Source organism: Pogoniulus pusillus, chromosome 13, assembly GCF_015220805.1.
Source record: "Pogoniulus pusillus isolate bPogPus1 chromosome 13, bPogPus1.pri, whole genome shotgun sequence".
Classification (NCBI taxonomy): domain Eukaryota; kingdom Metazoa; phylum Chordata; class Aves; order Piciformes; family Lybiidae; genus Pogoniulus; species Pogoniulus pusillus.
This window is the reverse complement of record NC_087276.1, coordinates 6,313,405-6,383,878: the sequence shown is the minus strand read 5'-3', so window position 1 is coordinate 6,383,878 and position 70,474 is coordinate 6,313,405. Positions and strand designations below refer to the sequence as shown.

The 70,474-nt window shown below is 45.9% G+C and overlaps 2 protein-coding genes across 6 annotated transcripts in view; both read left to right on the top strand.

The window, feature by feature from the left end:
* The window catches only part of LOC135180292 (phospholipid scramblase family member 5-like), a 28,244-nt gene extending 10,539 nt beyond the window's left edge, over positions 1–17,705 (top strand). For 2 of the 5 annotated variants that reach the window (XM_064152664.1, XM_064152663.1), the window contains exons 2-9: positions 1,763–1,820; positions 2,365–2,595; positions 11,462–11,504; positions 12,868–13,088; positions 14,108–14,269; positions 15,573–15,734; positions 17,392–17,470; positions 17,558–17,705. In XM_064152664.1, the coding sequence (XP_064008734.1) occupies positions 2,491–2,595; positions 11,462–11,504; positions 12,868–13,088; positions 14,108–14,269; positions 15,573–15,734; positions 17,392–17,430 (732 nt within the window). In that variant the 5' untranslated portion in view covers positions 1,763–1,820; positions 2,365–2,490 and the 3' untranslated portion in view covers positions 17,431–17,470; positions 17,558–17,705. Of the gene's footprint in view, positions 1–1,762; positions 1,821–2,364; positions 2,596–5,723; positions 5,876–11,461; positions 11,505–12,867; positions 13,089–14,107; positions 14,270–15,405; positions 15,487–15,572; positions 15,735–17,391; positions 17,471–17,557 lie in introns of those variants that run through there. The other 3 variants (XM_064152666.1, XM_064152662.1, XM_064152667.1) reach the window with 3 other exon arrangements.
* A 26,655-nt stretch (positions 17,706–44,360) lies between these two features.
* Positions 44,361–64,988, top strand: PLSCR1 (phospholipid scramblase 1). Its single transcript, XM_064152833.1, has 10 exons — positions 44,361–44,645; positions 47,191–47,263; positions 49,863–49,894; positions 51,133–51,234; positions 55,034–55,179; positions 56,279–56,321; positions 57,165–57,385; positions 58,860–59,021; positions 62,373–62,534; positions 64,243–64,988. Exons 3-10 carry the CDS (start codon positions 49,888–49,890, stop codon positions 64,300–64,302), a joined length of 903 nt encoding a protein of 300 aa, XP_064008903.1. The 5' UTR covers positions 44,361–44,645; positions 47,191–47,263; positions 49,863–49,887; the 3' UTR covers positions 64,303–64,988.
* The last annotated feature ends 5,486 nt before the right edge of the window (positions 64,989–70,474 follow it).

Sequence of the window (70,474 nt, the reverse complement as noted above, 5' to 3'; positions counted from 1 at the left end):
GGATCCTGCAGAACTCTCTTTATGTAACCTACTAAGATTACAGCTTCAGAATAAAACAATAAGAATAGGGTAGGAGATGACGTTGAGAAGTATCTGGAAATTTGTGAAAGAAATGGAATAGCATAAAATGTTCTTCAAACCAAGTTTCAGACCCTTCTATTACCTATTTACTGCCATTTTGTAGACAATAACAGAAAAAAATAGTTCTTTGGGGCAGAACTGCTTCAGGGAAATGTGTGTTTTATGAGTGGCAGGAGAATGAAACCTGGCTCCTGCAGACAGGTGGACCTGTCTGTGCTACTGTGGCTGCTCTTGCCCAGGTGCCTCTACCATGATGCCAACACCTCACAGCACCACTGGGATCTCCTGTCCCAGAGCTCACAGACATTGCAGGAATGCAAAGCTGGCAAGAGGCCTGGAGCACAGCCCTGTGAGGAGAGGCTGAGGGAGCTGGGGGTGTGCAGCCTGCAGAAGAGGAGGCTCAGGGCAGACCTCATTGCTGTCTACAACTACCTGAAGGGAGGCTGTAGCCAGGTGAGGGTTGGTCTCTTCTCCCAGGCAAGCAGCAACAGAACAAGGGGACACAGTCTCAAGTTGTGCCATGGGAGGTCTAGGCTGGATGTTAGGAGGAAGTTGTTGGCAGACACAGTGATTGGCATTGGAATGGGCTGCCCAGGGAGGTGGTGGAGTGTCTGTCCCTGGAGGTGTTCAAGCAAAGCTTGGATGAGCCACTTAGTGCCATGGTCTGGTTGATTGGCCAGGGCTGGGTGCTAGGCTGGACTGGATGATCTTGGAGGTCTCTTCCAACCTGGTTGATTCTATCATTCTATTCCATGATTCTATGAATGATTGGTCCTGCAGTACATCTGTTGAGTACCAGCACAGGCAAATTGCATTGATTGGTGTCCCTGTGTTCCTCCAGGTCATCAACTGAGCTGCCTGGACTCTTCAATATTCCTTATAATAGTTTGAAACGTCTTCTTTCAGCGCATATCTATTTTGAGTGTGTTTTGTTTATCTTAGCCACCTTTCTTAACGTACTACACTTGCTTTGTGCATTGGCAGTACTACTGGGATTTCTTGTTTGGTTTTCCAAGAAGCAATTAATTTTTAAATGAAAGTGAGTGCCTTCTCATCTGAGTTTTCATCTGCAGTTTTCAGTTAGGTTTACTGTAGTTATCCAAAGCCTTCCCTCTCCTTTCTTCTTTAAGCTTTTTGTCTGCTTTCTAGGTTAGATGCTCTGTCCCAAAGAAACACACCTTTCACAGGAAGAAAGGGACTTCAAACTCTTTCCTGGTCCAGGAGTATCTTTTTAGTGCCCATTTTTCCACAACCAAAGCTTTCATCTGTGGCCTACTCTCTTCCTTCACCTGGTGTTTCCAGGGGTGAGCGCAGCAGGGGCTAGCTGCTGGGTTGAGCTGTGCTGCCGCTGTGTGCACTGAAATTTCCTCCAGGCAGTTTTTTACACGTTCTATAGGTAGACCTGAGGTCCTTGCATTTTCTAATATAGTCAATAAAAACATCTCTCATGTATTTGAGGATCTTTGGAGGGATTTCCTCTTTTCTTTGATCAGAGAATCCTCCTCAGCATCTTGCTGAACTGTAAACTCAAGGAATTAAATCTGCTCAGACATGCTCCTACAGACAATCTCAAACCAGTGGGACTTGAAGTAAAAGGAAACAAAGAAAATGGTCTCCAACATCTCACACTGCTTTGCTGGGCTCTGCCATTTTTGCCATCTTGTGTCATATCTGTCTGCAGATTGCGCGTGTGATGATCTCCATCACGACTTGGGCACTTGAGGCAGAAACATGAGCTGGTAAGTCAAGGTTACTCTCCCTCCTCCTTTCCACCCAGTGCAATGCAGGTGATTACAGGACCAATGCTTCTCTGGGGTAAACTGCAGCCAGACTCTTTTAATCCTCCAAATCCAGTTTAAAAGCCTCAGCAAAGCCCTGCATGGGTGGGTGAGTGAGTGAGTGTCTGTGTCTGAACATATGCATGACAATAGTTGTAGGAGAGGCTGATGTTACACAGATAGAATACAGTGGGATGCCCAAGGTAGCTTTTCCTGCTCTGTGTCGTGGGAGACATTGACTGGGGGCCAGCAATAGGGAAATGCAGGTAATTAACTCTTCTGTCTGGATACTCTGAAGAAATGGAAACATAAATATTGAATTATAAAGATATAAGTCTTGTAGTCTTAGAATATATAGATACATTAGAAAGCATAATTTTAGGTCTACATGTTCAGTTAGCCGTTGGGTACGCTGAAGTTTTGCCTCTTTGTGTTCAAACCCCACTTCTCCCTCTTTCTGTTGGTGCAAACGACTTGCAATGAATGTTTTTTTCTTGTTTGTTAGCATCATCTCCCCCTGTTGTCCGTCAACATAAAATGCAGTGTTCTGGAACATGAGAAAGGGAAAACATTTCCTCCAGTTCTTTGTAAGCTGATATGAAGTAGACAGACACCTTCTGAAGTTTTGTGCATGCTGTGCTCTTTTTTTTTCCTCTTGGCTGCAACAAGAAAAGCCTTTTCTTTTAACCTGGCTTCCTTTGAAGAAGTAGCTCAGGAAGCTTCATGGCCTCTCAAGGTAAGTGCATCTATAGTCTGTATTTTTAGATCATGTTTACAGAAACCTACACTCTTCTACGTTTCCAGCAATCAGCAGTCTGATGAAATGAGAATCTCAGGCTGAGACCACACCAGCCAAAGCCCTGTTCTTTTGCCTTATTCTTTTTTTTTGGTCAGAATTCAAGAGGCTCCTAAGGAAACTAAAATCTATACTAGAATCTTATTTGTTATAAAATGCCAGTGTTTGCAGTCAGCCAGAAAACTGTTTGCATCTTAGTGCTTAAACCTGTCGGTGCAGGGGATGTGGGAAAGGCAAGGACTGAGCTAAGGGTACCACTGTTTTTGCACACTTTGTTCCCATTCACATTGAAAAGACCAAGTCAGCAAATCCTTTTTACTCCCCAAACTGGCCAGCATCCTAATAATCAGAGAAAATAAATATCTGAAGAATAACTGAATTTAATCTGATTACATTTATCTGGGTTTGTCTTGGACTGGATGATCTTGGAGGTCTCTTCCAACCTGGTCTATTCTATTCTAAACAATGTCTTCCTATTGTCTTTTAGCAGCAACTGGTTGGGTACTCAGGCTATAGGCAAGCATTGCAGCATCCTGATCTACAAGCCTTCTAAATTGATTTTCTCTATGCTTTCCACTACTTAAATTAACCAGAAAAACACAATTTCTTTTTCTTACCATCAGTGCAACTCACAGAAGTCACTTTGTGATGTTCAGAGGGAGATGCTGGCCCAGGGAGTTTCAGCAGCTTCTGTTAATGTTTGCCAGATGTTTTCCCTTCTTTTTGCCCCCAAAATATTCAAGGCACCCTGAATCTACAGCGATAAAAGGTATCAGCAACAAGCAGGTTGTACTCCTGCTTGTTTATTTTTCACTTTGCTGATCTTTAGCTCTTTAAAAGAAATGTGGGTTTGTATATTCTTAATGCACAGCTGACAACAAAAGCAGAAAACATTGCACACCATTACTTTGGTTTTTGTAATGAAGGAACTTGATAATATACTTCTTCCAGGAACAAGTAATTGTACAATGATTTGTTTGCATGGAATGCTCATTGTATCATACAGTAACTTCTGAGGTTTTCCATACCATAAATGAAACAGCAAACATCCACAAAAATAGATGAAGTGTCTGAGTAGCTCCGATTGTCATCAATATTTAATGTATTTACTGTTTGATTTTTATACAGCTTAAAATTTGACAGCTAGAGCTGCGATTTGTTGTCTTTTATTCCCTTTGCTACTGGAGAATAACACTTGGCCACTTCATGGCATTTCATGTAACAAGAGTTACAGCAGTAACAGAACCCTGTGAGGTAAAACGATGCAGAAGAGCATATTAAATATTTACTACCCAGTTATACATTTTTAACAGCCAGCTCCAAATTAGAAGGGGTTACTTCTTCTTCCTGTGGTCACAGACTTTGAAAGCAAGCAGTGGCTGCAAAGACAAATTAAGATCAAAATATGATTAAATGATGGATCAGCCACAGTGAGTTCAAATAATGTCAAAGGATCTCATTGAAACCCGAAAGAGAACTTGAGACTTAGATCTGAAATTCCTTCTGGACCTCAAACAGCATTAGAGTATATGAGATAAAAATGATCAGTTTGAGGAGTGTTTTACTGCCAAAGCACAGGGGCTCAGGCTCAGCTTAATGCAGGGTTTTGCCATTTATATGTGGAGAGCTTCAACTTGCTTTTGTTCCAGCAGCACCAGTGCTGCTGAAGGCTGTGGAAAGATGCTCATAGTAAAACCAGTAGCAGCTTGCTGAGAATCAAATGGCTGAGGTGGTCACCACACTGTGGGAGATGGTGCCTGTGCATGTGGGCATACAGGTGCCTCTGACAGTTAATACTCCTATTACCATCACAGCACTAGCCAACATAACCATCACTGTGTCCTAAAGTGTGTGCTTGCAATAGCAAACCCAAAACCACAGCTTAACAATGTCTGATCTTTTCATTAAGGTAGCAATGAATAATACACCAGAAGAGGCTGTGTAGATTTTATTACCAGGGTTGTAACATGCAGCTTGGGGAATCAGATATCTCTTGAAAGGTTATCTCTAATTAAGAGAAAATATCCATGTCCTCAAGAGGCTAGAAAGCAAGCCTTCAGCAGCTCAGTGTACTTGTGCAGCTCGCAGAGAGCAGGCTGAGCAACCTGTTCTGAGGAGGTTGTGGCTACCCTGTGTGTGAGTCCAGACCAGCTCCAGCCTTGTCACACAGAGTGTTCGCTGTTAAAGGAGATTAGATGCCCTCCAAGACCAAATCTCCCAGTTCAGCTTCACCTACAGTGATGCCCATTTGCATATTCTAAGACTGTTTCCTAGAGTGGATCAGTGTGGGACTATCAGGAGATTTGATTTAGACCCTCACTCCTGATCTAAATTAAAATGCTGATGTTGTCACAGGCAGTATGTGACTTTATTGCTCCAGTTTTGATCCAGGCAGCTAGCTGCTGTTTGGCCCTCTTCATTCACAGAACAATTTAGGTTGGAAGGGACCTTTAAGATCATCTAGTTCCAACATCCCAGTCATGGGCAGAAACACTCTCCACTGGACCAGATTGCTCAAGACTTCATCCAACCTGGCCTTGAACACCTCCAAGGAGGTGGCATCCACAGTCTCCTTGGGCAACCTGTTCCAGTGTCTCACCACCCTCTCTGTAAAGAATTTCTTCCCAATATCCAGTCTAAATCTATCCTCCTCAAGCTTAAAGATGTTCCCTCTCATCCTATCATTGTAAGCCCTTGCCAAACGTCCCTTCCCAGCTTTCTTGCAGGACCCTTCAGATATTGGAAGGCTGCTATAAGTTCTTTCCTTTTCTCCAGGCTGAAGAGCCATGACTCTTGCAGCCTGCCCCTGTAGTGAAGGTTCTCCAGCCTGCTGATCATCTTCATGGGCCTCATCTGGACCTACTCCAGCAGCTCTATGTCCCTCTTACGCTGGGGGCATCAGAACTGGACAAAGTTCTGCAGGTGGGATCTCAGGAGAGTGGAGTAGAGAGGCAGAATCACTTCCCTCATCCTGCTGGTCACACTTCTATTGGTGCATCCCAGGATAGAGTTAGGTTCTGCGCTGTAAGTGCACTGTTAATTGTTTCCCCTCACTTCTTTTTCTGCAGAATATCAGCCACAAGCCAACAGATTCTTTAAGGATTACCCCCTTGCTTCTTCTGATCTTCATGAAAAGAACAAGTCTATTGAACCAGCGAGTCTCTGGAAGCAAACTTCATACACTCATAACTTGCCACCTGGTCTGGAGTACCTCAACAAGGTCTTGAATCTTTCCAAATGTTAGGACTGCTTTGTTTTCCTCATAGAGTTCTTTGCTACCTTTGGGCATGAGATTGTTGCATCTTTATCTTGGGGGAGAGACAGCTGGAGATGGAGGGGTTTTTTTTGCTGTTTGATGTTACTATGAAATAAGGACTGTGGGAATGCTAAGTCTTTCCTTCATTGCTGTCATTCAATTTTACAGAGATTAATTTGTTGTGCATGCAGCTCTCCTTGCACCAAAAGCATGGTTTTCTTCCCTCTAGGAAGTTTTCTAGGATTATCTACCCCTCTCTTTGTCCTCTCAGTTTTCTTCCAGCTTCATAAAAGCTCAACCTCTTCCTTTCACAGGAGAAATGCTGTCAAACTCTTATCTGGCCTCAAAATAGACTAAACCAGACAGTGTATAAAGGAGTTGTTCCTCAAAGGGTATAAGGAGGTAACATGAAGGGGTTTTCCCTCAGACAGCGCTCTTCAGGTTAGAGGTAACATCCTGGAGAGGCAAGCTCCCAAGAGGACAACTTTGAGTATAAGCCTGGGTGGCTACAAACCCACACCCACTCTGTGTTGGGTTGTGGGGCAGGAAAGTGCTAGTGCCTGAGAGAGGGAAATGCTTGAAAATGGAAGCAGCCAAGTACAGCAAAGGCAGGTTATGGAAAGAGCATGCTGAAGTCTTACCTATGCTACTCAGCTACCCATCTTGCTCTGTGAAACCTCTCAGCTTCTGGAGTTCAGACCAGTGATGGTCTGCAGCTCTGCCTCAGAAGTTCAGTCTCTTCCTGTATTGCTTTTATTGGGAGGGTCAGTCCCTGCTACTGTTCTGATGCTTACTCCAGTTTGTATTTCACATGCAGCTGGATCCTGCCACGCATATGTGCTGAGTAACACATCATACACTCTGCTTGCTATGGGCAGCAACCAAACCAGCCCCCCAGGCTGTGATTCTGATACACAGGCTGCTGCTGTGTTTGTGTTTTGGTTGTGCTTAGAAATATCTATTTCACTCTAAGTCTGGCTGAGGGAGCTGGGGGTGTTTAGCCTAGAGAAGAGGAGGCTCAGGGGGGACCTCATTGCTGTCTACGACTACCTGAAGGGACATTGTAGCCAGGTGGGGGATGGCCTCTTCTCCCAGGCAACCACCAATAGAACAAGGGGACACAGTCTCAAGTTGTGCCAGGGGAGGTCTAGGCTGGATGTGAGGAGGAAGATCTTTGCGGAGAGAGTGATTGACATTGGAATGGGCTGCCCAGGAGGTGGTGGAGTCGCTGTCCCTGGAGGTGTTCAAGAAAAGCCTGGCTGAGGCACTTAGTGCCATGGCCTAGTTGATTGGCTAGGGCTGGGTGCTAGGTTGGACTGGGTGATCTTGGAGGTCTTTTCCAACCTGGCTGATTCTATGATTCTATGATTTTAGATCCACATTTCTAGCGGGTTTGCACAGAAGCAGAAAGAGAATGCCTTTTATGTTTGGAGCTAAGTTACTTAGCTAATGAAACTGTGAAACCCTTCAGAAACAATCTTTCATGAGGAGTTATGATTTTCATTTCATGGTGCCCATGCACACAATGATATGTGTTGTCAATTACACAAACATTTGCTCACAGACGGTGGGAGCTACATATTTTTTTCAGTCTAAAAGTGATTGTGATAGTAAATATTTGGCAGGTTACTTGGTACAGTCTCCTGTATGAACATGAATTATACTGCAGACTGTAGACAAACAAATTCTCTTGCTCCATTTTATAGAAGCTTTACATCTGACAGGCTGTTATGGATTATGCAAAATTAATCATCAGTATTAATTTTGATATCCAGGCAAAGATTGTTAATGACTACAAACACAATTTATTAACATTAAATCTCACCAGAAAACTTATTCACAAGGCTTGAAATGCACAGTTTGGCTACTTAATACACACAGACAACAGGCAAAACTAGAGCACTTATTTCTTAAAGTGGCAAATGCAAACATTCTACTGGGAGAGGAGGTTCTTGTGGTTAGTTGTACTGCTTATCCACTAGAGGACACAGGAAGAGCCTTTCTGCTCATGGCAAAAGGCAATTAGTGAATTCTAAGAGGCCTTAAGTATTTATTCACAAAATAGTGTCAGACAGTACCCAAAGCAGGTGCAGGGGCTGCTGTCAGTGGTCTCAGAGCTGTTAGAGGCTTTGGAGTTTCCCAGGCTCTTTTCTCAGGAAGCTGGGAGTCTCTGACCTGGTTCCTCTTGATTCCCCATTCAGCAGAAGCCTTGCAGAGGGGCAGGCAGGATGCAATGCCCTGTGCAGCCTTGGCACAGTGTCAGGCTGGCTGTGCAGGCTGATTGCCTGCAGGCATTTAGAGCCTGCTCCTGGTGAACTCGAGGCAGTGGAGTGCCCAGGCAGTTCAGGATGCAATGAGGCAGCAGCAGCAGCAGCACACTGTGCTACCTGCTCATCCCTTGTTATCAATACAGCCTGAGACTAATGGGCCTTTGGACCCAGATTAGCCAATCAGAATGGCACTTTGCCAAGATTTGCCTGGAGAAGAGGAGGCTCAGGGGTGACCTCACTGCTGTCTACAACTACCTGAAGGCAGGCTGTAGCCAGCTGGGGGTTGGTCCCTTCTCCCAGGAAACCAGCAACAGAACAAGGGGACAAAGATTCAAGTTGTGCCAGGGGTGGTCTAGGCTGGATGTGAGGAGGAAGTTGTTGTCAGAGAGAGTGATTGGCATTGGAATGGGCTGCCCAGGGAGGTGGTGGAGTCACTGTCCCTGGAGGTGTTGAAGGAAAGCCTGGCTGAGGCAGTGCCATGGCCTAGTTGCTTGGACAGGGCTGGATGCTAGGTTGGCCTGGCTGATCTTGGAGGTCTCTTCCAACCTGGTTGATTCTATGATTCATAGCAAACGGGATGGCAGGTTCTGGAATTGCCTTCAGCAGGAGTGGGGAAGACAGCTGGAGAGATTTGAGAAAAATGAACATATTTCTTAAAATGCCCATCTTGTGTTTGACTCTGGTCGAAGTTAATGAATCTCAGAAAGACTCCTACACAGCAGTTCTAGGACGCAGACATAGTTTTAGATAAGAAAATATCTCTACTGTAACTTAAGGCCAGAGAGCAGTATTTCCCTCTGCAAACACACACCCAGAGGCAGCCGTGCTGAAGGGCAACACGCTCAGCAGCTCAAGGTGCACCAGAGAAAGGCAATCCACTGCTTCTGCCTTTGCAGATAGATACTGTTCTTTCTAGAACTATCACACTTTTCTACCCAAAAAGAAAGAGGTTACCTAAACCTCATCACAGCCATTGCACAAGGAATTGTCCAGCAACCATCATGGAAATGGAGGGAACCTTTTCCTGTGGCAGGAGTAGTCTGATGAATCCTTGGAGAAGAGTTTTCTAAGTAGCTAACCAGCGTGTTTTGCCAGCATTCAGGCTTAGTCCACTTTGTAAAAGGCTTCTCATTCAGACTTGGTTAGACTAGTCAGATGTAAGAGACTGAATACTGGGAATTAGCTGTGCATAAGGAGTTTTAACAAGTCAGACACTTGTAAACCAAAGGGCTTCAAATGCTTTTGCACGCAAGTGCAGTGTTCCTTTAATGAAGAAGTGTATCAGCTGCCCTTCAGAGACCAGTGGAAGATTTCAAGGTGAACAAATGGTGCTGTCATGTTGTCTCAATGTTGTTTATACGTTGCTCACAACAAACCAACACACAGACCTAAGCCACAAAAAGATTTTAACACTTCAGGCACTTAACTTTTCCATATGAAAGCCTACATGGGACAAAAAAATCCATATTAAAATATCATAGAATGGTCTAGGTTGGAAGGGACCCCTCAAGGATCACCCAGTTCCAACCCCCTGCCATAGGCAAGGACACCTCCCACTAGAACAGGTCACTTAAGGCCTTATCCAACCTGGCCTTGAACACCTCCAGAGAGGGATCAGACACAGCTTTCCTGAGCAACCTGTGCCAGTGTCTCACTGCAAAGAACCCTTTCCTAACATCTACTTTGAATCTCCCCTCTGCCAGTTTAAACCCATTCCCCCTTGTCCTGTCATTACAAGTCCTTGTACACAGTATTTAGTTATCACCCTTGCTGGCTTCTCTCATTTAACAAAGCTCCTCCCCAGCTTCCCTGTAGGCCCCCTTCAGATACTGGAAGGCTACTGTAATGTCTCCTCAAAGCCTTCTCTTCTGCAGGCTGAATAGCCCCAACTCTTGTAGCCTGTTCTCATAGCAGAGCTGCTGCAGCCCTCTGAGCATCTTCATGGCCTCCTCTGGACTCACTCCAGCAGTTCCATGTCCTTCTTGTGCTGGGGGCTCCAGAACTGCACACAGTACTGCAGGTGGGGTCTGAGGAGAGGAGAGCACAGGGGCAGAATCCCTTCCCTTGCCCTGCTGCCCACACTGCTCCTGCTGCAGCCCATCTTTAACTCTTTTTTTTTTTTTCGATCAGCAGAGCACTTCCCACAAGAGCTCACATCTCTCATGAAACCTAAACAACAAACAGCAAAGATTCTTGGGAGAGAAATCTGAAGTGCAAATATTCTTTTTCTTACTTCAGCTACTGGCATGCACATTTCAGAGATTAATGAAAGGGATAAAGGAATGTCTCTTTTAGCCCCTTTTCTTTGCAGCCTGAAGTAGCTGCAGGAGATGAGCAGGACTGAGAAATGGTTGCAACAGTTTGAATATGTACTAGGCAAGGTTTATCAAATGTAGTGATGCTGGGGAGCTGTAACACACTGGTCTCAAGGTTGCTGTGCACTTTGTCTGCAGCTGAGAGTATTGGCACAATCCTGTGCGAAGCATTTGCCCATCAGGAATTTAAGGAAAAGAGATTAGCAAAGCCTAAACTATCACATAAAACAGGCATAAAAAAATCACATAAAACTGAAAGGTAGACTGAAATTAAGGCTTGCTGGTTTTACAATCTAGTGACTGTTCTCTAAAGAAGAATGATGTCAAAGGAACTATAAGCACAGCAAAGCTGGGGATCATGGCAAGGAGTTTTTGCTCTTGCAGTTGTACCCAGCTCACAAGGGAAAACATTTTCAGCCAGCCAAGGATTTCTCTAGGGAGCTGTTGTTTTGTCCACTCTGGCACCCTGGCATTTGCCAGATTCTAGGGTGCAGAATTCCCACTGCCTGATACCAGAGCATAAAAGCTCATGTGTGCTGTCCTTGCCATCACCCAATTGCCCTGCTGGGCTGCTCCAATGAGGCCTTTTGGGATATGACTACAGCATGTTTTGAGTTTGAGCTAAAATTCATTCACATCTGCACTGCCTCCAAAACCAGGAGGGAGGAACAGGAGCAAAATGTGGGTCTTGCTTCTCACATGTCTTTTTCCAATGCTTTTGTTCTCCACATTCCCCCACTGAGGATTATTGTTCTTCAAACATTTAGGTGTTACAGGACCACAACACTTTTCAGCCACCATCTCAGAGAGATGTCTAAATTGTGACTTCAGATAGCCCTCAGGCACTCTGCCTGGAAGGAAACAAAACCCTAACAAGAGGGAGATAAGCAATAAAAGGAGACAAGTGACCGCTGGCAGCCCCAGACTCTTCTAACATGCACCATCTTGTGTATTCTTTTAAACAGCTGGACCGGATAATTATTCATCAGCAAGTTGACCTTCTTGAAGGTATGGAGCAATCCTCGTTAATCTTTAACAGTGCTGGCACACAGATGTCTCCAAAAGGCTTCCAAGTCACCCCCCCACCTCACTGAAGTCATTCCAAAGCCTCCTGCTGCCTTCCCTCAGAGCCGCAATGTGTTCTTGGTGTGGTGAAAGCTCACTTCATAGTATCACAGCATAGAATCAGCCAGGTTGGAAGAGACCTCCAAGATCATCCAGTCCAACCTAGCACACAGCCCTAGCCAGTCAACTAGACCATGGCACTAAGTGCCTCAGCCAGGCTTTGCTTGAAGACCTCTGGGGATGGTGACTCCACCACCTCCCTGGGCAGCCTATTCCAATGCCAATCACTCTCTCTGGCAACAACTTCCTCCTAACATCCAGCCTAGACCTCCCCTGGCACAACTTGAGACTGTGTCCCCTTGTTCTGTTGCTGCTTGCCTGGGAGAAGAGAAAAAAACCCACCTGGCTACAGCCTCCCTTCAGGTAGTTGTAGACAGCAATGAGGTCCCCCCTGAGCCTCCTCTTGTGCAGGCTGCACACCCCCAGCTCCCTCAGCCTCTCCTCACAGGGCTGTGCTCCAGGCCCCTCACCAGCTTTGTTGCCCTTCTCTGGACATGTTCCAGTATCTCAACATCTCTCTTGAATTGAGGAGCCCAGAACTGGACACAGTACTCAAGGTGTGGCCTGACCAGGGGCAGAATAACCTCCCTCATCCTACTATACCCAACATTTCCTTATGTATTTCTCCCATTCAAAACGTTCTGGGCTGGGATTTTGAACCCCTCACTGAATTAAAGTTTCGTCACTGCCATAGGACAGCCTCATATTGTTACTTTTCACAGTCTCAAGTTGTGCCAGGGTAGGTATAGGCTGGATATTAGGAAGAAGTTCTTCACAGAGAGAGTGATTTCCCATTGGAATGGGCTGCCCAGGGAGGTGGTGGAGGCACTGTCCCTGGGGGTCTTCAAGAAAAGACTGGCTGAGGCACTTAGTGCCATGGTCTAGTTGATTGGTTAGGGATGGGTGATAGGTTGGACTGGATGATCTTGGAGGTCTCTTCCAACCTGGTTGATTCTATGATTCTATGATAGTAAGGTAAGAAAGATCAGCCGGACCGAAACTCAGGGTTCAGTTCCCTTTTGTGAGACATACTTTACAGTAAATCAGACTTTGAACTAAACCTTCCTTCAAAATACATCACTACTTGCACACAATTGTATGTTTTCTTTGTCTCATTAATAATACAAAACTATTTTTACCAGTCTCTGTTCTCCAGATTTTTAGGGCATATAGTAACCTAGATCTGCTAACTTTATACTAAGGGAGTTGGTTTCTTTATTAAAGAAACACTTGGTTTCTTTATTAGGCATTCTTGGCACAGAGACTTCCAGCAAATATGAGATAAAAAACCATTTGGGACAAAGAGTTTACTTTGCAGTGGAAGAAAATGATTGCTTTGATCGTAACCTCTGCTCGCCTTTAAGGGCTTTCACCATAAGGATTGCTGATAACACTGGCCGAGAAGTAATTACAGTGAGCAGACCCTTGAGATGCAACAGCTGCTGGTTCCCTTGCTTCCTGCAAGAGGTGAGTGAATCCTAATTGCCTTTTGTCCGAGAATCTCTTGCTGTATGTGAACAGAATTAATGAAGCCTCCTGTAACCTCTGCCAGGATGGCAGGAAAGAATTCACACCCACCTCTCTGCCTGGGGGACTGAGTGGCTTTGGTCAGAAGTCACTGTTGATAAACAGAGCCCTTTTGTGAGCTACAGTCCCAGCATGCCTCTTCCCTTTTTTTCCTGACATCCCAAATTAAGCTTTGGTGTCTGATGATACAGTTGTCTCTCCAGTCAGGTGGTCAGGTGACATCCTAAAACATTGCTTGACACAGACTAAGGTCTGTTAGTGTCACAGATGGAAATCACTCACTGTACTCCCAGCATGTGACAGATTAATACCACCTGGAGGCTATTTGTGTGTGTGTGTGTATGACTGGGAAGCAGCTCTCCAACACCATGGCTCTGCCTCTACAGGGCCATATGTCTCCAAGGAATTGCAGAAGTTTTGAGTTTTGAGTGCAAAATGCAGATTTGAGTGCAAAATGCTGTTTTGAGTGCAAAATGCAGTTTTGATAGAGTAGGAACTATTTTCTTCTTGGTTTTGACTCTATCAAATCTTATATGTAAGAAGTTAGCATTTGGTAGAGCTTTTCAGCCTCATGCTGTCCACTGTCTTTAGAACCACTATGAGAGAGCCTTTTACTATCTAGTTCACAGTTGGTTAACATTATATTTGATTGTATTCAATAAATATGTTGTTGAGGAGAAAGTTCTTCACTGAGAGAGTGATTGGACACTGGAATGGGCTGCCTGGGGAGGTGGTGGAGTCGCCGTCCCTGGAGCTGTTCAAGGCAGGATTGGACGTGGCACTTGGTGCCATGGTCTGGCCTTGAGCTCTGTGGTAAAGGGTTGGACTTGATGATCTGTGAGGTCTCTTCCAACCTTGGTGATACTGTGATATTATATAAGCAATACACTATGATGGACAAATATACTAACATAAAACTATTTTGTAAGGTTTATTTTTGGTTTCCTTTTGTTTGCTAGTTGGAAGTCCAGTCTCCACCAGGCACAGTAGCTGGCTATGTTGTACAGAACTGGGACCCTTTTCTGCCAAAATTTACTATAAAGAATGAAAGTAAAGAAGATGTGCTAAAAATAATTGGCCCATGTGCAACTTGTGGCTGTTTTGAGGATGTTGACTTTGAGGTATGTTTATTAAGAGTGTCAAGAATGTTGAAGTTTTACTACTTTGAATAAGTTGCTCACTCAGTCCTGTTATTCTGTCATTGGAAATGTGATGTGTGTTGCTGTAATGCTCGGGCAACCAGTGACAGAACAAGGAGATGAAGTCTCCACTGTGTCAGGGAAGGTTGAGGCTGGATGTTAGGAAGAAGCTCTTCACAGAGTGATTGGCCATTGGAATGGGCTGCCCAGGGAGGTGGTGGAGTTGCCATCCCTGGAAGTGTTTCAAACGAGTCTGGATGCGGCACTTGGTGCCAAGATTTAGCTGATTAGATAATGTTGGGTGATAGGTTGGACTTGATGATCTTCAAGGTCTTTTCCAACCTGATTGATTCTGTGATTCTGTAATTGGGGAACAGAAATAAATCAGTGTGCACTCCCGACTTGTACACTCAGATTCCCATAGGTGTCTTTTGGAGAGCAGTGACAATTTCTTCAGGGAATTAAACATGTTGTTAAGTCATGCCCTGGTCTTTTGCACTTCAAGAGCACTGGACCATTGATTTTGATAGGCCCAGGGTTTCATCCCTGCATTCACACAGTCATTCGCTGCTAGGTGACATTGAGTCTGTTTCCTTCGTTACTCTCAGACTACAAGCTATGGGCAGGACTACTGTGTGATGTATCCACATCCACTTAGAATCATAGAATCAACCAACCAGGTTGGAAGAGACCTCCAAGATCATACTTCACCGCATTCATCAGGAGAAAAACAATTCCAAGCAGATATTTAAGGGAGGAGAATGGGAGATGCTTGAAGAAACTCTGTACAGAGTTTTCTGATGTGAACAAAGCTCTTCACCTTAAAGAATCATAACAGAGATTCTGTGTTCATTAACTTGTTAGTCAGATGAGAAGACTTCAGTGGATACTGTGAAATTTCAGTACACTGAGAACCTGTCCATTATAGGCAGTTGTCTACAGCAATGGTACTGCTGGGACTTAGAGCATATCAAAAACACAAGGCCAGAAAAATAGTCATTGTGAAAGGACACCAAAAGTGGTGCAAACTTTCAGAACTGCTTTTCTCCAGTTTTCTACATCAGCTCTAAATATGCTGATATTTCTAAACAAGGTCTTTTCTTGTGCTACTCCCACAGGCAAACCTGACACCAGCAGAGCATCTCAATGATAAGGATAGAAGAAGCTCCTGACAGCTATAGCTTACTCTGTGTGTCAGGGCATAGTCATCAATTCTATCAAGATGTAATCAGTGTGTACTTGATTTACTCATACTTGAGTAGATTCTTATTTTTCATTTGTGCAGGTAAAAGCTCTCAATGAGATGTCAACAATTGGCAAGATTTCCAAGTACTGGTCTGGATTTGTAAACAACGTCTTTACCAACACTGCCAACTTTGGGATCCAGGTCCCTGTAGATCTTGATGTGAGAATCAAAGCAGTAATGATTGGTGCTTGTTTTCTCATTGTAAGTATGCAAAACGAAGAGATAAATGTATAGAAGTGGGTAGACTGTGATCAAAAGGGTCTTGCTGTCAGCTATGGTCCTACAAAGGCATGAGTGCAGTGGCAAGCCAGACTTGCTACCTAAAAGATAAATTAACAGACAACCTTTTAATTCCCATATCCCACATTTTTGTTCATTAAACCATTTAGATAGCATTCCAAATGCAGTTCAGTAGCTTGCATGAAAGGAGTAAATATCCAACCTACCAAACTTTTCCAAGCACCTTAGCTATTGTTTGGATGGAAGAACAAAAAATGATGTCATTTCTACTGATCACTGAAAACCACGAGTGCCATTTCAACACTTTTGTTGAGTATTGCATGTAAAAACTTCAGGTCTTAGAGATTTTCTTGCAACAAAATCCCTTGTGAAGATACCAACGAGACAAAGATTGTAAAAAAAGAAGGTTCATGTCTAGGGTTAAGGATGAAGTTAAGATGCATGTTTACTAGAGTAACAAATTGATGCTTGCTGTGTACTTCTATTGCCAGTACAAGCATGCTTAGACAGATGGGCAGAGTCCAAGGGGATGGTGTTCAATAGCTCCAATTGCAGGGTGCTGCACTTTGGCCACAACAACCCCATGCAGAGATACAGGCTGGGGTCGGAGTGGCTGGAGAGCAGCCAGACAGAGAGGGATCTGGGGGTGCTGATTGATACCCGCCTGAACATGAGCCAGCAGTGTGCCCAGGTGGCCAAGAGAGCCAGTGGCATCCTGGCCTGCATCAGGAATGGTGTGGTCAGCAGGAGCAGGGAGGTCATTCTGCCCCTGTACTCTGCACTGGTTAGACCACACCTTGAGTGCTGTGTTCAGTTCTGGGCCCCCCAAGTTTAGGAGGGATATTGAGATGCTTGAGCGTGTCCAGAGAAGGGCGATGAGGCTGGGGAGAGGCCTTGAGCACAGCCCTACGAGGAGAGGCTGAGGGAGCTGGGATTGGTTAGCCTGGAGGAGGCTCAGGGGTGACCTTATTGCTGTCTACAACTACCTGAGGGGTGGTTGTGACCAGGAGGAGGTTGCTCTCTTCTCTCAGGTGGCCAGCACCAGAATGAGAGGACACAGCCTCAAGCTGTGCCAGGGGAGATTTAGGCTGGAGGTGAGGAGAAAGTTCTTCACTGAGAGAGTCATTGGACACTGGAATGGGCTGCCTGGGGAGGTGGTGGAGTCTCTGTCCCTGGAGCTGTTCAAGGCAGGACTGGACGTGGCACTTGGTGCCATGGTCTGGCCTTGAGCTCTGTGGTAAAGGGTTGGACTTGATGATCTATGAGGTCTCTTCCAACCTTGGTGATACTGTGATGCTGTAACTGCAATGGTTACTAAATCATCTGTGATATGCTTACATCAGAGAACAGAAAACAAAAGGATGAACCAAGTTAAATTATTCACTGGAATGCATTTACTTTAAAGTAGCAACAATTCTGTTTTTATTAGGGTAGAAATGCAACTCTCACGACACCTTTCAGATTGTAGCCTCCAAAACTCCTCTTGCTCAGTGACAGAGTAATAGAAAACGATTGCCTAATCTTACTGTTTTACGTAACAAACCTCTGCAAGGAAGCCTTGATAGTAGTCACTGCATTTTTGTTCCTTCCATAGCATTCATGGTGTGTTTATTTGTAGGACTTAATGTTCTTTGAACACTCTTTGGATGCATTATAACTCGACGACAGAAACAATATCATAAGCAGAATTCATTTCAGTAAGTAAAAACGAACATAAATTGATCTTCTTGCTTTGAAGGCTTAGATGTGTAGATACTTTCTAATTCTTTTTCATTCTCTTCCAGAAATCCCTTGAGCTTTGGACGTGATTTTGAGCTGCACAAATCCTTGTTCCTTATAGGAAAAGATAGGGAGCTAATGATGCTGTTAATTAAAACATATCTCCTGCAAACAATAATTTCCCACTTACATGTTATGTATGGTGTGGCTAAACAAACACTTTTCACACTTTTGCTTTGGAACTGTGCTATTCTCTTCTCTCTTTTGATGTTCTGGCATGGGAAAGCACCATCCCTGATGAAAGTCTATGTTTAGAGAAGCCTTTGATGTTTTGTGAGTGCTGGTACTAGTTACCAACCACGTGAGGAGGGGTTCTGGGGGTTTTGCATTTTCATCATTTTAGAAGTCGTTTTCCCATTTGTTATTTAATTAGCAGTAACAAACTGAGATTGAAAGTAACAAATATAAAGTACAGGCTGGATGTTAGGAGGAAGTTGTTGTCAAAGAGAGTGGTATTGGAATGGGCTGCCCAGGGAGGTGGTGGAGGCACCATCCCTGGAGGTGTTCAAGAAAAGACTGGGTGAGGCACTTAGTGCCATGGTCTAGTTGACTGGATAGGGCTGGGTGCTAGGTTGGACTGGATGATCTTGGAGGTCTCCTCCAACCTGGTTGATTCCATGATTCTATTCTATGATTCATTGTGAAATTCAAGATGCTATCTGTGTCAGTGAGTTGAAAGGAGGGGAGTTGTGTCTGCTAATAAATTAATAGTAAGGTGAAGAATGGTGTAACGAGTGGCAGCCAGAAATGAGGCTTCCTGCACTAGACTGGTGACCATAAACTCTGTTAAGCACATCTATTCTTCCACTAATTTTATTGAAGGCAGGCCACAAGTTTTGAAAGATGGTCCTCAGTGTGCTAGAGGCACACCAATCACTTCAGTTTGGACTATCTAGTGTTTAGGGTTCTTGCTGCCATCCCCTCAAGACGTTCCTCAAAAGGTTTGTTCCTCCTTTTATAATATCTGGTCATTGATAACTTTTCATTGAGACTTGCCTGAGAGCAGAATCATTCTTTTCCTTTGGCAAGCTATGTTAGTTCTGGGCCCCTCAATTCAAGAAAGATCTTGAGTTGCTGGAACATGTCCAGAGAAGGGCAACAAAGCTGGTGAGGGGCCTGGAGCACAAATCCTATGAGGAGAGGTTGAGGGAGCTGGGCCTCTTTAGCCTGGAGAAGAGGAGGCTCAGGGGTGATCTTATTACTGTCTACAACTACCTGAAGGGACATTGTAGCCAGGTGGGGGGTGGCCTCTTCTCCCAGGCAACCACCAATAGAACAAGGGGACACAGTCTCAAGTTGTGCCAGGGTAGGTATAGGCTGGATATTAGGAAGAAGTTCTTCACAGAGAGAGTGATTTCCCATTGGAATGGGCTGCCCAGGGAGGTGGTGGAGGCACCGTCCCTGGGGGTCTTCAAGAAAAGACTGGATGAGGCACTTAGTGCCATGGTCTAGTTGATTGGCTAGGGCTGGGTGCTAGGTTGGACTGGCTGATCTTGGAGGTCTCTTCCAACCTGGTTGATTCTATGATTCTATGACTGTGTGTGGTAGAAATTGATACTCTGGTATGAATTATGGATATTGGAGGTTTATATGAATATTAAATTTTATTAGTAGTATTTTATAAATAGGGAACATTCCCTGAGATTCTTTGGATTTTCAGCCAACAGGGAGTAGTTGCACAGAGGGTATTTATAAACATGGAATTAAACAGTTCAATCAGTCAAAACATGGAAAATAGGAATGCAAAAGCAGGAAAATTGTAACTATGCTTATGGAGCCTTAGCATTAACTCCAGCAGATGTAGCCACGATGCTTTGGTCCCTAAGAAAGTCTCCTGTACAAAGATGCTTCCAAAACTCATGATAATGACCCTGGCCAGGAGGAGGTTGCTCTCTTCTCTCAGGTGGCCAGCACCAGAACAAGAGGACACAGTCTCAGGCTGAGCCAGGGGAAATTTAGGATGGAGGTGAGGAGAAAGTTCTTCACTGAGAGAGTCATTGGACACTGGAATGGGCTGCCCGGGGAGGTGGTGGAGTCGCCGTCCCTGGAGCTGTTCAAGGCAGGATTGGACGTGGCACTTGGTGCCATGGTCTAGCCTTGAGCTCTGTGGTAAAGGGTTGGACTTGATGATCTGTGAGGTCTCTTCCAACCCTGATGATACTGTGATACAATATAATCCAGGCAGAGAGAAAGAGAGAAGAACTGAGTTGGTGCTGAGCTAGTGAAAGATGTAAACATGTGGCTGCTGTGCTTCCCAGTTAAGGAGATGTGAATGAGGTGCTGCTCCCAGTGGAGGGTCAGTGCAGAAAGGTTTCTAAATCGCCTCCATTAAATGCATCACTTTGAAAATGAATCTGGCCAACAAGCACTAGCATCATAGAATCATAGAACTGACCAGGTTGGAAGAGACCTCCAAGATCAACCAGTTCAACCTATCATCCAGCCCTGTCCAGTTCAGGGGAGGTATGGGCTGCATGTTAGGAGGAAGTTGTTGGCAGAGAGAGTGATTGGCATGGGAATAGGCTGCACAGGGAGGTGGTGGAGTCACCGTCCCTGGAGGTGTTAAGAAAAAAGATTGGATGAGGCACATCATTGTTCTGGCCAATGAATTCTAAGCTTTGTGCCTCATGTGACCATGCAGGCACACTGCAGGGCAGCACAAGACACCTGGCACATGGTCCTATGCCCCTAGCCCTCAAGGCTTTGCTGGGACCAAACCCTTCATTGTTTGCTCATCTGACTCAGCTTCCCAGACCTGCAACAGGAGGAGGAGAGCAAGGGTTAAACCAGCTTGGCAGGATTTATGCCCTACCAGGACACTGTGCAATAGGAGTTTTTTCTATTTCAGACAGCAGTTTTACCGAGCTACTAATTTCTCAGACCTCATCATATTGCTCCCAAACATCCCTTCTAACAGGCTTTTACTCATACTGCATCCAGTTCTGGAGTCCCTGTTACAAGAAGAATGTGGATGTGCTGGAGTGTGTCCAGAGAAGGGCCACGAGGATGCTCAGAGGGCTGCAGCAGCTCTGTTATGAGGACAGACTGAAAGAGTTGGGGCTGTTCAGCCTGCAGAAGAGGAGGCTCCCAGGTGACCTCTAAGTATCTGAAGGGGGCTACAAAAAAACTGAGGAGAGACTTCTTAGGCTATCAAGGAGTGACAGGACTAAAGGGGATGGAGCAAAGCTGGAGATGGGTAAGTTCAGCCTGGATGTGAGGAGGAAGTTGTTCAGCATGAGAGTGGTGAGAGGCTGGAATGGGTTGCCCAGGGAGGTGGTTGAGGCCCCATCCCTGGAGGTGTTTAAGGCCAGGCTGGCTGATCCTGTGGCCAGCCTGATTTAGAGTAGGGTGTCCCTGGCCATGGCAGGGGGTTGGAACTGGATGATCCTTGTGGTCCCTTCCAGCCCTAACTCCTTATGATTTTAAGCTTCCTTTGTGGGAACTTCCAAGACAACAACTGATCTATTTTTTGTTTCCCCTGCAAAGCATTTTCTGTATGAACTTACTTATGCCTGTCTCGAAAGAAAAACCCAAATCTAATAGGTCCATTAAAAAGCAAACCAGCACCATCCAATCTTGGTGGCAACCCCACATCCTTAGTCAAGTTTCCAAGTGGAACATTTTACAGATGGCTGGGAATGTCAGATTAATTTTTTAGCATGAACTGGTAATTCAATACTTGCAAACAACCAGCACATCAAGGGGAAGATGAGGAAATGATGAATAATTCATAAAAACAACAACAACAACAAAAAGATCTAAATTTATCAGATGATTAATTCCCAACAAATATTTAGACTCATTTTAAATTAATGCTCATGGATATGAATTCAAACACAGCCAAGTCAGGAAGTTGCAACTGATGTTCCCATAGTGAAATTAACTCAGGAATGCTTGTAGATTTAAACAGTATGCTTTAGATTATATAGCACACTTAAGTATTTATACAGATTTACATATGTCTTGGAAATAATTGTGGTTAACAAGCTCTGACAATCATAATTATCTGTTAACCGTTTCCCTGCTGGCTCTTGCTGTGGCTCTTAGCGCTACAATCAGGCTGCAGTCTGCAGAAGTTAGCAGCTCAGAGGAAACCCTTTCCCAGGCGTGCTGAGGCTCCCTCGTGTGGACACTTTTGGTATTGCAAAGAAATAGAAACGATTGATCCCAATTCGCTGTTCTGAGTTTCACTCTGCTGTGATTCTGTTACAATCATAGAATCATAGAATCAAGCAGGTTGGAAGAGACCTCCAACATCATCCAGTCCAACCTAGCACCCAGCCCTAGCCAGTCATCTAGACCATGGCACCAAGTGCCTCAGCCAGGCTTTGCTTGAACACCTCCAGGGAGGGTGCCTCCACCACCTCCCTGGGCAGCCCATTCCAATGCCAATCACTCTCTCTGCCAACAACTTCCTCCTAACATCCAGCCTAGACCTCCCCTGGCACAACTTGAGACTGTGTCCCCTTGTTCTATTGCTGCTTGTCTGGCAGAATAGACCAACCCCACCTGGCTACAGCCTCCCTTCTTGTAGTTGTAGACAGCAATGAGGTCTGCCCTGAGCCTCCTCTTCTGCAGGCTGCACACACCCAGCTCCCTCAGCCTCTCCTCATAGGATTTGTGTTCCAGGCCCCTCACCAGCTTTGTCGCCCTTCTCTGGACACGTTCCAGCACCTCAACATCTCTCTTGAATTGAGGACCCCAGAACTGGACACAGGACTCAAGGTGTGGTGTGACCAGTGGTGAGTACAGGGGCAGAATAACCTCCCTTGTCCTACTGGCCACACTGTTCCTGATGCAGGCCAGGATGCCATTGGCTCTCATGGCCACCTGGGCACACTGTGTGCTGTGTCCAGTTCTGGGCTTCTCAATTCAAGAGAGACGTTGAGGTGCTGGAATGTGTCCAGAGAAGGGCAATGAAGCTGGTGAGGGGCCTGGAGCACAGCCCTGTGAGGAGAGGCTGAGGGAGCTGGGGGTGTGCAGCCTGGAGAAGAGGAGGCTCAGGGGTGACCTCATTGCTGTCTACAACTACCTGAAGGGAGGCTGTAGCCAGGTGGGGGTTGGTCTCTTCTGCCAGGCAAGCAGCAACAGAACAAGGGGACACAGTCTCAAGTTGTGGTGGGGGAGAGTGATTTGCCATTGGAATGGGCTGCCCAGGGAGGTGGTGGAGTCGCTGTCCCCGGAGGTGCTCAAGAGGAGACTGGATGAGGCACTTAGTGTCATGGTCTGGTTGACTGCCTAGGGCTGGGTGCTAGGTTGGACTGGATGATCTTGGAGGTCTCTTCCAACCTGGTTGATTCTATGATTCTATGTTTGAATGCCTCTGTCCATAGCCAGAGGCAGCTTCTGGGATATGGAAGAGCTGGTTCAGTCCCTGGATAAAAAAAAGCACTGGAGCTGGGACAGCTCTTTCTGGCTAGATCTTCCTTAACAACAATCTTGAAATTCAGTGCCACTGCCAGAGCCTTTTCACCTGGAAGCCCTTTCATCTAAATCACAGCTGCCATATGAGTGAAGGTAGTCGTTCTCAGCAGAGTTGTGTGTGATACTACTAATGAAAAGGTCATATGTATTAAGATTTCTAGACCACGAAGCTCTAGGTTAGTACTAGCAACGTGTCTCACATTATGAGAGCTATTTATGCTCCTCACAGATCTCTCCTTTCATGATTTCCCTGCAGACTAGGAGCGGCTCTCCAAAGGACAATTCATTGCTCTCCAAAGGAGGGACAGATACTCTTCAAAGCAGATTTGTGTTCTGAACATCTCCTAGAAAGAAATGTTTGCTCTAGTGAAAGAGAAATTTCACTTAAAGCAGCCAAACAGTTTCACACTTATCACTAGCCAGGCTGTAAATCTGTGTAGTGCCTAATTTTTGTGTTCAGTAGGTGGCAGCAGCAGTTCATTATTGCACTATTCAGCTTTCACAAAGCTGTACCCAGGACCCTGTTTAAAGATCGACACAGTTTGATCCTCTAATTCATTTCTACCCTCAAGGAGGGTAGAAAAATTTTTTTTGGAGGATTTTACTTTCTGTGTCTGCAAGCAAACCTTTGTCACATGGTGCTGAGGTATCTCTGTGGCCTACGATGTACAGCTGAATGAAGGATGAGTGATGTTTTAGGAGATCTAGGAAGCACACATGCAGAATAGAGTCTACTCACAAGCTATTGTTCTAGTACCTGTGGCACTTCTCCAGCTTCCACAAGTGGATAGAGGAGAAGCACCAGACCCAGGACATTCCAGACCTTCTGCAGAAACAGGAAGTGCTGTGTTTAAAGGACATTGCTCTGCAGTGGAATTCCTAGAAAGGGGTACTGGTATATAGTAGCTGAAGATGAGGCAGCAGTGTGCCCAGGGGGCCAAGAGAGCCAATGGCATCCTGGCCTGCATCAGGAACAGTGTGGCCAGCAGGTTATTCTGCCCCTGTACTCAGCACTGGTCAGGCCACACCTTGAGTACTGTGTCCAGTTCTGGGCTCCTCAATTCAAGAGAGATATTGAGATACTGGAACGTGTCCAGAGAAGGGCAACAAAGCTGGACAGGGGCCTGGAGCACAGCCCTGTGAGGAGAGGCTGAGGGAGCTGGGGGTGTGCAGCCTGCAGAAGAGGAGGCTCAGAGCTGACCTCATTGCTGCCTACAACTACCTGAAGGGAAGTTGTAGCCAGGTGGGGTTGGCCTCTTCTCCCAGACAATCAGCAACAGAAGAAGGGGACACAGTCTCAAGTTGTGCCAGGGGAGGTCTAGGCTGGATGTTGGGAGGAAGTTGTTGGCAGAGAGAGTGATTGGCATTGGAATGGGCTGCCCAGGGAGGTGGTGGAGTCACCGTCCCTGGAGGTGTTGAAGAACAGCCTGGCTAAGGCACTTAGTGCCATGGTCTGGTTGACTGGCTAGGGCTGGGTGCTAGATTGGGCTGGATGATCTTGGAGGTCTCTCCCAACCTAGTTGATTCTATGGTTCTGTGTCATCCTGGTCCATCACTATGTGCAAAAAAGGGCAGAAAAGTATTTAATAATTCCTTACAGGAAATCATCCTGTGTTCAGTGAAAGGAGATTTGTTGGTAATGTTTTTTTCTGCAATCTTGGATGTTTTCTTAAACCTGATCCCTGTTATGAATAGCTTCCTTAATGCCAAATCATTATTGAATTACTCAGTTAGCACCTGCCATGAGACAACTGGTTTGTTAGCATTTCATTACTTCACTCCTCCAAAATGAACTTAACAAAATAATTTGTTAAGAGGCTAATATCTACTATTTTTTTTTGAGTCAGCCAGCCCAGGACAGATACAAATTCATGCTTTCTTTCTGTATTTGTTAGCATTATGCTTACAAAAGAAAGGTAACGAATGAACACAGAGTGTTCTCTAATTACACAGGACACAGTGTCCTTGAAAGTGTAACAGAAGGACACAGAGTGATGAAAGTCCAGTGACTGCACCCCCAAAGTGTATTCATCCCTTTATCCTCAATGACAGTAAATTCCTGCCACTGTCCAAAGGAGAATTCCAGGTGACCTTGCATTGTTGTGTGTCTCCTAGATGGACAGTGAAAATTCATTTCAGTTCACAATTAGGCCCTGTTCTCCAGACTTCTCACTCCTATTCACACTTCTATTTTCTGCTGGCAAGGGAGTATAAACACAACTACTGCAGTAGTACTGTAGGAATTGAGCCTGACCTCATCTGCTTCAGTACCCAGCAGACCCTCTTGAAAGCTATGGCTTTTGTATGAAACCTTCTGTATCAACAGGACTATCCAATCCAGTGACCCTCAGGTCTCACTCATCACTGAAAAAGGAGAAATCTCTCTGCAAGTAATGCCAGCAGCACCCATTAGTTTGATGTGGCATATTTGAAGGACTTCTCTTGCTCTGTGCTGGCTCTATCAGGTAAGTGCTCTATTTGCTGATGTTTTATATTTAAAAGACCCTGAACCCAACAACAACAAAGCCACAAAAAAAAAACCAACCTCACAAGCTACTGTTGCAGGGATTGCTGTGTCTATCTGGAAATCACTTTGGAAAGTTAGCACATTTAGAGAAAAAAAAAGTCTATTCTGTATTGTTTATGGGTTGTTTGCAGAAGATTGGGGAACTTTTGGGCAAGGCTAAAGGCTGTCTTAGAAACATGGAATCAACCAGGTTGGAAGAGACCTCCAAGATCACCCAGGCCAACCTAGCACCCAGCCCTAGCCAGCCAACTAGACCATGGCACTAAGTGCCTCATCCAGGCTTTTCTTCAACACCTCCAGAGACAGCGACTCCACCACCTCCCTGGGCAGCCCATTCCAATGCCAATCACTCTCTCTGCCAACAACTTCCTCCTAGCATCCAGCCTAGACCTCTCCTGGCACAACCTGAGACTGTGTCCCCTTATTCTGTTGCTGGTTGTCTAGCAGAAGAGACCAACCCCCACCTGGCTACAGCCTCCCTTCAGGTAGTTGTAGACAGCAATGAGGTCACCCCTGAGCCTCCTCTTCTCTAAGCTAAACACCCCCAGCTCCCTTAGCCTCTCCTCATAGGGAGGTGGTGGAGGATTTATTTACTGATGTTTGTTTGTGCTTCTCTCCTACCTCTAATTCCAAGCAGTTGTAGATTAAGGCTGAGAGCACCTGGGAATTAAGTAAGATAGAAGCAATACTTCTTCCAGGCTTCAATGTTGTGCAGCACCAGGGCAGCTACACTGCACCTGGAACTGTGTTTTTCCCTTGAAAATAAGGCTGGGGTTAAGAGAAGTCCTTACTATTTGCAATTCAAAGCACTTAAAATAATGTTAGTATTTAAATCAAGAACTAGATGGGTGTCTTAAACTCTTCAGAGTATGGAACAGGTTTGATTCAATAAATATTTGATTCTGAAACATTTTCACTTTATTGATCCTCCTGTGTGAGAGAAGCATCACTCCAACACTCTGAAAAAGCATCAGATCAGGTAGAACCAAGTTTATCTGAAGTCAGGACAAGCAGGTTAGTAATTTGCTAGGTAAATGAACTTAAATAGTTCCTTATCAGGAACAGTTTTAGCCCTGCTTTATTGCTGCAGATTATCAAGGGCCTCATAAAATTCTGTCATCTGGCATAAACTCTCAGTGAAACTTCAGCAAGAATTAGTGTTGTATAATGTATTTCATCCTTTTAGATACAGAGATGTGGTTGTTGCACCAGCAAAGTTAATACAGTCCCACAATTTGAGTCCTTTTCTTTCCTAATGAGGCCTCATAGGAGATTTTTTCCCTTTTGTTGAGCTGCAAGCAATGTTGTTATTGATATCCTTCATCCACCTGGACACTCATATAATATTCCTCATTCATAAGTGGGGGTCTCCCAGGGATCAACATTGAGCCTCACACTGTTCAGAATCAACCAGGTTGGAAGAGACCTCCAAGATCATCCAGTCCAACCTAGCACCCAGCCCTAGCCAGTCAACCAGACCATGGCACTAAGTGCCTCAGCCAGGCTTTTCTTCAACACCTCCAGGGACAGCGACTCCACCACCTCCCTGGGCAGCCCATTCCAACGGCAAATCACTGTCTCTGTCTTCATAAGGGATTTGGATGATGGGATCAAGTGTACCCTGATGATATTTGCTGATGAGGCCAAATTGAGTGGGGAAATGGACATTTTGGAAAGGAAAGCCACCTTCCAGGAAGGCCTAGATAGGCTGGAAGAGGGAGCTAACAAGAACCTTTTGAAGTTCAACAAGTGTAAGGTCTTGCACCTGAGAAAACCTAATCTGGGAGTGCAGCACAGGCCAAGAGCTACCTGGCAGGAGAGCAGTGGAAAGAACCCCGCAGGTCCTGATGGACAACAACATGTGCTTGATACAAGTGAACAGCATGCTGCAGTGGCAAAGAAAGCCAACGTGATGCTGGGCTGCATCAACAAAGGCATCACCAGCACAGGTAAGGAACTCACTATGCCATTCTGAGCAGCTGTCAGGCCAGAGCTGGAGCACCGTGTTCAGACTGTGATATCAGATCAGCACTCACATCATCAAAAACATATGCAATGTGAGCCAGCAGTGTGCCCAGGTGGCCAAGAGAGCCAGTGGCATCCTGGCCTGCATCAGGAATGGTGTGGTCAGCAGGAGCAGGGAGGTCATTCTGCCCCTGTACTCTGCACTGGTTAGACCACACCTTGAGTGCTGTGTTCAGTTCTGGGCCCCCCAGTTTAGGAGGGACATTGAGATGCTTGAGCGTGTCCAGAGAAGGGCGACGAGGCTGGGGAGAGGCCTTGAGCACAGCCCTATGAGGGGAGGCTGAGGGAGCTGGGATTGGTTAGCCTGGAGAAGAGGAGGCTCAGGGCAGACCTTATTGCTGTCTACAACTACCTGAGGGGAGGTTGTGGCCAGGAGGAGGTTGCTCTCTTCTCTCAGGTGGCCAGCACCAGAACAAGAGGACACAGCCTCAGGCTGCGCCAGGGGAAATTTAGGCTGGGGGTGAGGAGAAAGTTCTTCCCTGAGAGAGTCATTGGACACTGGAATGGGCTGCCCGGGGAGGTGGTGGAGTCGCCGTCCCTGGAGCTGTTCAAGGCAGGATTGGACGTGGCACTTGGTGCCATGGTCTGGCCTTGAGCTCTGTGGTAAAGGGTTGGACTTGATGATCTGTGAGGTCTCTTCCAACCCTGATGATACTGTGATACTGTGATCCTTTGCCTGCCGCTCCTGAAAGCTTGAATGGTTGTATTTGCTTCTTGCTTTGCTGAATAACTGCAAGCAGTGCATGAGGAAGGTTTCAGGGTGGTAAGCAAAGCACAGGAGACATAAAGGGTAGAGACTGTAATGAGAAGTGCTTGTGAAAGGCTTTGTTAAGTAAGAGAAGAGGACATCAAATGTGCCAGCAAGGGTGATAACTAAAGGCTGTGTACGAGGTCTTGTGATGACAGGGGTACTGGGTTCAAACTGGCAGAGGGGAGATTCCAAGTAGATGTTAGGAAAGGGTTGTTTGCAGTGAGGGTGGTGAGACACTGGCACAGGTTGCCCAGGGAGCCTGTGGCTGCTCCCTTCCTGGAGATGTTCAGGGTCATAGAATGAATCATAGAATGGTTTAGATTGGAAGGGACCTCAAGGATCATCCAGTTCCAACCACCTGCCGTAGGCAGGGACACTTCCCACTAGAACAGGTCACTCAAGGCCTCATCCAGCCTGGCCTTGAACACCTCCAGGGAGGGAGCAGCCACAACCTCCCTGGGAAACCTGTGCCAGTGTCTCACCACCCTCACTGCAAAGAACTTCTTCCTAACATCCACTCTGAATCTCCCCTCTTCTAATTTAAACCCATTACTCCTTGTCCTGTGATTACAAGACCTTAATGTCTTGTTAAGTCTCTCCCCAGCCTTCTTGTAGGCCCCCTTCAGATACTGGAAGGCTGCTACAAGGTCTCCTCAAAGCCTTCTCTTCTCCAGGCTGAAGAGCCCCAACTGTTGTAGCCTGTCCTCATAGCAGAGCTGCTGCAGCCTTCTAGGCCAGGTTGGATGAGGCCTTGAGGGACCTGTTCTAGTAGGAGGCATCCCTGCCTATGGCAGGGGGCTGGAACTGGATGAAGTTTGAGGTCCCTTCTAACCTAAACCATTCTATGTGTTCCATTAAAAGTTCTGTAACCTGAAACTCTTTGCTTTTGGCTGCAGCAGTTGGAACCAGTGAGCCTAGACCTTTTGCTCTGAGTTTGTTTTTTCAGTAGAAAAGTTGCCTCTTACAAGGGGTGTGCTCATATGACTTCTGTACACACTCCAGCTGAGAGCTTGTTTCCATAGAGAGGTGGGGTTGCATGGCAGGGGCGGGGGGAAGCACTCTCTTTGGACTAACCTGTTTGCATAAGCAGGCTCATAAAATGATTTATCTCAATTACTCCAGCCTTTTGCTCAGCCCTCTCTTGGCAATACAGGGTTGTAAATGTTTCAGGCAACACAGTGCTTTGGTTAAACTGTCACCACCCTGGATAAGGTCATTGGCCCTGATGGGCTGCAGCTGAATGATTGTGGAACTTAGGAAGAAGAAGAGCCTGCCTGACATGAATCCCTGTCTAGCCACAGGCTAAGTTGAGCCCAAGGAGAAAGCGAGGGCGTCATGGTAACAGAATGAGCAGGAGGAGGAGGATGATGCAAGGAGAATAAAGTATTTCTATCAAAACTAAAGGAATGCTTTCAACTGGCTGTGAAGTCTAATATGGTCTGGACCACAGAAAATACTGATTAGTGCTTACATAGATCCACCGAGACAGAAAGCACATGCTTTGAAATTCTGGGTAAGATGCCTGCAAGAGAACCATATAGAATCATAGAATCAAGCAGGTTGGAAGAGACCTCCAACATCATCCAGTCCAACCTAGCACCCAGCCCTAGCCAGTCATCTAGACCATGGCACTAAGTGCCTCATCCAGCCTTACTTGAACACCTCCAGGGACGATGACTCCACCACCTCCCTGGGCAGCCCATTCCAATGCCAATCACTCTGGCAACAACTTCCTCCTAACACCCAGACTAGACTGAGACTGTGTCCCCTTGTTCTATTGCTGGTTGCCTGGGAGAAGGGACCAACCCCCACCTGGCCTCAGCCTCCCTTCAGGTAGTTGTAGACAGCAATGAGGTTACCCCTGAGCCTCCTCTTCTCCAGGCTGCACACCCCCAGCTCCCTCAGCCTCTCCTCATAGGATTTGTGTTCCAGGCCCCTCACCAGCCTTGTTGCCCTTCTCTGGACACCTTCCAGCACCTCAACATATCTCTTGAATTGAGGAGCCCAGAACTGGACACAGCACTCAAGGTGTGTCCTGACCAGTGCTGAGTACAGGGGAACAGTAACCTCCCTTGTCCTGCTGGCCACACTGTTCCTGAGCCAGCCCAGGATGCCATTGGCTCTCCTGGCCATCTGGGCACACTGCTGCCTGATCTTCAGCTACTATCCACCAGTACCCCCAGGTCCCTTTCTTCCTGGCTCCTCTCCAGCCACTCTGTCCCCAGCCTGTAGTACTGCTTAGGGTTGTTGTGGCCAAAGTGCAGAACCCTGCACTTGGCCTTGTTCAATCTCATCCCATTGCCCCTGCCCACCCATCCAGCCTTGTAAATGTCAATGTGAGCAAGGCTTTTCCCTCCATTTTGAAGAAGTGCCTAAGTTGCATATTGGTTCCAGAAACCTTCAGAGGCTAATGGTGTAGACTTGTAGGCCAAATCATCCCTTCCAATTTGCAGAAGCTGCATGTCTAGTGGACTGGACCTTGTGTTTCCAGCAGGAGAGACCAGCCTTGTCCTTTGGGGCACTAAACCTTCTCCTGTAGCGTAGCAGGAGCATCGTATGTCTTGGCAGGGCCAAGCGCGATGGTCTCCAGGACACTACAACCCTGCAGTAGCTGGAACAGAAAATGCAGTGTTTGCTCATGAGCTCCTACTGTGATCTGTCCTTGCACGGGCAGGATGGATGTATTCTGCTTTGGTTTTGCCAGCAGTGAAGGGAAGAGAGGACATCTTCATCCATCAGCTCACTTACATGACACGATTGAATCAAAGACTCCTTGGCACATACAACCTAGAATACCACATGGTACAGCAACCACGGGAAAGCAACTCCTGTGCCCTAAGGAACAAACCTGATAAACTTGGTTTAAGAAATAACAGGACTACTGGTGAATCTCCTGAAAGCTGTCTTCTGGACTTCTAAGGAATGACCCTGGCTTGAGCATGAGGTGACTGCTTTGGTGAGCAATTTCTTCACGTGTAATTACTCCATCTCCCAGGTAATCAACATGAGATGAGAATTTATTGTATCTGACAGTGGTGGCTAAGTCTTAATAGTGAATAGAGTTTATCTGATGTAAATCTTCACTGGTTTCCTTTTCTTATGTTTGCTCCTTCCCAGCTTCTAAACCTCCCCAAATCCCCCAGATCTATGTGAAGCAGTGTTTGGTGCTGGGTCTCATGATTTTCATTTCTAACTGGCCTGTAAATTCACCTCATCAAATACTGCAGATCTAATGGCTCTTCCACCTGTGCAACTTCTTAATAATTTTCTTAATTAATGAAAGCTTCAATGTCCTCAGCATATTTTTTATCAGACAAGCCTGTTACAAAACGAATTAACTCTGACTTTATAGGTTTTAAGAACATACTCTCCTCAGCCTGGTTATAGAATCATAGAATCAACCAGGTTGGAAGAGACCTCCAAGATCATCCAGTCCAACCTATCACCCAGCCATATCCAATCAACTAGACCATGGCACTAAGTGTCTCATCCAGTCTTTTCTTGAAGATCCCCAGGGAAGGTGCCTCCACCACCTCCCTGGGCAGCCCATTCCAATGGGAAATCACTCTCTCTGTGAAGAACTTCTATTGTTCATCCTTGGGTTGATAAATGAAGTGCCAGCCTATGTCACACTGCAGTCAAGCCCAACCTTGTTTACAGCTTTTCCTTTATCAGTAGTTTTCTGACACACCTAGGGTGCCTGAGCAAGAACACTATGAACTTCTCACAATGCTGAATTCAAAAATCAATGCCAGTATGCAAAGGCTAAAATATTACAACCAAAAGCAGATGTGGGCCTGGGTGCTGACAGATATTCTTCACTGCGATCAAACAGAGGTGGGGCTGGGGAGCAGGGGCTCCAGAGGACAGACAAAGGGAGCAGAGGGAACTCTTTCTCCCCTCGAGCTGGAAGAAGGAATCACTTCTCCCTTGCATCACCATATCAATGGCTTGCTGCTCACCAGCTTTTTTATTTCATGCCCCTTTTAAACCAGGGTATGCCAGTTCAAAGTCCCAGGTGTTCTAACACCACTGCTTTATCTAACTCCAGTTTGGAAGCATCATAGCAGCGTCAGCTGCAGTTAGTGGAAATTGGCCAGCCACACATTCCTGGCTTGTGAGGAAATGGACTGAAGGGAGTGTCCAAGGGCTATTAACTCTTCCTTGATGCTGTATGTCTGTAAGAGTGCTCAAATGAAAGACCTTAGCTTTGGGGGGAAAAAAAAAACCCAAACCCATCCAGCAAACTTTACACACCCCACCAATAAACAAAACCCCTAAGGAAACAGAACTGCCCAAACCCAGATAACTTCAGCAGTCTGGAAAATGAGAGTGCCAGTTTTGACACAGAGAACTGGGCATCTGCAGGACAGGATGTGTGGAATTAGCCTGAGGTGGCTTTTTTGGTGTACTGTATTCATATAGCTGGTGTTCATTATGCTTCTTAGAAAAACCAATATCATGCCTAGGAAAAGGTTGCCTGTAAGTATTAATTTGTGGTATTAGCACCTGCTGGAAGGATAAACCAGTGGCATCCTGGCCTGCATCAGGAACAATGTGGCCAGTAGGACAAGGGAGGTTATTCTTCCCCTGTGCTCAGCACTGGTCAGGCCACACCTTGAGTACTGTGTCCAGTTCTGGGCCCCTCAATTCAAGAAAGATGTTGAGGTGCTGGAACATGTCCCGAGAAGGGCAACAAAGCTGGTGAGGGGCCTGGAGCACAAATCCTATGAGGAGAGGTTGAGGGAGCTGGGCCTCTTTAGCCTGGAGAAGAGGAGGCTCAGGGGTGATCTTATTACTGTCTACAACTACCTGAAGGGGCATTGTAGCCAGGTGGGGGTGGCCTCTTCTCCCAGGCAACCAGCAATAGAACAAGGGGACACAGTCTCAAGTTGTGCCAGGGTAGGTATAGGCTGGATATTAGGAAGAAGTTCTTCACAGAGAGAGTGATTGGCATTGGAATGGGCTGCCCAGGGAGGTGGTGGAGGCACCGTCCCTGGGGGTCTTCAAGAAAAGCCTGGATGAGGCACTTAGTGCCATGGTCTGGTTGATTGGTTAGGGCTGGGTGCTAGGTTGGACTGGATGATCTTGGAGGTCTCTTCCAACCTGGTTGATTCTATGAGTCTATGATTCTAAGATTTACTTAGCCCAGCACTGCTGATAAACACTTGGTGACCAGAGCAGGCACAGAGGCTGGGTGGATCTGTATTGCTGTGGCACTGGGGGGAATGAAGGGGCCACTTGCAACACTGCTGACCAGAGGACTCACACAAAAAACCCTAAGAAATATCTTATGCAACTGATGAAGGAACAACTGGTTGACCATCAGGCACAATGTCTTGACTGCAATCACAACTACACACTTTGCACAATAACACATAACCAGGTGTAAACAGTGCCCCAATTTATCTCATTTGGAGAGGGTTGAGAGTGTGATGCCAAAGGGCCAGGATATGGTATGCCCCCCTCAGCCCTGAAAAGGGACACCTTTGGGGTAGGATTTATAATGTCAGCTATGCTAAGGGCTTCTGTGGGAGACTGAGTGTGTGAGTGCAACTGTATTTTGGAGCTATGTAGTGATTCTGCAGTTTAGTGTGCTTATGACTGACAACCCTAAAGACTCTGTGTGTACTGCATGTAAATAAACTGCACTATTTGTGCACTTGGTTGCTACTCTCTGATTCTTCAGAACGTGACCCTTTTATTTGCAGGCTTCTAATTGTAGCTGTTTGGAATATTTCTATTATGGGTATGAACCTCTTGAATAGCCATGATAAATTTTATTCCTCTAATAAGATGGGATTTTGTGGTTACGTTTCTGGTCTGGTGTTTGCTCTGAGTTCTACTGTGTTGCATCTTGAATGAATATAGCCATGCCAAGCATCCCAGGTACAGCAATTGTGGCCTTTTGGTATCTGAAGGGAGCCTAGAGAAAAAAAAGCTGGGGAGGGACTTCTTAGGCTATTAGGGAGCGGCAGGACTAGGGGGAATGGAGAAAAGCTGGAGGTGGGTAGGTTCAGACTGGACATGAGGAGGAAGTTGTTGAGCATGAGAGTGGTGAGAGGCTGGAATGGGTTGCCCAGGGACGTGGTTGTGGCCCCATTCCTGGAGGTGTTTAAGGCCAGGCTGGCTGAGGCTGTGGCCAGCCTCATCTAGGGTGAGGTCTCCCTGCCCATGGCAGGGGGGTTGGAACTGGGTGATCCTTGTGGTCCCTTCCAACCCTGACTCATTCTATGATTCTATGAAATGGGCAGTAGCTCTGAACACACTTTGTCTTCCCGACAACCAGAGACTTAAGTAGTAGTGTCTAAGCAGCCTTCCAGGACCTAAAGTGAGCTACAAGAAAGCTGGGGAAGGACTTTTGTGTGATAGGACAAGGGAGAATGGATTGAAACTGGAAGAGGGGAGACTGAGATTGAGATATGGAAAAAATTCTTTCCAGTGAGGAAGGGAGGTTGTAGCCAGGTGGGGGTTGGTCTCTTCTGCCAGGCCATAGAACCAGCAACAGAACAAGGGGACACAGTCTCAAGTTGTGCCAGGGGAGGTCTAGGCTGGATGTTAGGAGGAAGTTGTTGGCAGAGAGAATGATTGGCATTGGAATGGGCTGCCCAGGGAGGTGGTGGAGTCACTGTCCCTGGAGGTGTTGAAGAAAAGCCTGGATGAGGCACTTAGTGCCATGGTCTAGTTGACTGGATAGGGTTGGACTGTGTGATCTTGGAGGTCTCTTCCAACCTGGTTGATTCTATGATACAGCAGCCAGGCTGTTTGGATGTCTGCTGTTGGGCCTACAGTACACACAGTTAGTCTATATGTTGAAAGATAAGTTGAGCCACCCTTAGCCTCTTTAATCTCCATGAACCAGCTAGAATGAAAGGAGGTTCATCTTCTACCCAGCTGATCCTTCTCTGAATGCAACAGTACCCCTTTAGCAGAAAACAGGATTTACACAAGCTGCGTCTTAAACTCTTGGTATCAGAGTTAATCCTAAATGCTGTAAACTGTGTGGCTTATTTCTTTATGTTAGGGGTGTTCTTTTCATCCCTACATCCTGGTTTCTGGCTCTAAAGCAGCTTATTCCAGCTCATCTGCAGTGCTGACATTCAAAAACGTGTATGACTGGCAGCAATAAAACTTGATTTAGTCTCCTTCTCAGTCCATGAAAGAAATTGGCTTGGCACAATCCCCATTCACTAGGAAAATCAAATCTGTTGTCTTGTTTCTATTGTTGTTTATTGGTTTCCCCTTGTGCTCAAATATCTTGAGGAAAGACTGATGATGATGGCTGACAGTTGAGTGTGGGAATTGCTTTTCCTGTTTAAATTGTTGTCAAGATAGTTAGTGACAGCCTGAGGGGACATGATGCTGGTCAGTGTGAGTAAGACTATGGCAGCTGCTTTATAGGGCTTGGAACTCTTAACTGTACAACCCTGCTTTCTGAGTGCTGAGCTGACAAAGATCTTGCAATACTAAAGCCATTTTCACCCAGCTTCCAGAGAGTGGTGGTGAATGGTGCCACATCCAGTTGGCAGCTGTCACTAGTGGTGTTCCCCAAGGATCAGTGCTGGGCCCAGTCCTGTTCAGTATCTTTATTGATGATCTGGACGAGGGGATTGAGTCCAGCATCAGTAAGTTTGCAGATGACACCAAGCTAGAAGCAGGTGGGGATCTGTTGGAAGATAGGAGAGCCCTGCAGAGGGACCTGGCCAGGCTGGATGGGTGGGCAGAGGCCAATGGGATGAGATTAAACAAGGCCAAGTGCAGGACTCTACACTTTGGCCACAACAACCCCAAGCAGCACTACAGGGTGGGGACAGAGTGGTCGAGAGCAGCCGGGAAGAAAGGGACCTGGGGGTACTGGTGGATAGTAGCTGGAAATGAGCCAGCAGTGTGCCCAGGTGGGCAGGAAAGCCAATGGCATCCTGGCCTGCATCAGGAACAGTGTGGCCAGCAGGACAAGGGAGGTTATTCTGCCCCTGGACTCAGCACTGGTCAGGCCACACCTTGAGTCCCTGGAGGTGTTCAAGCAAAGCCTGGATGAGGCACTTAGTGCCATGGTCTGGTTGATTGGCTAGGGCTGGGTGCTAGGTGGGACTGGATGATCTTGGAGGTCTCTTCCAACCTGGTTGACTCTATGAACCTCTCATAGGAGAACCTAAAACTGATTTGTTAGACTGCAGGCTCGATGACTGATGAGACGTTGTTAAATGAAATCAAACAAGCTAACAATCTTGTTACCACAGTTACAAATCTTTAATACAGAGCTAATGTCTTATCTGTCTCTTCTGGTTTCATGAATATATTTTTATCATCTTAGTAAGGGCCTAATTACCAAACCAAAAAGAGAACTACACTGAGACCTGGGAGATGTCAGGTGCCTGATAGCTGTTAATGTGATGGAATCCATTTGCCCCAGTTCCACACTGGATTGATAATAACAATAGGATTATTTCTCCTTTAAATAATGGTTTTATTTAAGCTGCCTTTTACTGCAGGTACATCATGTCTGACACACTGCTGGTGGGCTCATATTAGACCCATCATGTTTTATGAAAATGTAGATGTTTGAATCATGGAATCAACCAGGTTGGAAGAGACCTCCAGAATCATCCAGTCCAACCTAGCACCCAGCCCTAGACAATCAACAAGACCATGGCACTAAGTGCCTCAGCCAGGCTTTGCTTGAACACCTCCAGGGATGGCAACTCCACCACCTCCCTGGGCAGCCCATTCCAATGCCAATCACTCTCTCTGGCAACAACTTTCTCCTAACATCCAGCCTAGACCTCCCCCAGCACAACTTGAGACTGTGTCCCCTTCTTCTGTTGCTGGTTGTCTGGCAGAAGAGACCAACCCCACCTGGCTACAGCCTCCCTTCAGGTAGTTGTAGATAGCAATGAGGTCACTTCCAGAGCCTCCTCTTCTTCAGGCTAAACTGGAACATTTCATTATCTGCCTCTCTGCTTTTCCAGCCACCACTAGTTTGGCTACAAGCAGTAGAAATGAAAAAGGAAAAAAGGAAAATAACTTGGATAATGTTCCTAAAATGTGAATAATTAGAGGTTAGCCTTTTAAAACTCAAAGTTGTCCATCGAGTTCAAAACACTGTGAAACTCTTATCACACAATAGTCAGGTTTTAAAAGTGTATTGTTGTATGACTGTAAATTGTGTGGTCCTGGCCAGCAAAACCTATACATTGCAGAGCAGCAAATGTTGTGACCTTTGCTATGGTCAGGATTTACCACTCCTCCTGTAGTTATAGAATCACTGAATGGTTTAGGCTGGAAGGACCTCAAGGATCATCCAGTTCCAACCCTCCACCATAGGCAGGGACACCTCCCACTAGCGCAGGTCGCTCAAGGCCTCATCCAGCCTGGCCTGGAACACCTCCAGGCAGGGAGCAGCCACAACCTCCCTGGGCAACCTGTGCCAGTGTCTCACCACCCTCACTGCAAAGAACCCTTTTCCTAACATCTAGTTTGAACCTCCCCTCTACCAGTTCAACCCTATTTCCCCTTGTCCTGTCATTACAAGGCCTTGTCAGTAGTCCCTCCCCAGCCTTCCTGTAGCCCCCTTCAGATACTGGAAGGCTACTACGAAGTCTCCTTGAAGCCTTCTCCAGGCTGCAGAGCCCCAACTCTCTCAGCCTGTCCTCATAGCAGAGCTGCTGCAGTCCTCTGAGCATCTTTGTGGCCCTTCTCTGGACTGGCTCCAACAGTTCCATGTCCTGCTTGTGCTGGGGGCTCCAGAACTGCACACAGGACTCCAGGTGGGGTCTGAGGAGAGCAGAGCCAAGGGGCAGAATCCCCTCCCTTGCCCTGCTGCCCACACTGCTCTTGCTGCAGCCCAGCACACAGTTGCTGTCTGGGCTGCACTCACACTGCAGGCTCCTGTTGAGCTTTTCACCACCCCAGACCCCCAGGTCCTTTTCCTCAGGGCTGCTCTCAGCCATTCCCCACCCAGCCTGTGCCTGTGCTTGGGACTGCACCTACCCAGGAGCAGGACCTTACAGGTGGTCTTGTTGAATGTCATGAGGTTGGCCTGGGCACATCTCTGCAGCCTGTGCAGCTCACTCTGGATGGCATCTCTGCCCTCTAGCAAAATGTTTCTCATATGTGATAATCTGATTCACTTTTGCCCCATCACCCTCTGACTCCAACTCAGTCACCCTGCTTTATCTCAGCAACAGTTTCCATGCAGTGTACTAAATCGTAGGTCATAAACTAGGATCTTGGACTCATTCTGTATCTTTTCTACTCCTCTGTGTACACAGTTTGAGTGACCAGCAGGCCAAGGGAGGGGATTCTGCCCTTTTGCTCTGCTCTCCTCAGACCCCACCTGGAGTCCTGTGTGCAGTTCTGGAGCCTTCAGCACAAGAAGGACATGGAACTGTTGGAGCCAGTCCAGAGGAGGGCCACAAAGATGCTTAGAGGACTGAAGCAGCTCTGCTCTGAGGACAGGCTACAAGAGCTGGGGATCTTCAGCCTAGAGAGAGAAGGCTTTGAGGAGACCTTTTAGTGACTTTCCAGTATCTGAAGGGGACCTACAGGAAGGCTGGGGAGGGACTATTGACAAGGTCTTGTAATGACAGGACAAGGGGGAATGGGTTTGAACTGGCAGAGAGGAGATTCCAAGTAGATGTTAGGAAAGGGTTCTTTGCAGTGAGGGTGGTGAGACACTGGCACAGGTTGCCCAGGGAGGTTGTGGCTGCTCCCTGCCTGGAGGTGTTCAAGGCCAGGCTAGATGAGGCCTTGAGTGACCTGTTCTAGTGGGAGGTGTCCCTGCCTGTGGCAGGGTTTGGAACTGGATGATCCTTGAGGTCCTTCCAGCCTAAACCATTTATGATTCTATGACATCAAGCTTTTAGCCCTATAGCCAAGTGATAGAAAGGGAAACAGCACAGAAAGAAATGTTACCACTTATTGGATTCTGCTGGCAGTGCACCTCAGGAGCCTCTCCTGGCCTGCCAAGGGGATGGGAGCATCACTTCTTTACCTTCCCTCCCCCCACCCCATTTTCCTTTATTCTGTGGCAGCCCCCTCAGTTTTGTGCCTTAAGCCTCAGATCCACTGTCTTTCCTGGTTTAAGAAAATGATAACTACTCACAGCTGATCTTTCTCTGTATCTGCCAGGACTGCTCACTCTTCAGGCTTTGCTTTCAACCACCAGGGAAGTGAGAAGCTGCTTGGGTGATGGTAAGAAGAAAGGTGAGAGCTGCTTTGGTCAACAAAACTCCACCCAGCAAAACAGGTTAGCGGAGAGCTCTGTGTCAGAAGCTGCTGGAGGCTCTGTTCCCGTCCTGGTGTTGGCCTTCCAGGATCTGAAGGGGGCTACAAAAAAGCTGAGGAGGGACTTTTCAGGCTATGAGGGAGTGACAGGACTAGGGGGAACAGAGCAAAGCTGGAGATGGTTAGGTTCAAGCTGGATGTGAGGAGGAAGTTGTTCAGCATGAGAGTGGTGAGAGCCTGGAATGGGTTGCCCAGGGAGGTGGTTGAGGCCCCATGGCTGGAGGTGTTTAAGGCCAGGCTGGCTGAGGCTGTGGCCAGCCTGATCTGGGGTAGGGTGTCCCTGGGCATGGCAGGGGCGTTGGAACTGGATGATCCTTGTGGTCCCTTCTGACCCTGACTGATTCTATGATTCTAAAGGGGCAGAATCCCCTCCCTTGCCCTGCTGCCCACACTGCTCTTGCTGCAGCCCAACACACAGTTGCTGTCTGGGCCACACTCACACTGCAGGCTCCTGTTGAGCTTTTCATCACCCCAGACCCCCAGGTCCTTTTCCTCAGGGCTGCTCCCAGCCATTCCCCACCCAGCCTGGATCTGTGCTTGGCATTGTGCCCACCTTACACTTGGCCCTGTTGCATGTCATGAGTTTGGCTGGGGCACACCTCTGCAGCCTGTCCAGATCCCTCTGGATGGATCCCTGCCCTCTAGCAAGTCGACTGTCTCCAGGTGGACATTGTGCCCTTGATCACCACTCTCTGTGTGCAACCATCCTTGAGGTGGTGCATTTGAAGCAAAGTAAAATTGTTTCAAATATAATTTATTTTCCTTTTGAAGTACATACATAGCTTGGAGTTATCACCTGTCATAGCTAGGTATTAGAGTCATAGAATCAGTCACAATTGGTAGGGACCACAAGGATCATCTAGTTCCAACCCCACCCTGCCGTGGGCAGGGACACCCTACCCTAGAGCAGGCTGGCCACAGCCTCAGCCAGCCTGGCCTTAAACACCTCCAGGGATGGGGCCACAACCACCTCCCTGGGCAACCCATTCCAGCCTCTCACCACTCTCATGCTGAACAACTTCTGTCTCACATCCAGTCTGTGGACATTAAATTAAAACATGATTGAAATAAGTGAAATAATTACAATTAATTACAACTGCACTGAGTCAGCTTTACAGTCTAAATTTGGAGATGGAGAAGAGGAGGCTCAGGGGTGATCTTATTACTGTCTACAACTACCTGAAGGGGCATTGTAGCCAGGTGGGGGGTGGCCTCTTCTCCCAGGCAACCAGCAATAGAACAAGGGGACACAGTCTCAAGTTGTGCCAGGGTAGGTCTAGGCTGGATGTTAGGAAGAAGTTCTTCACAGAGAGAGTGATTGGCATTGGAATGGGCTGCCCAGGGAGGTGGTGGAGTCACTGTCCCTGGGGGTCTTCAAGAAAAGCTTGGATGAGGCACTTAGTGCCATGGTCTAGTTGATTGGTTAGGGCTGGGTGCTAGGTTGGACTGGATGATCTTGGAGGTCTCTTCCAACCTGGTTGATTCTATGATTATGGAAATGGTAAATACCTTAAGGAGAAAAGTTAAGTAATCTTTAAAAGCTGTTTGCATTTTGCAATCAGTTTCTGCCCTTCTGCTCTGTGAGAGGGGGGAAAAAAACCACCCTAAAAGAGGAAGTGTTAGTTTGAGGTTTATTTTTTAATTTGAGTTTGTTTTTTTTTCCCCCATTGAAGCAGAATAATACATTGTGATAAGGGTTTGATTGTTTGGGTTTTGAGGTGGGTTTTTTGGTTGGCTTTTTTAGTTGTGCGGCGTTTGGGGTTTTTTTGAGTGAATATTAAACGTGTGGCTCTGTAAACAGCACAAACATCAGTATCAACAACATCATATGTCAGCCTTCTGAGGGCTTGGTTTGCTTCAGGAAGGAGCTGAAGCAGAGCCAAGCATTGTTTGTGTCCTGGCACCCATTCAAACATGCAGATCTAGGAGAGCAGGCTGCAGACTGCCTTGCTGCCACTCTTTTCTGCTGAATTTTAGGACGAGGTTGACATTAAGGCAATCCTGAAAAGCTGGTGCAGCTCTCCAAAATGTATCCAAGTTCTCAAGCAGTACCATGGGCCTGCTCCCCAGTGATAGCAGGGAGGCCTTGCAATGCAGGCAGCTCACCATCAGCAGTGCAGCTTAGATTATTTGGGCCAGCTCCCCAGTGATAGCAGGGAGGCTTTGCAATGCAGGCAGCTCACCATCAGTAATGCAGCTTAGATTATTTGGGCCAGTTCCCCAGTGATAGCAGGGAGGCTTTGCAATGCAGGCAGCTCACCATCAGTAATGTTAAGTGAAAAAAGGAAGTGTAGGGACACTCGTGGACTGCACCTGTTCTCTGGAGCAATTGCTACAAGTATTAAAGCCCTGCTTCCCAGGCAGCACCTGGACATTTCCTGATAAAGGGAAGTATCACAGTATCACCAAGGTTGGAAGAGACCTCACAGATCATCAAGTCCAACCCTTTACCACAGAGCTCAAGGCTAGACCATGGCACCAAGTGCCACATCCAGTCTTGCCTTGAACAGCTCCAGGGACGGCGACTCCACCACCTCCCCGGGCAGCCCATTCCAGTGTCCAATGACTCTCTCAGGGAAGAACTTTCTCCTCACCTCCAGCCTAAATTTCCCCTGGCGTAGCCTGAGGCTGTGTCCTCTCATTCTGGTGCTGGCCACCTGAGAGAAGAGAGCAACCTCCTCCTGGCCACAGCCTCCCCTCAGGTAGCTGTAGACAGCAATAAGGTCACCCCTGAGCCTCCTCTTCTCCAGGCTAACCAATCCCAGCTCCCTCAGCCTCTCCTCCTAGGGCTGTGCTCAAGGCCTCTCCCCAGCCTCGTCGCCCTTCTCTGGACATGCTCAAGCATCTCAGTGTCCTTCCTAAACATCTTTCTTTGCTCTTGTTTCTGCTTTGGCTTTTCATCCTATTAAATCCCTTCTATGTTGACTCAAAGACCTTTGGTTACATTTTCCCTCTCCCCTGTCCATCTAAGAAGGGGAGTGATAGTGTGGCTTTGGTGGGCCTCCTGCCAGGGCCAAACCACCACAGATGGCACAGCAAAGGGCTACAAAAATGATTAGAGGACTAGAATATGTTTCATGAAGAAAGGCTGAGGCACTGGGGGCTTTTTAGCTTGGAGAAAAGGGGCCTGAAGGGGGCCTACAGGAAGGCTGAGGAGGGATGATTGACAAGGTCTTGTGAGGACAGGACAAGAGGTAATGGGTTTAAACTGGCTGAGGGGAGAGTCAAACTAGATGTTAGGAAAGGGTTGTTTGCAGTGAGGGTGGTGAGACACTGGCACAGGTTGCCCAGGGAGGTTGTGGCTGCTCCCTGCCTGGAGGTGTTCAAGGCTGGGATGGATGAGGCCTTGAGCAACTTCTTCTAGTGGGAGGTGTCCCTGCCTATGGCAGGGCACTGGAACTGGATCATCCTTGAGGTTCCTTCCAAAATAAACCATTCTATGATTCTGAGACTGAGGGAGGTATCTCAACAATGCTTAGAAGGTGGAGGTCAGGAGAATGGGGGCAGTCTCTTTTCAGTGGTGGCCCATGACAGGACAAAAGATGATGGGTACAAACTTGAACATAGGCAGCTCATCTAAATACAAGAAGCCACTTCTTTACATTGAGGCTGGTGGAACACTCAACAGGCTGCCCAGAGAGGAGGTGGAGTCTTTGTCTCTGGAGGCATTCAGAACCTCCCTGGACCCCATCCTGTGCAACCTGGTCCAGGTGAACCTGCTCTGGCAGCGGTGATGGACTAGATGATGTATAGATGATCTCTTCTATCTCCTACCATTCTGTGATTTTGTGCTTCTGTTAGTGCTATATGGAAATTTGTATGGGTATTTGTATGGATGTTAGGAGGAAGTTGTTGGCAGAGAGAGTGATTGGCATTGGAATGGGCTGCCCAGGGAGGTGGTGGAGTCACTGTCCCCGGAGGTGTTGAAGAAAAGCCTGACTGAGGCACTTAGTGCCATGGTCTGGTTGCCTGGCTAGGGCTGGGTGCTAGGTTGGACTGGATGATCTTGGAGGTCCTTTCCAACCTGGTTGATTCTATGATCAGAAGTACATTTTGCTACCATGGAGCTGTTATTTAAAGCCTTTGACAGAACAGAACTGCTCTTTGCCTTTATAATTCTATCCTGAAAGTAAGACTTGCATATTCCACCTCGTGAAGTTTTATCTGCACCTGTACACGTTGTGAATGCAGTATCCAAAGGCTGCTGAAGAATGTAGGACAAGGCTCTCAGGAGTATGAACATAAGTTTTAAAGACCCTAATAAACACTGGGTTTTCTTTTAAAGCTCAGTTTATCATGCTTGCTCTATGATCTAGGAACCAAAAGCACTGACGAGTCCATCAGGACAGGTCAGTATTAGATCACAGCATCACCAAGGCTGGAAGAGACCTCATAGATCATCAAGTCCACGATTTAACACTTGATAAAATATTTTGTTATTCGCTGCAATGTGTTATTAAAAAAAAAAAAAAACAATGTAATTGTTTTTATACAGTCTAAAGGTTCACCTATAGATGTAGCTGACAATCCATCAGAGTGAAAATAGAGACTTGTTTTGAGACGGCAGTTCTATTGCCCGCAATTTTAACAGCGGCATTTAAAGCAGTCTGGCCGCCAGCTAAAGCGCTGCAGTACAACCAGCAGGGAAACGTCACTACTGTCTAGAAATATGGCATCACTGGGCGTTAGGCAAGCGCCTGAGCCTCTGTTCCAGCGCCAGTGCCGCGGCAAAAGGAAGCAGTTAAACGAGCGAGCACGCCGACGCAGGCGGGGCACAGTCCTTCCAGGCAGAAGGGCGCCAGATCCGGCTACCAGAACCTTCGAGGAAGGCTGCTTTCACAAAGCAAGGAACTGCTTTCGTTTCCCACCGCGGCCCTTCCTCGGGACGCGACCCGGCCCGCCCAGCGCGGCTGGCTCCGGGCAGGTCCCGCCTCGCTGCTCCCGCTGCTCGGAAGGAGCGGGCCGGGGCGGGGCCGGGCGCTGAAGCGGGGCGGAGGGGAGCGGAGCCGGCAGCGGCGGCGTGGCTGAGAGCGGGGTCGGTGCTGGACGCGGCGGAGCGGCCCCTCGGCTTTGGGAACGGGTATATTTTTGCGCTGCGAACATAAGTGTCTTTGCCGTGTGTCAGTTCTGCGCCTTTCAGGCGCTTTCTGCTCTTTCCACACGGAGGCGTTTCGTGATTAGCACTGTGAAAAGGACTCGGTGGTTAGAAGGGTTGCGGTTGAGCATTACGCGAGAAAACGGCGCCCTGCTTGCCAGGACTCGTTCAAGGAAAGATCTTTCTGCTGAGGCTGACCTCGGGAAGCGCTGCTCGAGAAAGCCGACAGCAGCAGGCAAGGCTCGGGCTGCGGTGGCCCTGACCCCCAGCCAGCGCTGAAGCAGGCTGCAGTAGAGATGAGATGTGGCCTCGGCTCAGTGATCCTGGTACCCCGAAACCACGGAGTAACTACGGTCTTTTGGCTTCTCAGGCGTTGGGATGCAAAATTTCAGGGCTGTGAGGGGCCACCGCATGCATCAAGTTAAAATCCAGTGGCTGAGTAGGCTTATGCAATGTGATGCCGAAAAGGAAGTGTCCCAAAGCTAGCTGGGGTGAACTGATGTGTGCTACACAGCCATTGGGGCTGTGTGACTCAGACACCTTGCAAAGGGCATAGCTTGGTGTTTGCATGGCACGATGCCTCATGCTTCAGCTTGAGGGCTTATGTGGGTGCATTCTTGGTAGCATTATAGTGAGCTGGGTAGGAAGAGAAAGTGATGGTCAAGCTAAGATTGCAGTCTTGTGGTTTGTTTCTTGTTTCTTGGGGGGTTTATGTGATTTTTTTGGGGGGAGGTAGGGAGGTGGGGGTCTAAAAATTAGTAAAACCAGGAGCTCTGTAGTTAATTAAGACAACTCTAAATCATTTCCAAGCTTATCTACTGACAGTCATCATTGTAAGGGAGATGCAGCCAGGTAGTTAAGTCCTGAAAATGGCTGAACAGAAATATGGGTGTTCTGCTGTTCTTAAAGTGGAACTATTTAAAGGTGTTAGTTCTTCTCTGTTCCCTGAACTAGAGCAGTTTCGTACTGACTTCCTTCAGAACCATTAATTCCTCAATTTTCTTTCCAAAAGTTTTTGGCTGTCCTGAAGTGCCTGGGTTCAAAACTCCTGGAAGGGAAAAAAAAAACATGGACCTTGAGCACTTGCATGCTTCTGAGTTTGCTTGCATTTTACCCATTTCATAATGATTTAAGAAAGTCAAGAGAAAATGAGGAACTGGATCAGTGTGCTGGTGAAAGGGCTTAAGCTATCATAGCAATTGATTACTATTTCTGAGAGCAAAGGTAGGAAGTCTGCAAACTCCTATGGATGAGGAGGAAGGCTGACAGTAGGGCTTCCAGATAGTACAACATAAAGGGAAAGGGTGTGAAGAATGAGACTTCTTGATATGAATTCTTACTCATATTCACATCACTTTTAAGAGTGGTACAGCAAATGAGTTGTAGGGTTCTGCTGTCAGCTTACTAACCTGCAGCTGAACACTTCCTTTTGGTGGTTGAAAGACTCATTGTGGGGTTTTTTTTTAGTATGTGTATTTGTGTGTTCCACTTCCATTTCCTCTCTGTGTTGCAATGGCTCAAGCTGGAAGCCCCACCTTGGGGTTCAGGTTGTGTTTTTAGGAGAGGCCATTGCCTGTGTGTAGGGTAGGCAGGCAGCCTCTGCCTTTCCCACTCAGCACATGGAACCAAGACCTTCCAAAGGCTGTATTTCATAAGTGTCATTTGTTACCAGACTGGTGCTTTGCATCAATCATCTCCAATTTGAGGCCACAGGGCTTTGTTCTTACTACAAAAATTGCTTCTGCTTTCTCTTGTGTGAACCTGAACTCAGTGGCTTTTCCTGACACAGGTTGTGTTGCACAGCCCTAGCCTAAAATAGCTCCAGCCTAAAATAGCCCCAGTGAGGAGTGTGGTGCTTGGAGCTAGAGCCTGGTCCTCAAACTCCCCTTGTCCTCCTGCACTGCAGCTGCAATGTTGTGGGGGGCATTTGATCAGCAAATACATTAACAGATAATATAATACGAAGGACCTTTAAAGTGGTAGCATAATTTGAAGTGGAAGCAGTAACCTCTGGGGATCACTTGATCCATTCCTCTTCTTGAAGTCAGATAAAACTTCAAATTTAGATCAGATTGCTCAGGGAGGGTTGTAAAATGTTGTGTGGTGTCTGCAAAGAGACATGGCTGCTTCTTCAGGAACACTGTGGCCAACTTACTGTCTCCAATACAAGTTACTAATGATTTACTGTGTGAATTCAGGCCGTGTCTTGTGTCCAGCATAGCACAAGGGGATTCATGCAGCTACTGTTTTTGCTGAACTAAAATTAATTCAGTAATGGTTTGGTTTTACTTCCTAAAGGTTTGCTTTGCTTTGTTTTGTTTATTTGTAGTGGTAGTTAAAATGTCACAGAATTAAGGAGGTATTCCCTTGTTTGTGTTTGTGGGAGCTAAATGCAAATACTTTTACTTTCCCCTGTAAATAAGTTTTTAAAACATGACTGGAACTGGTAACACCCAGCAGCATGTAACACCTCCTTTCATTAAACTGAAATGAAAAAGTGCATCTCAAATCATTGTTTTGTGTATTTCAGGAAGCTTGAACCCACACAATTCTGAGTGACTGGTCTGCCCATTACTGCTGTTTCTTGGCTAAAGTTTCACCAGGTGAGAATTTCCCCATGTGTAACAGCATAGCTGAGTAGTGTATTGTGAAATATAAAAGTTGCCAAAGTCAGTTTTTGTTCCTCAGTCCTTTGGGTATTTCAGAATTTAATGTTCTTTCACAATCTTTATAAATTATTCAGGGCATGGCCAATGTAGTCTTGGTGACTGAATTGGAGGTGATAGAAGGAGTCTAGATTAGAAAACAACAGTGGAAGAAAAGAGAATTTTTGTAAGGGAAGTAATCTTAACTGTGTTCTCATTCAAGAAAAGCCTGGATGAGGCACTTAGTGCCATGATCTGGTTGATTGGCTAGGGCTGGGTGCTAGGTTGGACTGGCTGATCTTGGAGGCCTCTTCCAACCTGGTTGGTTCTATGAACATGTCTCACAAAATGGGAGTTGAACTTTGTAAAATCTCTGTCGCTTTTCTAGGGCATATCAACGTTTTTTAAGTCCTAGATTGCACAGAGGTGTATATGTGTGACTGTAGGGAGAAACAAAAATATTTTGGGCTACTGTAAAGCCTTTCTTTTAAATCAGTCCTGTGATTCTGTCTCTACTGTCCCTTTAACAAACAGTTCAGTTGTAATTCTTGGCATTTTGCTGAAATTCAGGTAGTGGAAGCATCTCACAATATAGAATCATAGACTGGTTTAGGTTGGAAGGGACCTCAAGGATCATCCAGTTCCAACTCCCTGCCATAGGCAGGGACACCTTCCACTAGAACAGGTTGCTAAAGACCTCATCCAGCCTGGTCAGGGAGGGAGCAACCACAACCTCCCTGAGCAACCTGTTCCAGCATCTCATCATCCTCACTGTAAAGAACCCTTTGCTAGTATCTAGTTTAAATCTCCTCTCTGCCAGTTTTAAAATGACCTTTTTCTAACTTACAAAAAAAAAGGAGTGGGGGGTTGGGGGTGTTACTCATCTTTAACTTTTATGCTATTCCTACAAGTTGGTTGTTTTGGCAATATGTTTTAATATCATGTTAAACTCACCACTGAGTTTTAATTCTGTAGTTTGAATATGTGCTTATCTTTACACTAGGTATGTAATTATTTTTAACTGAAGAGGATGTCATGTACGAGTTGTGAAGTGATCTAGATGCTGTTGTTATCCCAGAGCTGTTAAGCATCGTCTTGTGACATCGGCTTTTACTCTGGGAGTGAAAAACGGGAAGCAACTGCTTTCACTTTCAGTTCCATTTCTAGCATTGAGTGACCCTCTTTATTCCACTGGACTAGTTTGAAGAACCATAGCACACGAAATATATTGCAAGTTTAACTTGAATTGTTTTAAAAGAGTAACTAGGTTTGTTGTTAGTTTTAAAGCTTTTAGTGCTATAAATGGGAAATTTCTGGGCGAGGGGATTGAGTCCAGCAGCAGTAAGTTTGCAGATGACACCAAGCTAGGAGCAGGTGTGGAGCTGTTGGAGGGTAAGAGAGCCCTGCAGAGGGACCTGGACAGGCTGGATGGGTGGGCAGAGGCCAACGGGATGAGATTTAACAAGGCCAAGTGCAGGGTTCTACACTTTGGCCACCACAACCCCAAGCAGCACTACAGGCTGGGGACAGACTGGCTGAGAGCAGCCAGGCAGAGATGGGCCTGGGAGCGTTGGTAGATAGTAGCTGGAGATGAGCCAGCAGTGTGCCCAGGTGGCCAAGAGAGCCAATGGCATCCTGGCCTGGATCAGTAACAGTGTGGCCAGTAGGACAAGGGAGGTTATTCTGCCCTTGGACTCAGAACTGGTCAGGCCACACCTTGAGTGCTGTGTCCAGTTCTGGGCTCCTCAGTCCAAGAGAGATGTTGAGATACTGGAATGTGTCCAGAGAAGGGCAATGAAGCTGGTGAGGGGCCTGGAGCACAGCCCTGTGAGGAGAGGCTGAGGGAGCTGGGGGTGTGCAGCCTGCAGAAGAGGAGGCTCAGGGCAGACCTCATTGCTGTCTACAACTACCAGAAGGGAGGCTGTAGCCAGGTGGGGTTGGGCTCTTCTGCCAGGCAAGCAGCAACAGAACAAGGGGACACAGTCTCAAGCTGTGCTGTGGGAGGTCTAGGCTGGGTGTTAGGAGGAAGTTGTTGGCAGAGAGAGTGATTGGCATTGGAATGGGCTGCCCAGGGAGGTGGTGGAGTCACCGTCCCTGGAGGTGTTGAAGAAAAGCCTGGCTGAGGCACTTAGTGCCATGGTCTGGTTGACTGGATAGGGCTGGGTGCTAGGTTGGATTGGCTGATCTTGGAAGTCTCTTCCAACCTGGTTGACTCCATGATTCTATGATTCTGTAATCATGTTTCTGAATGACTGCACAGTGGAGTCCTGCATTGTAATGAAGTGTCTGCGTGTCCTGCTGCTTTCCTCTGAGTTGGGAGTGATTTTATGATACTCAAAGCATGAATTCAGGCATAGATAATTCAGACTTACTTTGCAGTGCAGACATAGCCTAGGTGAGAGCTGTTATTTAGTCATTTTAGCTTGTGTTTGTAATTAAGCTGTCCCATATGACTTAGGCAGATATCTTTCTCAATATTAGAACATTCTGAAGGACTCTGATGAAATTATGTATATATATATATATATAAAATGACATAAAAATGTTTCTTTTCCAGAACAATAATAAGCAGATCTGTGGCAATGCAAGGTGAGTAAAATACAAACAAAATGTCATCTTCTGTCAGTATCAAAGATAACATGGGCCATTTTCAGGTCTTCAAGCAAGCTTAATTAATGGTTTACCTTCTAATTTTATGACATATGTAGCAGTGGTTTAAATCTAAATTTAAAGTTCAAGTTATTTCTGCTTGCAAACTGAATTTGGGAAATGTTTTTTACTCCATAACTATCCAAGTCTGCTGGAGAAGCATTACTGTAGTCCTAACTTGAAAAGACTTGGAGAAAAACTTTTGGAGCTGGCTCATTCCCACTCTTTTTTCTCTAGGAAGGCAGCTTGCTGGTGTGCTAGTGTGAAGGTAGCTAGAATGTTTTGGTGAGAAGGACTAGATTACAGGCTGTGAAAGGAAAACAAGGGTAATGTGTGCTTCCCTCATAGGCTTGCTGAGATGTATAAGAACAAAAAGCAAAACTTAGACTAGCCAGTCTCACTTCTGCTGCTGGCAAGCTTGGAGCTGTGTCTCTATTCTAACCTTACCCTCAGTTTCTTTAGATAATCCACTTTGCTTCCTAACCCTCCTGGCTCAACCTCCATTCTTCCTTGGGACTGGGGTAGAGGGAAGGTGCAGGGGTGGTTGAGAGCCCCTCCTGGGCACTCAGGTTTCTGGGAGGGCTGTTGTGTTTCTGTATTACCTTTTGCCTTATTTCTGTCTATAACTGTCTATACTGTAAATCTCTGCTTGTCTATTGTGCTAGCTGTACATATAAGCTTCATTCAATTTCCAGAGCTGGCTCAATCTAGTCTGGGTGATTCCTAAAGTGTGGGGAGGCAGGGAACACCCAAACCATCACACCTGGATTGGGATTAAAGTCTGCTAAACGTAAATGAACAAAGGCACCTCAGGTCCAGACAGAGAATGAAGCAAGCCTGCTCAAGCAGGTGATCCCAAGAGGTTCCTTGCAAACCAAATGACTCTCTATTCTGTGACATCTTCATGACATTGTGTGCAATACCTGCCTTTTATCTGCACTTTAAGGATCAAAAGTCCTTTAAGTTACACTGTTTCATATTTTTAATATGAATATGTTTAATATATTTAATATTAATATTTTTTAATAAATAAAATACTATTGTACACTTTCTGCTATATAGCAAACAGCTGTTTAACTTCCTTGTATGTCTTCTCTGAAAAGGGAAGCAATATTGTGGATCTTTCACCCTATGGTAGAAGGAAACAGACAATACTCAGGTATATTCCATTCTTCCAGACTATAAACCTGCTCCAGCATATGGATTTTCAAATACTGCCTTTGCCTCAGGAAATGAAGTGCCCTATGGCTACCCACAGCATGCACCTGGGGCTTACCAAGGTAGGTTGCTTGGCTACAGAGCTGCTGTATCCTTAGGAAATAAGCATGAGAAACAGGACGTTGCATGTTTTGTGCTGTTAATTCCATCGAGTTTCTGTTTTGCTGGAAAGTCATCTTGTTTTCTTCTTGGTGTTAGATGTTAGCATGTGCCAGGCAGTGGCAAAATTAAGTATGTTGGATGTTTCTATGGTCACAATGGAGACTTTGTTATGCAAAACAATGAATGTGTGGAAAATAATTGCTGATAATCACATGCTGTTTCAGTTTCCCACTTTATTGGGGGGGAGGTTGTTCTTCCCCTGTACTCAGCACTGCTCAGGCCACACCTTGAGTACTGAGTCCAGTTCTGGGTCCCTCAATTCAAGAGAGATCCCCTCAATTCAAGAGAGATGTTGAGGTGCTGGAGCATGTCCAGACAAGGGCAACAAAGCTGGTGAGGGGCCTGGAACATAAATCCTATGAGGAGAGGCTGAGGGAGCTCGGGGTGTGCAGCCTGGAGAAGAGAAGGCTCAGGGGTGATCTTACTACTGTCTACAACTACCTGAAGGGACATTGTAGCCAGGTGGGGGTGGCCTCTTCTTCCAGGCAACCAGCAAGGGGACACAGTCTCAAGTTGTGCCAGGGTAGGTCTAGGCTGGATGTTAGGAGGAAGTTCTTCCCAGAGAGAGTGATTTGCCATTGGAATGAGCTGCCCAGGGAGGTGGTGGAGTCACCGTCCCTGGAGGTGTTCAAGCAAAGCCTGGATGAGGCACTTGGTGCCATGGTCTAGTTGACTGGCTAGGGCTGGGTGCTAGGTTGGACTGGATGATCTTGGAGGTCTCTTCCGACCTGGTTGATTCTATGATTCTATGATTCTGGATTTCTAGGGAGAAATAAAGGGAAGAATTGTTTTCCCCTTGCAGTTCCACTGGTTCATGTATTTTATTCCCATTTTCTGCTTTGGACATGATGATACCTTACACTTTCACTCATCTGCTTTTCTCATCTTCTATCTCATTTGCTGCTCCACATTCAAAATGCAGCACTCCTAAACAGCTTCTCGTAGAATAGAATGATAGAATCACCTCAGTTGGAACTGACCTCTCAAGGTCATTGTGGCTGTTTGAGCTAGATTTCTAGCTTAGACATAAAAAAGAATTGAAGTGGAGAAACTTAGAAGTGAAAGAGTATTTTGAGGCTCTGAGTGGAGAGGTGAGCATTTCAGGGATAGGCCATAAAATGGCAACAATGGATAAGTTAATATAATTTCATTGGAGCATCAAAAGCTTATGTCTGAAAGCACAACTTGTGTCTTCCCCCTTGCTGCTTCTGCTTTGCTGCTGCTTGACCCCTTCCCCATCTTCCTTGAGGTTATTATATTTCTGTAGTAGTTTATTCTTCTTATACTATTACATTAAGTTTAAACTGTGCAAAAATACAGTTTCATTTTTTTTCTCCAACTTTCCAAAATTCTGAGTTTTAGTGAATTTACTTTAGTGGGGCAGGGATCCACTCTCAGCACAGTCATGTAGTGCAGCCCCACTGCAGTAAGCGGGAACGTGCCCAAGTTTCCCAGAGCCCTTTCCAGCCTCACCTTGAATATCTCCAGGGATGGAGCCTCGACCACCTCTTTGGGCAATCTTTTTCAGTGCTCTGCCACCCTCATTGTAAAGAACTTTTTCCTAACATGCAGTCTAAAGCTACTCTTCTCTAATTGCACACCACTGTCCTTCATCCTATTGCTGCAGCCCTTCATAAGCAGTCTCTCTCCAGCCTTCTTCTAGCCCCCCTTCTCACATTCTGGCAACTGATTGCTCTCAGGAGAATCAGATCACAAAGAGCAATATCAAGCAACGAGGCTTAAGTAATAGGTTATAGGTAAAAGGCAAAAAGGTTGGTCTCATGCTCTTCCTAAGTTAAAGCTTGTGCACCTTGTGGGAATGGGCATGTGCTACCTGTGTGGTGGAGGTCAGGGGAGCATTTCTCCTTTTGAACAGCTGTATGTGCACATACACAGGATGGCAGCAGATAGCAAACTTGTCTGCAATGCTTTTGCTCAGGCATAACAATTACTTTGTGTTCTGTAAGGGTGGATCTTTCTCTCAGGTGAGTGGACCTGCCACCCATGAGTTTTGAGCCACAGCTGTTTACATCAGCTGAGGCACTGTCCTGCTGATAACCAGTGTGGCTTTCACGTGGTACAGTCCATTCTTTGTAATATAATGTGAAACAGCTGCTGAGCTGATTTGGGGTAAAGATAAGTCTGCAGCTTGGCATCTCTTGAACAATCTGTCTTTGTCCAGCCTTATAGAAATACTTGTTGTGGCTTCTGCTTTGTGCATGCTTTTGAGTAATATATAAAGTTCTTCTGCATCAGATGGAAAGCCTGTCTGTCTACCAGGTGTGCTAGTTTGAGGCTAATTGGAATATTTTAATGAGAAAAATTAGATTATAGGCTGTGAAAAGGAAACAATGGTGATGGCTACTTCACTCATAGGCTTGCTGAGATGCATAAAAACAAGAACACAAAACAGATGAGACGGAGTGAGAGAGTCAGTGTGTGTGTGTGTCTCTCTGTCAGAGCCTGTGCCTTCTCCCTGAGCTGTTTCTGTGTAACTAATCCTTCTGCTTTCTAACCCCCCCCTTATTGGTCCTCCAACCTCACCTTGCACGTAAGGCAAAGTCTGGGATAAGGTAGAGGGGTGGAAAGAAGGTGGAAGGGTGGTTGGGAGCCCCTCCCAGGGACTCTGATTTCTGGGAGAGTTGTTGTGTTTGTGTATTACTTTTAACTTGTATATTTCTGTCTATAGCTGTACATATTTGTGATATATTGTAAACATCTGCTTGTATATTGTGCTGAGCTGTAAATATAAAGCTTCATTCCTTAACTTCACAGAATCATAGAATCAAGCAGGTTGGAAGATACCTCGAAGATCATCCAGTCCAACCTAGCACCCAGCCCTATCCAGTCAACCAGACCATGGCACTAAGTGCCTCAGTCAGGCTTTTCTTGAACACCTTCAGGGATGGTGACTCCACCACCTCCCTGGGCAGCCCATTCCAATGCCAGTCACTCTCTCTGTGAAGAACTTCCTCCTAACATCCAGCCTATACTTTCCCTGGCACAATTTGAGACTGTAGCCAGCTGAGTCTAGTCTGGGTGATTTCATAAGAGTGGGGCAGGTAACTCCCAAACTGTCACACCAGGACAGTGTTAAATGAGGGAAAAAACCATAATTCTTCTTTGATAACTTTCAACAGGAGCTTCAGCTACAAGGCTGTACAGCGTCTGTGTAGTAAAGGCTATGGCTACTGCAAGCAAAGCAGGGCTCTGTGCACAGCTCGGGGATGTGGGACGGGTTGTGAGCACCAAGCAGTGCTGCATGTGCCGTCTGGTGAGGTATTGAGTGCTTAGACCCTGATGACTGGATAGGGCTGGGTGCTAGGTTGGACTGGAAACTCTTGGAGGTCTCTTCCAACCTGGTTGATTCTATGATTCTATGAAGTGCTTCACAAAAGCTTGTGTTTCCTATTGAGTGCTAAGTGGAGAAGACTTACTTGGAATTCACAAAATGTGAAAGTCTTTACTCCTGTACTGTGCACCTCTTCCATAAAGGAGCTGTGGACTTGCTGAGTTTTGAGGGAATCCATCAAACAAATGGGAAAGTGCAGTTTTTAGATCATACTCATCAGGTCTGAAAATTGTAGATGAGCTTTGCTAAAGGTATATTTCCTTTCACATAAGTAGAAAGTCTAATTCCATGGGACAGTTCTTTTCCAACATCCAAGTTTCACAACTGCATGTGTTCTACCACACCAGGTGTTCCAGGTACAGGCATGGGAGCCCCAGCTGGATTTGCTGTTCCACCCGTCCAGAATCAGCCCATGATGATGGAGAGAACAGTCTGGATGCCCATTCCTCCTTCTATTCCCAACTGCCCTCCTGGACTGGAATATCTCACACAGGTACCTGCACCTTTCCTCCTTCCTCAGTAACAAGTATTCACCTGAGAAGCCACCTGAATTTATGAAAAAGCTAAGAAAGCATCCAGCTATGTTACAGCCATGTGGGTTGCTGCTTTTGGGTTGCTAAATGATGCCCTTTCTCGTGTGATTGATGCATGTTTGAGTGTGGAGATGCCTACTGGCTGCAGTACTTCATGGAGTACTCTCCTAATAAACGAGATGCTAAACAGCTGGAGTCACAAGGCTATCAGGCATCCTCCCTGTTTCTGAAGGCACTGTTTGTGAGCTGTAATATGATTTAGCAAGGTGCATATAACAAATGTATATAGTATAGGCAACTGTAGTGCCTTAGAGGTGCTTCATTTTCTACATGCTGCTTTCTTGACACCTCTTCATAATGTTGCTAGGAGAGATGCTAGTCAGACTCCACAATGTAGAGAATGCTAACAGCAAAATAAGAAGTGTTTACACATTACAGAACATGTCCTTGTACTGTAAAAGTACAGTTCAGCTCCTCATTGGCAGCAGATACCAAGGCTAAGCAATGAAGTATCATTGCCAGCTTCTTTTGCTTTGAAATAAAAAGAACTGGATGGTCTTGAAGGTCTCTTCCAACCTGGTTGATTCTGTGATTCTGTATCTAAAAAATCACTAGTGTGGAGAGGCTGAATTTTCCTGACTTTACTCAGCACTAAACAGTAGCTGAGCTCTGCTCTAAAATTTTTCAAGTCCCAGCTTTCCTTTGCACTGATGATGTGGGATATGTGGTGCTGGAGGCTCAGCCAGGCTCTGTAACTGAATGACCCTGAGTCCCAAAAAGAGCACAGACACGTTAGCCCTGTAAGCAAGCCAGCTTGGGTACAACTTCTACCATTGCTCTTGTGCTCTGAAGCACTGTTCTGCTAACTGACAGAGGATAGGGGGGAACATGAGTTAATTCCACCAGTAAATTATCACTCTAAACAATGTATTGATCTATAACCTTGCATTTTCAAATGAAACAAAACACATTTCTCTTAGTTACTAAATTTCTCTTAGTTACTGTTCTTTTATTCTATTAGTAACTTTTTATTCTGTTTAATTTTTCAACCATGAACAGATTGACCAGATATTAATTCATCAGCAAATTGAACTTCTTGAGAGTAAGTGAAAAAACATTTACAGCAGAGAAACGTTTCAATCTAATAATCCCAAGGATAGTAAAATTTAGACTATCTTCAACACTGTGTATTTAAGGTGGATTGCCACTTTCCTCTTTCCTGCCTCTTAAGTTCCACAGAATTATGGAGGAGGGGAAGGAAAAACCCAGGAGGGCAGGAGATTTTAAGCAGGTTCTGTGTCTTAGATACATACCAGTGTGACTGAATAACCTTGGTAGGTAGTTCTAGTTAAGTCACCCATTTTCCATGTTATTCATTCACCTTGTTTCTGGTGGGAGGAGACTGATGGACAGGTGGGGGTTGGTCTCTTCTCCCAGGCGGGCAGCGGTGGAACGAGGGGACACGGTCTCGGGTTGTGCCAGAGGAGGTACAGGCTGGATGTTGGGAGGAAGTTCTTCACAGAGAGAGTGATTGGCATTGGAATGGGCTGCCCAGGGAGGTGGTGGAGTCACTGTCCCTGGAGGTGTTTGAGAAGGGACTGGATGAGGCACTTAGTGCCATGGTCTAGTTGACTGGCTAGGGCTGGGTGCTAGGTTGGACTGGATGATCTTGGAGGTCTCTTCCAACCTGGCTCATGCTATGATTCTCTGATTCTATGACATCTCCATGCTCTTTCCACATTGCTATGTTCATGGTGGCTTCTCCTTTCTGAACTTTTCTGTTAGGATGCTCTGCTAAAGGGTCCTTCATCACTGCTTCCCTTCGCCAGTAGCTGCCTCTGACAGACTCTGAGTGAGGGCTGCCTTCTCAAAGGGTATCTTTAGATGGTGACTTTTCTGACCGCACGCACCCCAGAAATGTAACAGTTCCGTTCCTGTTTTTAAGTTTTGAGTGGCTTTGAAACAAACAACAAATATGAACTCAAGAACTCGCTGGGGCAAAGGGTGTACTTTGCAGCAGAGGACAATGACTGCTGTACCAGGAATTGCTGTGGGCCATCACGACCTTTCACCCTCCGGATTATAGACAACCTGGGCCACGAGGTGATTACGCTGCAGAGACCCTTGCGCTGTTCGTCATGCTGCTTTCCCTGCTGTTTGCAGGAGGTGAGTTGCTTCCTCTCATTATCTTCCATCTCATGGGACATGTTCTGCCTGTCCATCTTTAAGATGGGGTTGTCTTGAATCAGGAAATAAGGTGAAGGTTTTTATTGTCAGTTGTTGGGAAACACGTCTCTTCACAGAGAGAGTGATTTCCCATTGGAATGGGCTGCCCAGGGAGGTGGTGGAGGCACCATCCTTTGAGGTCTTCAAGGAAAGACTGGATGAGGCACTCGGTGCCATGGTCTAGTTGACTGGATAGGGCTGGGTGCTAGGTTGGACTGGATGATCTTGGAGGTCTCTTCCAACCTGGTTGATTCTATGACTCTATGGCATTTTTGCATATGGTCACCTTGATCTGGAGATCTGGAGTGGTGCAACACTTAGGTTCACTGTAGCCATGTCTGATCATGGTGGTGAAAATTTTGCTTCAACAGCATGTCAGGGAACTCAATGGCTAGTGTCAAAATCTGTGCTGAAGATGGATTTGCGGTGTGAGAGTTGGGTAGTGGCTTTCATAAACGAAGTGGTCTTAGTAATAAAATACTACCTGCAGTGAAAGCTTTAATGAAATTTCACATATTCTCCCAGGCAAGCAGCAACAGAAGAAGGGGACACAGTCTCAAGTTGTGCTGGGAGAGGTCTAGGCTGGATGTTAGGAGGAAGTTGTTGGCAGAGAGAGTGATTGGCATTGGAATGGGCTGCCCAGGGAGGTGGTGGAGTCTCTGTCCCTGGAGGTGTTCAAAAAAAGGTTGGATGAGGCACTTAGTGCCATGGTCTAGTTGACTGGCTAGGGCTGGCTGCTAGGTTGGACTGGATGATCTTGGAGGTCTCTTCCAACCTGGTTAATTCTATGATTCTACGATATGAAATGATGAGGATGATGATCTTGGAGGTCCCTTCCAACCTATTTCCTTCGATGATTTTATGATATGAAATGATGAGGGTTTTTTTTAATATTAAGAGGTAATGCAACTTCTGAAATCTCAAATCTGAGTTTACTCAGAGCTCCTCCTGAGGGATCTCTAGTAGCTACATCCTGTGATGTGTTCACTGAATGCTTTCAGGATGCTTACACCCTTTCTTCCTCTAGACTTTGATCTTTCTGCTGTAGGTATGTCTTGTGTGCTCCACAGCCTTAGGAGCATCTTACTGTTTTCAGTGAATGAATTAAGTTCTCTGAAAACAACAAACCCAACCCCATGCAGCTTTATTCTTTGGAAAACCATATTGCTGAGAAAAAAGAATCATAGAATCAACCAGGTTGGAAGAGACCTCCAAGATCAGCCAGTCCAACCTAGCACCCAGCCCTAGCCAGTCAACCAGACCATGGCACTAAGTGCCTCAGCCAGGCTTTTCTTGAAGACCCCCAGGGACGGTGCCTCCACCACCTCCCTGGGCAGCCCAGTTGTGTTTGGTTTGGTTGTGTCTCACAAGAGCTCCAGAGCATGAACTTTCACATTTTCTTTTTCCTGTGAAGCTGGAAGTTCAGGCACCCCCAGGAACACCAATTGGTTATGTTGTTCAGAACTGGCATCCCTGCCTGCCAAAGTTTACCATTCAAGATGAGAGAAGAATGGATATACTGAAAATTGGTGGCCCCTGTGTTGTCTGCAGCTGTTGTGAGGACATTAATTTTGAGGTATGCAATGCTAAAAATTGTCTGTGTCTTCTTTCAGATAGGAGTTTGTTGCTTGATTTACTACCTGTCAACTGCAGTATACATTTGTTATTTTAGTAGCCTGTTGATTGTTACAGTGTGTGTTTATTGTTACAGTATTTCATTGCTAGTGTATTTATTTATCATATATATTTATTTATGATGATATTTTAATGCTAGTATATTCAGTTCACTTAGCTAGATGACACTAGATAAGCCAGACAGACTTCCAGAAATGACATCTTTAAGCCACTCCTCAGTGATCAATGAGACTGATGCCCTGTTGTGATGGTTTGGGTGTTACCCACCCCCCCACACACTTAAGAAAATCACCCAGACTACACTCAGCAGCTCTGGAAAGTTGAGTGAAGCTTTATATTTACAGCTTAGCACAATATACAAGCAGGTGTTTACAGCATGTACAGAAATATACAAAAATATACAAGTTGAAAAGTAATACGGAAACACAACAGCCCTCCCAGAAACCTGAGTCCCCAGGAGGGGCTCCCAACCACCTTTCCATCTTCTTCCCACCCATCTACCTGACCCCAGACTTTGTCTTACGTTCAAAGGTGAGTTTGGAAGGTTGGCCGGGGGGGTTAGGAAGCAGAAGGATTAGTCAGGCAGGTTAGTGAGAGAAGTGCAGCCCAAAAAGTCCAAAGAGAGACTCCCTTATCTATGTTTGTGGTCTTGTTCATATACATCTCAGCAAGCCTATGAGTGAAGTAGCCATCACCATTGTTTCCTTTTCACAGCCTATCATCTAATTCTTCTCACCAAAACACTCTAGCTAGCTTCAAGCTAGCACACATGTGGTTGCACACAAATTTCTTAATTGAATATGTAGCAGTAAAATCTTTTTGAATTTACTACACTGGGCCCTAATAAAAAATGTTCTCCTCAGCTATAGCAGCTGTTGTGGAGGCAGGGAATTAATGTGGCTGAGTCAGGAATTATAACAATGGAGTTATTTTATTTTCCTGAACACCCTGCTCACCAGTCCAGGCTGGGGGGTGATCTTCTGGAAAGCAGTCCTGTGGAGAGGGACCTGGGAGTCCTGGTGGATAGCAAGTTAACCATGGCACAGTAATGTGCCCTTGTGGCCAAGAAGGCAAAGGGGATCCTGGGGTCTATTAGGAGGAGTGTGTCCAGCAGATCAAGGGAGGTTCTCCTCCCCCTCTACTCTGCCCTGCTGAGACCTCATCTTGAATACTGTGTTCAGTTTTGGGCTCCCCAGTTGAAGAGGGAGAGGGATCTGCTGGAGAGGGCCCAGTGGAGGGCTACGAGGATGATTAGAGGACAGGAGGACATGGCTGATGAAGAGAGGCTGAGAGACCTGGGGCTGTTTAGTCTGGAGAAGAGAAGACTTAGAGGGGATTTGATAAATGTTTATAAGTATCTGAAGGCTGCCAGGAGTGGGGGACAGGCTCTGCTCACTTGCTCCCTGGGATAGGACAAGGAGCAATGGGAGTAAGTTGCAGCAAAAGAGGTTCTGCCTCAACACAAGTTGGAACTTCTTTACTGTAAGGGTCACAGAGCACTGGAACAAGTTCCCCAGGGAGGTTGTGGAATCTCCTTCTCTGGAGCCTTTCAAGGCCTGTCTGGATGTGTTCCTCTGTGATCTGTGTTAGATAGCATTGTCTTGCTGTGGCAGGGGGGTTGGACTCAATGATCTCTTTGGGTCCCTTCCAACCCCTAACATCCTATGAAACTACATACAAACCTGGTTTAGGTTTATTCACAGATTCTAATTTGATTGGGAATTCTTCAAAAGGATGTTATGGACAAATGTAGAGATTTGGGAAGTCAGGAAATGGAAAAGGCTGAGTTACAGACACAGCTTTACCCCACTATCAAACAGGTTGAGCAGAGAATTAAGGGAACAGCAGGTTTTAGTCATGGAGGTGAGACAGGTATTCAGCAGCGATCCCTTGCTGGATTTCTCTGCGGCTCAGCTGCCTTCTGATGCTGCAGGCAATAGGGAGTAGTCTGGATCCACATGGCAGAAGCCCAAGGCAAGTGGCAAAGCTGCCAAACTCAGAAATGTCTCTGGACATGGCATCCACAAGACAGAGATTCCATGGAGAGGCAGACTGCTTGGGTCTCCCCAGCTTGGAACAGCAGCCAGCAAATTGGCTGTGATGTGGTCCGAGAGTAGCTGGGTCCGGGTGCCGCTAGCAGCTCTCTCAAACGGACCCCAGAACTTGCTGAGCTTGCAAGTTTGCACAGAATGGTGCAAAAGTGAGGACAACCATCCAAAGGCAGGGATGGTGTAAAACCGAGAGCTGTGTAAACAGGTAGGAGCTGTGCAAAAGCAGGGACTGACCAAAACGGGAATTGTGTCACAGCAGGAACCTGTCCTGTTGGGAGCTCTCTCAAGGCAGGAGCTCTTTCAAGGCAGGAACCCCCTTGTGCCTTCTCCCTTGCTCTATTTATGCTTTTCTAGACAAAGTGTCCATTTGCCATTCTATAGTGGGTGTGAAAACCCAGCCAGACTCCAGTGTGGGCTGCCACACTGGTCAGCACATGTGTGGAAAGGCCTCCTGCTGTTCCCTCTTCAAGCCTGCAGGGCAGGAGGGGGAAAGCAGTTTTCTTGCCTTCTCCTCCCCATTCAAACCTATGGGAGATGGGAGGAAGAAGAAAGGAAATTGGAGTGCTCCAGAACACCAGGCATTTATTAAAGCCCTCATTTGATAACATAATAATGATTCACTGATCAGGTAAATAATTATCAAATATAGATTAGAGTGACTGCAGAGTTGCAACTTTCACTTAAAAATAATCAAGATTAATGCATGATTATTTGTGTCCACATTCAGTAGCAAGTAGAATTTAACATTTAAAATTGCATGGCAAATAATTGCTAAAGGAAATGGAGTATCGTTTTATTTGGGGCAATAGTCTTTCACATGACCCTGAAAACTGGATCTAACTTTGTGAAGAGTAATGTTGACAAAGGGCTAATGTCTGCTTGGAACAGAGGAGTGTAATTTGTTTGATTTTCACCTGAGCAGTTCCTGATACGTGGCAAGTGAATCTAATTCACTCTATTGACTTAAAAGACAACACTTCCAGCAGAGCGTGCGTGCTTGCGTGTGGTAGCTGTTTTCCAACACCATTAAAGCATTGAACTCTGCAGTCAGAATTAAGTTCATGTCTGTGCTACTTAAGACTGACTTTCTGATAGTCAGGGTTGCCTTTTGGTACAAACAATTGGCATTCAGTGGCTGCATTAATTCAGACAACCCAATCTGAAGCTTTCAAATAGGTCTATTATGAAACAGACTGGGGAATATTATGAATTTATTTCTTTTTCATTTCTTATTAAACTAGGTGAAGTCTGTGGATGAGACTGCTACTGTTGGGAGGATTTCTAAGCAGTGGACAGGGTTTGTGAAAGAAGCCTTTACAGATGCAGATAACTTTGGAATCACATTCCCAGGAGACCTCGATGTAAAAATGAAAGCTGTCATGATCGGTGCTTGTTTCCTTATCGTAAGTCTTTCACTCGCTAATACTGGCATATGAAGGCCTCTCCATGGTCAAGTTGTGCTGCTTAGAAATGCAACTCAGCTCCTTGAAGTGGGTTACAGCTTGCTGTGAACTTCCAATGGAGGGCAGTAGAGAATTGTTTCAGATAATAAGCTTATTCTAGACGACATGAAGTACTAATTATATTTAAGCAGAGCTTCGTGTGTGGACTGAGGAACCCTGTAAAGGGAAGACTGCTTACAAACTCAAAGTCTGTTTGTGTGGATGGTGAGACCAGAGTAGTGCAGATCAATAACAGCCAGGACACCTATCCAAAACCAGAGTAGCCTGCTGAGCTGTTGAACTGGACAGCTGAATGCTGCAACCATTTCCTCCTGACTATTCGGGTGAAGCACTGAGCTGAGCTAGGTTAAGCACTCTCAGAGGAGTAATTTCCAAACGAAGGGACTTCTGTGGAGGCAAAACCCATCTTGCCTGATAGAGCACTTTTCTGATGCACATGACTGTGTCATGTCAAATACCATGGTGCTTTTTGAAAACAGTGTGTGACTCCCTTATGTTTCCACTTGCCTGTGCAGTTTGGTGTCAGGTATCTTTCAAAAAGCACACTGTTTCTGTGCTGGCAAAACTGTGGAGGTGGAGGAAAGGGCCATATGAAGCACACTGAGTCTGGAAAGCTCTCACCAGCTTACGACATCCTTGTGCATGAATTAGGTTTTCCTTATCTGTACATAGTCTTCTGCTACTATGTGCTTGAAGCACAGTGTTTGTGAGCATGAGCAATCCAGGACTCCAGACATAGGAAACAGGACCCCAATATATACTTGACACTGGTAAGGCCACACCTCGAGTATTGTGTCCAGTTTTGGGCACCTCAATACAAGAGATATTGAGCTACTGGAGCAAGTGCAGAGGAGGGCAAGAAAGCTGGTGAAAGGCCTGGAGAATAAACCTTATGAAGAGCAACTAAAGGAACTGGGGCTGTTTAGTCTGAAAAGGAGGCCAAGGGGAGACTTCATCACTCTCTGCACCTACCTGAAAGGACGTTACGGAGAGGTTGGTGCTGGTCTCTTTTCACAGGTAATTAGTGATAGAACAAGAGGACATGGCCTCTGCAACAAGGTAGAGTTAGACTGGACATTAGGAAATTGTTTTTCTCAGCAAGAGTGGTCAGGCATTGGAATAGGATGCCCAGGAAGGTGGTTGAGCCACCATCCCTGGATATGTTTAAAGGTCATTTAGATGTGGGGCTTGGGGATATGGCTTAGGGGTGAACTTTGTAGAGTAGGGGTAACGATTAGACTTGATGATCCCAAGGGTCTTTTCCAAGCTGAGTGATTCTGCAGGTTCATATGTAAGCCAGAGACCATTATGATGAATTCCAATTTGATATAAAATGAAGAGGACTGAGTCAGGTCAAACAAAGCCAGGGCAGGGACCCCAAGTAAAAGAAGCATAGTTTTGGTTAGTGATAATTTAAAATTTAAATGCAGGTCTTCCACCACCTCTTTCTTTCTCCGTGGGTGTCCTATTTTGAGAAATCCAGGTGATGATGTGCCGGGGAGAGGTGCCCCCATCTTCTGGTTGTTTGAGGTTTCAGAAGGGAAGGTGCTTGGAATAGCCCGCAAAGCAACAGCATGATCTCTGAGCTATGAGCTGCATTTAAGAAGTAAACTTTTGTTTGTGTGCTTGCTTTTTGTTTCCTTCTTAGGACTTCATGTTTTTTGAGCATGCTAGTAACCAGAAACAGCGAGCAGGAGTTTGGCAGTGAAGTCTAGAACTAGGAACCTAGAAGGAAGAGGAACATTAATCTTCCAGCTTTCTAGTGGATCGTGGAACTCCAGTAAGAATGTGAGAAATGTGCATCTGGTGCTTGTGGCTACATTTCTATAAACTAAAAGCTTTGTGGTCCTATTTTTATATATATATATATATGTACACACACATACATCTATGTAATCTGATTAAATAATTAACAGTATTCAAGTAAGACTCCTTTGTCTACATAGGCAAATACTTTAATTTATGGAAATATATAGAAGTGTTTGGGTTTTTTTCCAAGCAATCTGGAATTGTAAATAATTAATTCCTAAAAGGGAAAACTACTACTATATTAAATATTAATGCAAACAGTGAGCCTAATAAAGAGATCTTTTCCTAGATATCCTCCTTTGGTAGTTTTGCCTTACTGTTCACATGCTGTTGTTTCCACCTTCTTATCAAATACATGTATGTTCAAAGCAAAGTAATCCAGGTGAACAGAAACCACTGTGAGATTTTATGAACATAGTGATAAATCTGCTGTAAAGAATGAGACTTTTAGTGTAATTTAGTTTCATAATTTGGCTTCTTTTGAAAATTTAAGGCTTTAGTTTTCACCAACAGAAGTTTAAAGACAGGAAATAGAAGTGCCTGTGGTTGTTTCTATTCAATAAACTTCCACTAACTGCTTTTGTCCATGAGTGTGGGGTTTTGTTTTTATTCTTGAGGCAAGCTAAAAAACAGTTACTTACTTTTCAGTTTCTCCAGTCCTTTTTCCTCTTCATTTGGTCCATGTTTTCACAGATGGTAAGTCTGTCTGTAAGTATGAGTGTGCAGGAATAATAAACAGAGCAGCTCCACTTCTAAAGCAGATGCATGGAATGGCAGGTCTGCTTCATAGCATTTATAGCTTTATTTAAACGTGCAAGCAATGGATAAAGTGAAGTTTCTTACTCCAGCTTCACAGAAGCATGTGCATGTAGCAGTCTTGGGTTCTAGCTATGCTGAGAGGTTCTTCTGCTAGTATTTGCAGTTGTATTATAAATCTTATGAAGGTTCTTTTTATTCAGTGTTTTCAATTTACTGATTGATCCTGGCCAGTCAAAAAAATAGAGGGAAAGAGGAGTCTTGTTTAGATTGTTTGCTTGGTATTTGTGCTGCTTGAGTCTAGTGATTCAATCAAGTGGGGGCCTACAGGAAGGCTGGGGTGGGACTGTTTACAAGGTCTTGTAATGACAGGACAAGGAGTAACGGGTTTAAACTGGCAGAGAGGAGATTCAAACTAGATGTTAGGAAGAGGTTCTTTCTACTGAGGGTGGTGAAACACTGGAACAGGTTGCCCAGAGAGGTTGTGGCTGCTCCCTCCCTGGAGGTGTCCAAGGCCTGGTTCCTGGTTGGATGAGGCCTGAGTGACTTATTCTAATGGGAGGTGTCCCTGCCTATGGCAGGGGTTGGAACTGGATGGCATCTAGGCCTGGATCAGGAACAGTGTGGCCAGCAGCACAAGGGAGGTTATTCTGTCCCTGTACTCAGCACTGGTCAGGCCACACCTTGAGTGCTGTGTCCAGTTCTGGACTCCTCAATTCAAGAGAGATGTTGAGGTACTGGAATGTGTCCAGAGAAGGGCAAGGAAGCTGGTGAGGGGCCTGGAGCACAGCCCTGTGAGGAGAGGCTGAGGGAGCTGGGGGTGTGCAGCCTGGAGAAGAAGAGGCTCAGGGCACATCTCATTGCTGTCTACAACTACCTGAAGGGAGGCTGTAGCCAGGTGGGGTTGGTCTCTTCTGCCAGGCGACCAGCAACAGAACAAGGGGACACAGTTTCAAGCTTTGCTGGGGGAGGTCTAGGCTGGATTTTAGGGGGAAATTGTTGCCAGAGAGAGTGATTGGCATTGGAATGGGCTGCCCAGGGAGTGGTGGAGTCACCATCCCTGGAGTTGTTCAAGAGAAGACTGAATAGGGCACTTGGTGCCATGGTCTGTTTGACTGGATAGGGCTGGGTGCTAGGTTGGACTGAATGATCTTGGAGGTCTCTTCCAACCTGGTTGATTCCCTGATTCTATGGATGAGCTTTTGAGGTCCCTGCCAACCTAAACCATTCTATGATTCTATTAAATTGCTACAGCATTTTATTTTACCATGTATTTAGCAAAATTACTAAGGTGAAGAATTATATATCCCAAAGGAACTAGCTGCATAGTACGAAGTTCAAGCTAAGTCTCTTAGATTTGCCAGGATTGTGGTAAGAACAAGAAGTCCCACAACCTCAGATCATAAAAGGAGCAAGCATTGGATTAGGGGAACTTCCCATCAGCTGGGTAATCAGATAGCTCTGATACTGGTGCACAGCTTATAACCTTTTGTTAAATGATTTAGTCTCTCATGAAAGTAGAAATACTACACTTGTAACTAAAGCTATTAAGGACTAACTTTAGTTAACTATCATCACTGTTTATACCTCAAGTTTTTCAAGAACCTCTGGAGACAGCTGCATTCACTTGCACATTTCTGAAACTGGATGTGCTAAATGCAGAATAAATCATTCTTTGAGCTGCCTTTCTTCATTGTGAGAGAACCCATAGCAACATCCATACTTAATAAATCATTGGACTCAAGAACACTCCACTGTAGCCATCCATCAGGCTATAAGCAATACAATGTTTTATCCCCCTATCCATAAATCCAGGCTTTGGAAAGCATTAGAATTTCAGCATGCTGCCTGTTACTCAATACCATCTCAGTTAGATAGAGCTGTTACATAAAACCTTTGCAGAGTGAGATTTACAGATGGATTTCTCTGGTTGTGTTAATGACCTTTCCATCTGTGAGTTTTTCTTCTCCTGTTGTACAGGAGATCCAGTCACTTAGTGAAACCCTTGGCACAGAAAGGCATAATTTATATGGTGTTTCTGAGTAGAGAAGCATTACATCATTCCAGTTTTCAGAAACCAAAAGCATTAAACAAAACCAAACAACCCAGCAACAAAAAACCCCACCTTGCTCTTTAGTCTTAAGCAAGATTGTGTTTTTCCTGATTAAGGAGAGAATAATTCTGCTGATGGGAGGAGAGCAGGAGCATTGTTTTAAAGTATACTGTATTCAAGTTGCTCTCCTAAACCCATTTAAATTTGTGTTAGCAGAGTTTATAAAGGACAGCCTCCTTGGGCCGTTTTGTAGATCCAAAGACAGCCTTCCGTCCTATGTGTGCTTCACCTTACTTATAGTAATGAGAATAACCTGGACCAAGGAAGGTGGAAGACAAGGCTGCAAAGGTGAGTCTGGGAAGAAGGAAGCAACTGGTTTTCCTAAACTGAATTGAGCTCATTTTCTGTAGGTGCAGGGACAGCTAATTAGAAAAGCTATGGATAATAATGAAAATCAGATCTTTGTTTGAGGGAACTGTACTGTGAAATTGCTTGGCTTAAGTGTTTGACTAGCAATGGGCATTGTATGCAGCACTGTTAATAGTATAGAATCAAGCAGGTTGGAAGAGACCTCCAAGATCATCCAGTCCAACCTAGCACCCAGCCCTAGCTAATCAACTAGACCATGGCACTAAGTGCCTCAGCCAGGCTTTTCTTCAACACCTCCACGCACAGTGCCTCCACCACCTCCCTGGGCAGCCCATTCCAATGCCAATCACTCTCTCTGTGAAGAACTTCCTCCTAACATCCAGCCTATACTTCCCCTGGCACAACTTGAGACTGTGTCCCCTTGTTCTGTTGCTGGTTGTCTGGCAGAAGAGACAAACCCCCAGCTGGCTACAACCTCCTTTCGGGTAGGTTGTACAATACAGACCTCAGCAATGAGGTCCCCCCTGAGCCTCCTCTTTTCCAGGCTGCACACTCAGCCTCTCCAGGCCTTTCACCAGCTTCATCACCCTTCTTGTTCAGTTTTGGGCCCCTCCCTACAAGAAGGACATGAGGGAAAAGGAGGCTCATAAGAGCCTGATAAGGTCAGTCTCTACAGTTTCTACAACTGAAAGGAGGCTGAAGCAAGTCAATCTTGTGTCCCAGTTAGCAAGCAGAAAATGGTCTCAAGTTGCACCAATTTACAGTTGCAAATTTACATTGGGTATTAGGAGAAATTTCTTCACTGGAGGGGTTGTCATGCATTGGAACAGGCTGCTCAGGGAAGTGGTGGAGTCACCATCCCTGGAGGTATTTAAAAAACGTGTAGATGTGATACTTAGGGACATAGTTTAGTGATGGACTTGACAGTGCTAGGCTACTTGGGTAGACTTCATGAACTTAAAGTGATTTGCCATTGGAATGGGCTGCCCAGGGAGGTGGTGGAGTCACCTGTTCCTGGAGGCGTTGAAGCAAAGCCTGACTGAGGCACTTAGTGCCATGGTCTGGTTGTTTGGATAGGGCTGGGTGCTAGGTTGGACTGGATGATCTTGGAGATCTCTTCCAACCTGGTTGATTCTGTGATTCTACGAAAGGCCTTTTCCAAATGAAACAATTCTATGACTGCTAATAATTTGAGAGAAGAATGACTATGAAATTGATACATTGTGAAGGTAAAAGGGTGATGTAGGGAAGAAGTTGTGGAGTCATAGGCACTTGGAGATATGCGAACCTCTCATGACCAGGGCAAAGAAACACATGGAGGTTGCGTGGAGGGAAAACCTACCATTACAGCACAAGATGAAGAAGCCATATCAGGCAAAAAGCAATAATGTGATAAGATCTGATTTTAAAATTACTGAGACATAATGTAAAAAAGGTATAAAACCCCCACAGAAAATGGCAAGAGACTAACAAATCAAAAAGTGCTCTTCTCCTAGAGCAGAGGGGACAGTTGAGCTACTGGTGAATTTTGTTGTGTGCGGTCAAGACTCTCTACATGATTTCATCCTGGGTGTTCAAAAAAAGGCTGGATGAGGTACTTAGAGTCATGGTCTAGTTGATTGGCTAGGGCTGGGTGCTAGGTTGGACTGGATGATCTTGGAAGTCTCTTCTAACCTGTTTGATTCTATGGTTCCATGATTCTATGGTTCTGTGATTCTATGGTTCCATGATAGAATCAACCAGGTTGGAAGAGACCTCCGAGATCATCCAGTCCAACCTAGCAACCAGCCCTAGCCAATCAACTAGACCATGGCACTAAATGCCTCACTAACTGCCTATGATTCTATGATCATAGTTCACTTATACATGCTCTGTTTATGTACTAGATCAGTTTGATCTAGGACTCAGGAGCTGCCTCTCACCACTCACAAGGGGAAATTCCCTATGTTGTTGATTTTGTTCTGGAGAGACTTGATCCTCTGTTCAATTGATATTTTTGACATATCAATTGGTTTTGCTGTGTCTTTGTTTCTTTCTCTGATAACAGAATGTTATTAAAGACAGCAGTGAAGAAAAAAAACTACATGAAAGCATTGCACCGTATGCCAAACCCAGGGAAGAGTTGAGAACAGGGTCTCCTATCTTTCAGTAGAATCATAGAATCAACCAGGTTGGAAGAGACCTCCAAGATCAGCCAGTCCAACCTAGCACCCAGCCCTAGCCAGTCAACCAGACCATGGCACTAAGTGTCCCATCCAGTCTTTTCTTGAACACCTCCAGGGACAGTGACTCCACCACCTCCCTGGGCAGCCCATTCCAATGCCAATCACTCTCTCTGCCAACAACTTCCTCCTAACAGCCAGCCTATACTTCCCTTGGCACAACTTGAGACTGTGTCCCCTTCTTCTGTTGCTGGTTGCCTGGCAGAAGAGACCAACCCCACCTGGCTACAACCTCTCTTCAGATCGTTGTAGACAGCAATGAGGTCTGCCCTGAGCCTCCTCTTCTCCAGACTAAACAGTAGGTGGCAGTGTTAGCACAGGAATTGCTTTTTTGCTGCTTATAACCTCTCTGAGCACAGGCAGCTTTGTTAGTTGTCGTTCTGATTTCCTCAGTGAAAGGAATTCAGATGACACTAGCTCCAAACTATGTATTCCCCACTAAGTGTGGGAAGCTAGAGATCTCTTTCCCACCAGAGCTGCAGAATCATAAGCTTCAATGCAATTACATGCCACTAAGGAAATACAAGAAAATGTGGGTGAAAGTATGTTAAACCATGAGTGATTGGAAAAAAAAAACCCAGGCAAATCCTGGGTAATGTCCTTAAAGTTGCATTAGGCTTGCTAAATGGTGACATTTGGGGTTGTACTATGATTTTTGACAGTTTACCAGG

What these genes read in the sequence shown, in the direction of transcription:
- PLSCR1 (XM_064152833.1), top strand. An exon ending in TGCACCTGGGGCTTACCAAG is followed by an intron (nt 51,235 to 55,033) that starts GTAGGTTGCTTG and finishes CTACCACACCAG; the next exon opens with GTGTTCCAGGTACAGGCATG. An exon ending in TCGGTGCTTGTTTCCTTATC is followed by an intron (nt 62,535 to 64,242) that starts GTAAGTCTTTCA and finishes TTTCCTTCTTAG; the next exon opens with GACTTCATGTTTTTTGAGCA.